The 72,089-nt window shown below is 33.9% G+C and overlaps 1 long non-coding RNA gene and 2 pseudogenes across 1 annotated transcript; 1 reads left to right on the top strand and 2 right to left on the bottom strand.

Moving 5' to 3' along the window:
- The first annotated feature begins 13,352 nt into the window (after positions 1-13,352).
- On the top strand, positions 13,353-17,289 carry LOC110673028 (receptor-like protein EIX2; annotated as a pseudogene).
- Positions 17,290-31,278: 13,989 nt separating this feature from the next.
- LOC131171880 (metal tolerance protein C2-like) lies at positions 31,279-32,648 on the bottom strand (annotated as a pseudogene).
- Positions 32,649-46,775: 14,127 nt separating this feature from the next.
- Positions 46,776-55,408, bottom strand: LOC131171881 (uncharacterized). The gene is made up of 2 exons (XR_009142530.1): positions 55,209-55,408; positions 46,776-47,629 (listed from the first exon to the last, which is right to left on the bottom strand). It is a non-coding gene; the product is annotated as an uncharacterized LOC131171881 (long non-coding RNA).
- Between the last annotated feature and the right edge of the window lie 16,681 nt (positions 55,409-72,089).

Raw genomic sequence — 72,089 nt, 5'->3', positions numbered from 1 at the left:
AGTGGGAGGACCAATTTGATTAAAAGACCATAATCATTTTGGTTAATTACATGATACATTTACTAATTAATCTGGTTATTTTTACGGTTAATTTTACGATAAAAATGAGCACAAAACAACCACCACCATCCAATATCCTTGCAAGCATACTTGATCACAACAGTTGTGAGGACCTAATCATGCGATTGGCTAAGAAATTTGAAACTTGTCATGAACCTTGAACATATAGGATATGTTCTAGATTCAAATGTTCCTGGTCCCTTACCTCCAGAGGCCACACAAGAGGAACATGAAAACTTTGGACAAGTGGAAGGAGCATGATATGAGAGCTAAGTGTTACATGCTTGCTTCTATGAGTAATGAGTTACAGAAGCAACATGAGAACATGCAAAGTGCGAGTGAGATCCTCCTTCACCTACAAGAGTTGTATGGTGAGCACAGCAGGAATGCTAGGTATGAGATATCTAGACAAATTATTCCGTATGAGGATGTCCGAGGGATGTAATGTTGGGGATCATGTCCACAAGATGATTCGGCTGATTGAGCAGTTGGAACATCTTGACTTTAACATGGATTTCCAACTACAAACGGATTTGATCCTTCAATCCCTTCCTGAGTCTTTTGGGAATTTTGTGACAAATTTCCATATGACTAAACAGGAATGCACCTTAGCTGGTTTACTCAACTCAACATGCTGGTTATTGCCCAAAAGAATATGCCAGGCAATAAAGGAAAAGAGGTAGCTTTGGTTGCATCTTCTTCTGCTGGAAAGTCCAACAAGAAGAAGGACAATAAGAAAAAGAAACCTCAGATTCCTGGTCCTTCCAAGAAAATAGCTAAACAGAAAAGGAAGACCAAAGCTGACAAAGGCAAAGGAAAGTGTTTCCACTGGTAATAGGAAAGTGTTTCCATTGCCAGTAAGAAAGTGTTTCCACTGGCTAGAGTATAGCAATCTAAAAGAATGCAATGCCATGGTGAAAACCAACTCAAGTTCAAAATATATTTGGCACTTAAGGTTATGTCATGTTGCAGAAGATAGGATTGCAAAACTGGAGAAAATGGGGATTTTATCCTCATTGGGCTCTGAGCCTACTCCAACTTGTGAATCTTGCCTTCAAGGCAAAATGACTAGATCACCCTTTGTTGGACAAGGGCTAAGAGCTGAAAATATTTTGGAGCTAATACATAGTGATGTATGTGGTCCATTTAAAGAAATGGCTAGAGGGGGCTTTCATTATTATATTACCTTTACTGATGATAAATCAAGGTTTGGGTATTTGTATTTGATGAAATACAAACATGAATCTTTTGAAAAGTTCAAAGAATTTAAATCTGAAGTAGAAAATCAAACAGGAAAGAGTATTAAAGCTCTTCGATCAGATCGTGGAGGTGAATATTTGAGTACTAAATTTGATGAATACTTGAAAGAGCATAGCATTGTTTCTCAGCTGACTCCTCCAGGAACGCCACAGCTGAATGGTGTATCTGAAAGGAGAAATCGTACCCTATTGGATATGGTACGTAGTATGATGAGCTATACTGATATGCCAATCTCCTTTTGGGGATTTGCATTAGAATCAGCTTCATATATTCTGAATAGGATTCCATCAAAATCAGTTTCTTCCACACCTTATGAGATATGGCATGGAAGAAAACCAAGTCTTAAGCATGTTAAGATTTGGGGTTGTCCAGCTTATATCAAAAAGCTGAACACTGATAAATTGGAGACAAGATCAGAAAAGGGTCGATTTGTTGGATATCCAAAAGATAGTTTTGGATATTATTTTTATTTGTCTACTTCACAAAAGGTTGTGATAAATAGAGATGCCACATTTCTTGAACAACAGTTTGTTCAAAAAGGAGGCAAAGGAAGGCAAATAGAATTAGAATTGGAGAATTCTGACCAACCAACAGATCAGATGGATATAGATCCATCTAGTTAACCAATACCCGTTGATGAAACATCTAAAGCTGTTCCTCGTAGAACAACCAGGGTATCTCACCCACTAGTGAGATATGGTTTTCTTCATGAAAAAGAACAAGAGTTGTCTACTCATGAAGAAGTAGATCATGGAGATGATCCACTTACCTATGAAGAAGCTATATCAGATATAGACTCTTCAAAATGGATTGATGCTATGAAATCCGAGATTGATTCCATGTATAAGAATCAAGTTTGGGATCTTGTTGACCCACCTGAAGGTATTGTACCTATAGGGAACAAATGGGTTTTCAAGAAGAAAATTGGTTCTGATGGAAAGGTAGAGACCTATAAGGCAAGGCTAGTAGCGAAAGGGTTTCGCCAAAGGCAAGGAATAGACTATGAGGAGACTTTCTACTTTGTTGCCATGCTTAAATCAATTAGGATTTTATTAGCAATAGCATACTATGATTATGAGATTTGGCGGCGGATGTCAAAGCGACTTTTCTCAATGGATACATTGAAGAAAACATTTTCATGGAACAACCTAGGGATTTGAATCCCAAGATGGTTCCAAGGTATGCAAGCTAAAGCGATCCATTTATGGGTTGAAACAAGCTTCGAGGAGTTGGAACATCCGTTTTGATGAAGCCATTAAATCCTTTGGTTTTATCAAAAATGAGGATGAGCCATGTGTATATAAGAAGGTTAGTGACAATGCTATCACTTTCCTTGTCTTATATGTGGATAACATATTGTTAATGGGTAATGACACAGGTATGTTGATGACTATAAAGGTATGGTTGTCAAATACATTCTACATGAAAGACTTAGGTTAGGAAACATATTTTATTGGGTTTCGCATCTATAGAGTTAGAGAGAAAAGAATAATAGGTTTATCACAAAGTCTATACTTGGAAAAGCTGTTAAAGAGGTTTAACATGCTTGATTCCAAGAGAGGATTGTTACCGTGAGACATGGTATGCATCTTTCTAAAGAGATGTCTCCAAAGACACCAAGAAAGAGATAAGATGGCCAGATTCCATGTGCTTCTGGCTATTGGAAGTTTAATGTATGCAATGTTGTGTACTAGGCCTGATATCGCATATCTTGTTAGTTTGACTAGCAGTATCAATCCAATCCAGTTTGGAACATCGATAGTCACAAGAATATTCTTAAGTACTTGAGAAGAACTAAGGATTTATTCTTGATTTATGGAGATGGAGACTTGTAATTGGATGGTTATACTGATTCTGATTTCCAATCAGATATCGATGATAGAAAGTCTACCTCTGGATATGTGTTCATTTGTAATGGAGGTGCAGTCAGTTGGAAGAGTTCCAAACAGAGCACAACTGCAGATTTCACTACAGGTCGAGTATATTCTTTGCATCGAGATCTTTGCAAAGGAAGTCTTTGGATAAAGAAGTTCGTGACAGAACTTACAGTAGTTCCTTCCATTGAGTCGTAGCCCACTACCCGTGACAACAATGGAGCGATCATACTGACTAAGGAACTAAGGTCTCACCCAAAATCCAAACACATAGAAAGGCACTACCACATTATCAGAGATATAGTTGGGCAAGGCGATATAGCCATGCAGAAAATAGCATCAGCTGAAAATCCAGCTGATCCATTCACTAAGCTTTTGTCACAAGTTCAGTTAGACCGACATCTTGAGAAGATAGGTCTAAGGTATTGTAATGAATGGCTCTAGTGCTAGTAGGAGATTGTTAGTAGTATGCCCTAGAGCATATCATTTAGTATGTATCTTGTACATATTTTATTAATAAAAGGCATTTCCACTTTTCTATTTATATAATATATTTATGTGTAATAGAAAAGGTCCATTGATATTTTGTTAGAAATATTATTCTTAAGTTGTTAAGAATATGAGTGACAATATTTCTAGCACAAAGTATCATAAATAGGTTCACAATCGAGGATACTTCATAATAAGGACATGACTTATCCAGAAAGATTGTATTCATGTTTGTTCCCAAGTTATTTATATGAGATATAAATAAGATGGAATGGTGAGTCTCATGCCATATAACAAACTTGATAGGCACTTATAAATGATAAGTAGGCCGAACCAGTGACATTTATGACAAGCACATGGAGTTTACTCTTGTCAATGTTTTGTCATAAATCATATCAGTGCATATAATCTTTAGACCTGAGATAGCACAGTTATCTTGTATATAGGTAGTTTGAGTTTGATACTGCTTTCATACTTGTACTATGTATGGGTATATGGGCATGTGTTGGCTCCTGCTAGTTATATATGGAGGTAGGTGTTGATCAAGATGGAATCTGTTCCTCTAAGTAAATAGAGATAAAATCCTATGTTCATTTAATTGTTCTTGATGTTTCAAGTTCTGGCCAGACAGATAGATTTATTCGTAAAAGAGTTTCGATGAGAAAAATCTTTTAATCAAGAACTGGAATTAAAAGAGAACATAATATTCATAGCAAATGGAGTTTGACATAAACCATGACTCCAAATTGAGTTGGGATTTTGTAACAGAGAGATTCTAGTGCATGGTAACATATGATTATAGGTTCATTTAAGGTAAACCTTATTACTAATTGGGTGGCCATGGCATGCTATGCTAGGTGTTAACCATGGTCTATGAGGCGCATAAAATGATTTAGAGAAATCATTTATGGTAAGAAAGAGTTCGATGATATTAAGGGTTGATATCATGTCTCATTGCCAATTAGTGATGAGCCTAGTAAGTCACACACATACACAAGTTATCACCTATTTAAATATGATTTAATTAATTAATTAAAGAGTTTAATTGATTAATTAAATAGATTTGGTTTGCAATTAAATTGCAAAGTCCCTAGCATGACTTGAAACCAAATCTAGATTATTGGATGTGTAGTATAAATTAAATTTATATTTAAAGTGTTTAAATATGAATCTAATTGATGAGAAATTAATTAATAGAGATTAATTAATTAATTTATATTTGATATAAATTAATTAGAAGAAGAAAATAATTATTTTGGGTTAAGAACTCAAAATTAAGACACAGGGGCATTTTGGTCATTTCACAGTGTGACACGTGGCACCATGAGATGGTGACACATGGCATAACACATAAGCTTGCCAAATGTTTTTTAATCATGTAAGATGATTAAAATCAAGATTAAATATAGGTTTGACACTTGGCACAATGTGATTGGGTCACTTAAACCTAGAGCTAATCAAAAGGTGACATGTGGCTAGGGTTTAATGTGTTAACCTAGCTATTTAAGTGTGGTTATGAAAAGAAAACATAACCAGCAGCCTCTCCTCTCATATGTCACGCCACTTTGAGCCTCTCCAGCTATTTCTCTTCATCTCTCATCAATTCAAAGAGATTAGCCATCAATCTCTTGAATTAAGAACGCTAGAAATTGTTTCTAGTGTCCTGTTTACATCTTTAATCTCTTAAAAGGCAGAACTTGATTTTCTAATTAATAGAAAAAGCTTTAGAAGCCATTCAAGGGCTGCCATAGGTGTTCTTGGTGTGGACAAGCTAGAGGAACAACATCCGTGTCCTCAAGACGAATCTCAAAGCGCAGACACTGCGGCACATCAAGAGGTTAGTGTAATCGTTCTTGATTTAATCTAGGGTTCTAAAATTAATTTGATTAATTTTAAAATCTTAAATGGCAAATACAGATCCAAAAACATATTAAAAGAGTTTTAATATGTTGTTTATCATTGAAATCAAATAGATAAAAATAAATCTTGCATGGTGCATGTGACCCTAGGTGAAAATTTTTGAATTCAATGGTATAATCTTGTGTTTTTCACGCTTCCGTTCCTTCAATGTGCAGATCCTCCTAACGGTATGATTCAAAATTGCCCTTAAAAATAAAACATGAGAAAACACAAACAAAGTAGGGTAAGAGGAAGTATGTCCCTTTTGTCCTAAAATAGGAAAAATCATAGTCTAAGTAGTGCTATCTAATCGAATAGTTCTATCTTATGAGGTAGCTTGCTACAGCTTCCAGCTATTGTGATAGTTTAGCTCAAGGTCTAATTTTCTAAAAGCCACAGGTTCCCAAATTGCCCCTATTATAAACAGTAGAGGCCCATTCCATCACCATGATACTAACGGGAGAATTACACGGGTATTATAGCAAATAGAACGAGTTTCAATCTGAGCAGAAGCCTTCACGGATACTAACAGGGTAAAACCCACGGGTACCGCTACATGACTCCCTCCTACTTTCCTAAAGGGTGAGAAAGCCCGGGTATAGGGCTGAAGTGTGTGAGGACATTGTGTCAGTACTCAATGTGTGAAGGGACATATTTACCTCTTCCCTTCATGGGGGATTTTTACATTTTTTTTATGAAAGTTACTGTGGGAAATAAGACAAGCAAAAATGGTTAGAACAATAACAAATCAACATATCAAGATTTCAAATTTTGCAAATTAACCCCCCCCCCCAATTACGAATTCAATTTATATGAGCGTATAACTAAATCTATTCTTGGACTTCTAAACCAGGGTAAAAAAAAGTCCCCAATGGAATCGCCAAGCTGTCGCAAGGTGTTTTGTGGTTGCCCGGACGAAAGCTCTCACCGAAGTGGGAAAGAGTGAGGAGTCGCCACTTTAATTTTGAGGGAAATTAAAGAAAACCATTCGTGAAAATAAATTTAAAAGAAACCACTTCGAAAACAGAGATTCTAGGTTTTGGGTCCATATACAGGCGGGGAAGGTGTTAGGCACCCCTCCCCGTCCCTCAATGAGGGTAAACAGATTTAGTGTTATGCACTTTCATAAATTAAAAGGGTAATTAGGGGGTTGGGATAGTGATAATATTAAACCTTTATGCAAAAATAAGGAATATTTAATATTTCACTCATTTTGGATTGCCCAAGAATACGAGTTCATGAGATGGCCCTTTAGTGAATAGGTGTTCGAATTAAAGTAGCCTTGTGTATTGGAGTTGTGTTATTAAAATTGAATTTTGTTAAGAGAGGGAGTGGCGTCTCCCGATCCCTAGGTATGTTTTAAAAATTTTAAGCTGGAGATTTCAGATAAGAACACTCCTCCTGTCTCCATGTTTTTTGTTTGAATGAGGATCAGGTAAGAACTCTCCCACGACCTCTATGTTTGGTTCAAAAATTTTAAAAGAAAGATCTCGGACAAGAACTCTCGTCCGATCCCCGTGTTTTTATTTGAATGAGGATCAGGTAAGAACTCTCCCCTGACCTCTGTGTTTGGTTCAAAAATTTTAAGAGATGGATCTCAGATAAGAACTCTCCTCCGATCTCCGTGTTTTTATTTGAATGAGGATCAGGTAAGAACTCTCCCCTGACCTCTTAAAGTGTTCGGTTCAAAACTTTAATGAAGGATCTCAGATAAGAACTCTCCTCCGATCTCCATGTTTTTCGTTTGAACGAGGATAAAGTAAGAACTCTCCCCCGACCTCTGTGTTTGGTTCAAGAATTTTAAAAGAAATATCTCAGATAAGAACTCTCTTCCGATCTCCGTGTTTTTATTTGAATGAGGATCAGGTAAGAACTCTCTCCCGGCCTTATAAAGTATTCAGTTTAAGACCGAGTCTTTCACCAATCTCGTATATGACTACCTTGTCCGAAATATTTGGCTGGCTACATCCGATCTCTCTCGATTACTAATCTGAAGTCCAACCTTATTTCGATTCCCGCTCTATTATGCTATTTCCTAGACTTGCTTAATAGCCCGACCTCATGACTTTTCTCCTAATTCCCTATTCATTCTTTGATTATTTTACTTATTTCAAAAGACACTATTACGTTAGGATATTGTTGCCAACACTTTGCTAAATTACCTAGAAGCTACTTGTAATGGGAACACCTATATTCGAAGGAAATAAAAACTAAGAACAAATAAATAACGTGAACTGGAGAATAGAAAAAGTAAACTCAAGAGAATAATTATTGACCTGAAGGATCCGCACGGAGATTTTTAGTATAACTGAACTTAATGAGAATTTCGAGAATAAAAGCAGAGAACGTAAAACGAGAGCGTTTGGAAAGGTGACAGTCTAGATACTTACCTGTATGAGGTCAAGGTTATCAAACTGACTTTGGAGATCACAAATATTGTTACGTTGAAGGCTGATGGTTCTGGGACCAATGCTTACTTTGAGATTGTGAGAACCAGGCTGAAATGCAGTTAAGTCGAAGCTATGGCTGCCTGGTCAGAATGAGGTCAAGCTGAGAGAAGAATATGTAAGTGATAGGGTGATGAAGATAAGACTGACTAGAAATGGTATAGCACAGTGATGAACAAACTGAAAATGAAGGATTTCAGGGTTCGAAAACTCTCTATCAATGGAGATACTCAAGAAAATTAGTTTCTGAAGTTTCTCAATTTTCATGCAAGCTTAGAATGGCAAAGCAGCAAGGCTGAATTAAATTTCAGAGCCTTTCCACTATAATCACCACCACCTTTTTTTGTCCGTCCCCTCTACAGTATTGCATGCAGGTATTTATAGGGAACGAGTGCTTCTAATGAAGGGTCAGGATCTCTCCTGGGGAGACGGAAGGTTTGGATTTAAAAGGACATAATCCGATGTCTGAGAATTAAAAAGAATCAAAATGGATGGCTGAGATCCTATTTAGAATATCTGTCCTTTCTCTTTTTTAATCCAATGGCTCAGGGTCTTGCCTTACAAGACGGATTTGAAGGCTGGGAATGAAAGGCGCCGGACCTGTCGTCTGCTTTTTGATCCAAGGGCTCCGGGTTTGTCCTTGCAAGTATGATCAACGGTGGAGATTGTGATGTATAGAACTGCCATAACTGTTTTTGGCGTCTGTCAGCAATGTGGGTAATTCTACAAATGAGGCGTGCGGTGAAGATTTGATCACTCCTGCAATGCTTTAACTACCTCGGCTCTGATTATGTAGAGAGTTATTGAAAGTCATCTTATCCTCTTCGAGCTTTCCGATCTCTATTCCTTCTAACCTCTTTGTTATGACCCTTTTCCGATCTCTCATATTGGGCCCCCTCTTCCCGATCTCTCTCTCCCCACCAGATTCAAACCTTGGACCTGAGATTTAGCATATAAGCCAAATCCAATGAGCCACAAGGGAAGCTGGTGCTTATGTGAATGCCCACAGTGATCTTCTGGCTGAGCTCAAGAGGCGTTATCCTGGGGAAGACTTCTCGTGGATGGTGGATCTGGCTCCTCAAGACAAAGAGGAGAGCGAGGAGGAAACCGAGAGAGAGAGAGAGAGAGACTGAGCAAAATGTCAATGTACCTGGAGAATAGGCTAGGGCTGACCCTCCAGCTGAATGACTTGTAACCTTTATTTTGATATGAAATGAAATCCCTTTTGTTCAATTTCTTGATAAGATCGGAAAGTATCCAAATTGTATGAGTGCTTGATTGTTTAAACGTATTAGGACATCAAACTTAAAAGCGATTATTAATCTAAGTATTAGAGGTCGGAAGAACATTATAACCATGAGATTAGCCTAAGCCGAGACCAAATACCGAGTAGAACTTTAGATCATTAAAACTGGAAACTTGATTTGAATACTTAAGATCGGAAGCACCCTTAAGTCGGACTGCAACCTTAACTTTGTTAAACGATTTTCCACAATATTTATAAAGGAGAGATCAGAAATAAGACTGGATGGCACGGAGACCTGATATTGGTTTGATTTCCTTTGACAAGAGATCGGAAATGAGATTGGATGGCATGAGGACCTGATATTGGTGTGATCTCCTTTGTTGAGAGATCGGAAAGCATTTGATTAGATGCAGGATTGGTTTATTTCCTAATCAAGTTACTTGTAACCGAAGAATGTCAGTTGGGGGTCGACTTTCAAAGTTCATTGACTTTGGTGATCGGCCAAAATATGGTGTCGACAAATAGCTCATCTCATTCCTAATTCATTTATATAAATCTTAAATTCTCTATATAATTATTCTTTCCACTCTCTTTAATTTTTAATACTTTCTCAATTTCTTTCAAATTTTCTAAATAATTATTTTCTACATTCTTTTTAATTCTCAATACTCTCCTAATTTCTCTACTTTATTATTTTATACACTTACTGAAATTTTCAATATCATATCAATTACTCTATTATTACTTTATATCTTCAATAAAATTTCTAATACCTCTATTTTATATAACTTTTAGAAAAAAGGCAAGTAATAAAACTGGAAACTTTGATTTCTCTAAATTCTAAGAGGATATATAAGCAAAATTAAGTTCATGCACTCTTTTAATTTCTTAAAAAAAAATAATTTTATCTCTAATTTTTTAATCAAATCAAAGTTTTTTCTTATTAATTTTTCTTAAAGATAAATTAATTTCATTATCTTTTTCCTTATTTTATTTTAATTGAAAGATTTCTAAAAAAAAAAAAATATTTTTATAAATATAAGTTAATTCTAAATCAATAAAATTTTTCTCTAAATTTTTTTTTCTTAATCGCTCCCAAATCTCCTTCAAAACTTTCTTGAACTATCTTTTTTTTTTTGAACTGCCCTTCAAACCATTTTAAACTGAGACTCAAACTGGAATTAGTAGTTTAAAAATAAACTTTTAAACCATTTTATAACGGTTTGATTTATGTTCATGATTTTATTAAACTTGAACCCGTTGTTCTGTCCCAAAACAATGTTATTTTATCAGAATGACTGAATCCTCCCTACTTCACCTCCTTGCAACCTTTATATGTAAATAATAATTGTAATTATTAAAAGATTTGGAAAATAAAAATGCAAATGCAATTAATCACTTTGATTTATATATGATTAATTGTTCTTCTACTCATAAGTTGGAAAAATTAACCATTCTTTTCCTCTTTAAATCCTTGATTTGCTCTTTCCTTCCCACGCACGACATGTTAATTACAGCAAGCACTTGGCATCAGCACTTGGGAAATAAAAAACTAAAATCAATCAATGGCAATCATTATGATAGAGAGATATAGGTATATTTCCCACTCTACTTACGGAAATTAATGCACGTTTGAAAAATCAAAGCTGCAAAACTCTTACATACTAAATTCAGGTGGGGACTTTCAATTCTTAAAAGCATCCACAATGGCAACGCCCTATAAAGTGGTGGACACGTTAATGAGGACTTGTTAAATATAAAGTGGTGGACACGTTAATGAGGACTTGTTATATATAAAGTGGTGGACACGTTAATGAGGACTTGTTATATATAAAGTGTGGGCACGTTACGAGAAATTTTTGAAGTATCACTGTGATTCTATCCAAATATATAATTATTATTTTAAAAAATAAAACTGTAGCGTATTTAAAATTTTTTAAGATCTCTCTCTCTCTATATATATATATATATATATATATATATATATATATATTTTAGAATCCACACATGTTTACCTATCCATTCACTATTAGATTATTATCATTCTATACATGACATCCTATATGAAATTATTATTTTATTATATAATTTTTTCGAACGAAGGGCAAGAATGGAGCCCTAAAATTTATCTTATGGGGTCTAACACAATGATAGAGCTACATATTTTTTTAGTGTGGTTAATTAATTCACTCAATTATATATAATCATTCTAAAATTATATAATAATAGAATATTTTTTACAATTTTCAATATATTTTCATTAAAACTAATACAAAAATAAAAAATAGATGAATTTTATATTTTGAATTAATATATGTAAAAAGAGTTAAAATAATTATATAATTTATTTTAAAAAAAAAAGATCACGTAATTTATTTAAAATTTTTTAATATTTTAAGTGATATTTGAGATATATATAAAAGTATTTATATTTAAATTCTATTAGCTAGCATAAATAAGAAAAAAAAATTCTTAATTTACAATGATTATATTAACATTTTAATGTATTAAAATAATTGTAAAATGTCCTAATTATTAAAAATTATATTTTTAAATTAATTTTTTATTTTCAAATTTTAAATATTAATTAGAATATATATATATATATATATATATATATATATATATATATATATATATATATATATATATATATATATATATATATATATATATATAATTATTTACTTATACTTAAAATTGACGAATTACATAAATTAATAACACTATTAAATAGAATTTTTAGCTTTGACATTCAGAAAATGTTGACTATAAAATTAATTTTTAAAAATAGTTAATAACACTTATTATTTATATATTTTGAAGGAATAATGTTATATAATAAAAAAAATCATAATATAGTATAATTAAACTAAAAAAAAATAGAGTGCCAACACTATAAAAAAAATTATTGAATGTATAATAAAAAATAAAATAACTTAAAATTTTCATATTATATTATAATAAAACAATAAAAATTACTAGAGGGTTAATAGTTAAAATAAAATAATTTTTTTAGAGAACATGAGGAATTTTTAGGAGGAAATTATAATATTCATAGAAATTATAACTTATTAAAATATTTCTAACATTGAGGCCACTTAGTAAAAATAGTCAAATATTTTTCTAATTAAAGAAAAAAATTAAATTTTTTTTAAGGAAAATAATTTTTTTTTAAAAGAGGAAGTTTTAAATTTTGATAATCTTATTAAAATGCAAAAATACTTATACATATATGACATAAATACATATTATTAGTTTAACATTACAACTAAATAACAAAAAATATTTTTATAAAAAATATTTTTTTTTTAAAATATTTTTCATAAAAAATATTTTTCACATACAAGTTATTTTCCAAAAAATAATGAAGCCTAAAACTTGATGTTAGAAATAAGTATTGTTGGATGCATAAATCTGTTAGTTAATTCAAGGTTTAATAATTAAAAGTCTTTAATTAAGATCATTATCGTAAGCCATTTCACAACATGTGAAACCAAAAGAGAGGGCTGCAAATTGCAGGAGATTTTGTGGGGTGGCTGGCCTGAAAAGTGAATGGCTAAATTGGGGAGCTTAAGTAATTTAATTAACATATTTGTCCTTTTTTTGTAATTCCAAATTTTTTTATTTAAAACAAAATATTTTACAATCTAGAAAATATTAATATTTTCAGTTAATAATAATACTAATAATGATTATAAAATAACAATCTCCAATAGGAAATTGAATTCGTAAGAATTAAACATAGGAAATTGAATTGTCAAACCTAAAACCACCATTTATTTTACTGAAAGCAAAATTTTTATGTGAATTTATGATCAATTCAATTTTTTTAATTTTTATTATTGAAGTTTAATTTCTGAAATTTATTGCAATTTTATCAAATCAATTCAATTAATTAAAGTTCATTAAAAATAATATTTTGTTAATTAAAATTTTTTTAACTAGAAAATTAGGAGAATAAATATTTTAATCTGATTCTGCCATATGAGTAACATCTAAGGCTAAACTTATTAATTAAAAAATTGATTTAATTTAAATCTCGAATTCACGTAGTGGAGCACTATAAATAGCATCCCAGTGGCAAGGTTCTTTCATCAAACTGAATTTCATGGAAAAATCAATGAGTGCTCCACTAACAATTTCTTTCCTCTGGATTGCAACCATCAGTCTTGGCATCTGCTATGGAAAATTCAGTTCTAGTTGCAGTCCAAGTGAGAGAGAGGCTCTCTTGAAGTTCAAGCATGAGCTCATAGATCCTCTAAACCAGCTTTCATCTTGGGGTGGTAAAGAGGATTGTTGCAGATGGTTTGGAGTGATCTGCCACAACTTAACAGGCCATGTCATTGAACTCCATCTTGGAAGTCCTTCTTACGAAGGATATTACGAGGAAGCAGACAAGGAATACTATATGAAGCCAACATTTAGTGGTAAGATTAGTCCATCTCTACTCAACTTGAAACATATGAGGTACTTGGATCTAAGCAACAATGATTTTGGAGGAATTCGAATTCCCAAATTCCTTGGCTCTATGGGGAGTTTAAGATACCTTAATCTCTCGGGTGCTGGATTTGGGGGAATGGTTCCTCATGAACTTGGTAATCTTTCCAATCTTCACTACCTTAATCTCAAAGCTGGTGGCTATTATTATCCATATGTTGAGGATTTGCATTGGCTTTCTGGTCTTTCTGTCCTAGAATTCCTTGATTTGAGTAATGTGAATCTTAGCCAAACCTTCAATTGGTTGAAAGTGACAAACTTGCTTCCTTCTCTAGTAGAATTACACCTGTCAAATTGCAATCTGCAGTATCTTCACCCACCAGTAAATGTTAATTTTTCGTTTCTTTCCACTCTTGATTTGTCATTGAATGTTTTTCCTCAATCTTTTCTTCCTAATTGGATTTTTCATCTTAAAACTCTTACTTCTCTTAACTTAGCTGGAAATCTATTTCAAGGACCAATCCCTAATGATTTTCAAAATCTAACTTCACTCCAGAAACTTGACCTCGCATCAAATGATTTTAATTCTTCAATTCCCAAATGGTTTTTTCGTCTTGGAAATCTTGTTTCTATTAATTTTGCCCTTAACAACTTTGAAGGTCCGATTTCTATTGAACCTCAAAACATCACTTTATTGAAGGAACTCGATTTATCTCGAAACTATTTGACTTCCTCAATACCCAATTGGTTATACAATTGTAGTCACCTTGAGCTCCTTAATCTTGCTAGCAATTTCTTTCAAGGTAAAATTTCTAGCGCCATTGCAGACTTTACATCTCTCACCAGCCTTGATTTGTCAACAAACAAAGAACTTGAACTGGATGGAGGAATTCCAAGACCATTCAAAATCTTTGTAATTTGAGGTTCCTCTCTTTGTCAGGAGTCAAGCTAAGCCAGGACATAAACGATATCCTTGAGATTCTATCAGGATGTGTTTCAAATGGGCTAGAGTCATTGGAGTTAGATAGTTGCCAATTATTTGGTCGTTTGTCCAATCATCCCAACCATTTTAGGAATTTGGTCAACCTTCGTCTTTCGGTTAATTTCATTTCAGGAAATCTCCCTGTGTGGTTTGGAGCACTTGCAAATGTAGTGGAGATAGATATTGCTTACAATTTGTTGGAGGGTGATGTTTCTGAAATCCATTTTACAAACCTCACAAATTTGAAAGCTTTTGATGCTTCCGAAAATCATTTGATGTTGAAAGTTAGTTCAAATTGGATTCCACCTTTTGATCACATTGAATTCTTAAGATTGAGATCTTGGGTTATTGGCCCACAATTTCCAAGGTGGCTTCATTCTCTAAAATATTTATATGAAGTGGATTTGTCAAACTCCAAAATTTCCAGTGTTCCTTACTGGTTTTGGAACATGTCTGCACAATTTTACTATTTAAATATCTCTCACAACCAAATCCATGGAACCATTCCTGATATCCCCAATATTAATCCATCTTATTCGGTGATTGACTTGAGCTCAAATCACTTTAGTGGTCCATTACCTTGGATCTATGCCAATGTGAAAACGTTGATTCTTCACAATAATTCATTTTCAGGTTCCATATCCAACATCCTTTGTTATAAGAAGAATCAAATGAAGGGAATGATTATTCTTAACCTTGAAAATAATCTTTTATCTGGAGAAATACCAGATTGTTGGTTGAATTGGCCAGAACTGTGGTTTTTAACTTTAGACAACAACAACTTGAGTGGCAATATTCCCAAGTCAATTGGGGCTTTAACAGTCCTTGAATCCTTAAATCTTCGCAATAACAGATTCTCAGGTGAAATACCATTTTCACTTCAAAGTTGTGCAAGGTTAAGGACACTTGATATTGGTGAAAACGAACTGATTGGGCACATTCCAACATGGATAGGGAAAAGCTTTCGTATTTGCTTCTTCTCAACCTTCGTGCAAATAAGTTTCATGGGTATATACCCAAGGAACTTTGCCATTTGAATTCTTTGCAAATTCTAGACCTTTCTCACAATAATCTCTCAGGGACCATCCCAAGCTGCATAAAAAACTTCAGTCCAATGACTACAATTAATTCAGTAGCACAAGTTTTTAATGTGTCAAGTGGATATTCATTTTTTGGAGATGATGCATTAATTATGATGAAAGGAAGAATAGTTGAGTATAGCACTATTCTACGATTAGTCAAAAGTATGGATCTTTCTGACAATAATTTATCTGGAGAGATTCCAAAAGAAATAACAAGTCTTCTATCATTGCAATCTCTTAATTTATCAGATAATTTGTTATCCGGAAAGATTCCTGAGAATATAGGTGCTATGAAAATGCTAGAAGCTTTGGATTTTTCTCAAAATCAATTATTTGGAGGAATTCCTCAAAGCATCACAAATCTAACATTTTTAAGCTTCTTGAACTTGTCCAATAATAATTTGAGTGGGAGAATTCCTACAAGCACTCAATTGCTGACCTTTAGCTCTTCTAGTTTTGTTGGCAACAAAGGACTATGTGGACCTCCACTCTCTGAGAATTGCAGTGACAATGGTGTTATACTCAATAATGGAAAAGAAGAAGAAAAAGAAAAGGGTGATGGTGTCAAAGTGGATTGGTTTTATGTGAGCATGGCACTTGGATTCATTGTGGGTTTTTGGAGCGTGTTGGGACCTCTAGCTATTAATAGACGATGGAGGTATGTGTATTTTCATTTCCTGGATTGTTTTTGGCATAAAATTTGGTGGAGTTTAAGGTAAATGTTGTTGAAGTTGTTGTTTTTAATGATTCCAGATTATGTCGATGTCTTATTTGTGTATGTTATGCTAGTACTTTATTTTGTTGTTTCAATGTTTTTTGAGAGATTTTGTAAGCGAAGATACTACAACAATAGTAATTGCTATTTATGGTTTTTATCATCCTTAAAAGTTGGAAGACTCCCTCACGGAAAGAGGTGATGCTTTCTCGAGTGCTTGGATTGTCAAAATGTCATTTCATTTGTACCAAAACACAACCAAGTTCAAAGAGAAAAAAAAAAAAAATCATACTAGGGTAAGTTTTGATTCACGATCAAGTCAGCCCTGAATCTCAAGATGTCACTGCGTCATGTATTCTTTGTTCATGTTTTACACAAAGCTAACTCCATCATTGATCAACTAGCGAAGCAAGGCGATCTGTATCAAAAGGATTTTCTTGTGTTTCTCTAGCTCCTTTGCATTTGTTGTTTTGAGAGTTTAACTACCCTGCTCTTGTAGTTTTTGTTAAGTTAGTTGGGTGTTCTTCTGTTTGATCTTGGTGCTTAAGTTTTGTTATGGGTTTTAATCCTCTCGTTTTGGCTTGATGTGTTGTCTTAGCTATTTCTGGGTTTTCTTGGATGCTTTTGTATCTTCTTACCAGGTTTTTTTACTTAACATGCCACATCTAGGATGGGTGTATTGGGGGGGTCTATTGACCAGGTCTTAGAAGGATGTGCTCATGTTAAGTTTTTCCTGGCCATTAATTTAAGAAAAAAAGCATGCTTACTTATAAAAAAAAATCTCATTCAAATCCAGCTTGAATTTAAATAGCTTGATTACAATTTGCCATCACACCCTTAAGAAGATAAGAAGAAGAAAGAGAGATCATATATACTAATACTTTGCATGCATGCCAAGATCACTATTGCGGTATGCATATAACTTCCAATTCCATTAGAAATCCAAAAATCTATTCATCTTATCATAAAGTGAAATACAGGTATTATTAGCAAAATTTATTCTTTTTTTTTTTCTTTCAAATGGGCCTCAGATAAATGATAAATCACTATTTCTTTGGGGGTAGTGAAACTCATTTGATACAACTTTAAAACAAATAAAAGATCTAGTAGCACTACCTTACGCCAAACTGAACTGCAGATATTGCTTAAAAATCAATAAGAGGCTCTCTTGAAGTTCAAGCATGAGCTCAAACATGCTTCAAACCGGCTCTGCTTATCAAAAAGTTGGCCATCTCCTTGAACTCCATTTTCAAACTCTTTCTTTCACAAATCGAATATCTTGACTTAAAGCAAATTTTCTTCTTTTAATTATTACTAGTTTTTTGTGACACATACGTTGTATGTGCGTCTTATAATTTTTAATACATCCATTTTTATCATTTTTAATTAAAATTTCTAAAAATCATAATTTTAATTTAAATATAAAATTTTAATTTATATATATTATTTTTTATGTGCAATCATAATAAATATATGAATATAACTATCAAGTTAAATTTTTTTTTTTAATTTATATTGTTTAAAAAAGTTAAAATTTTAATGATTACAAAATCATAATTTTTAACTATTATAATTCTTCACATGTATATAAAAAAAGATTTAGAAAAAATTGCTATAAACACTTTCTTGATAATGTTATAAACACTTTCCTTTTGAATACTATAATATTATCTTAATAATTGATTTATATTATTTATATTATATTATCTTACAAGTAAATTTATTAATTTAAAATCAAAATTTATTTCAATTTGTATATGTAGATGAATTATTGGAGTATAAAAAATCATTAAAAAATTTCTTGCATTGATCATTAAAATAAAATCATACAAAAACTACAAATATTTTAACAGTTGAATATTTCACTTTTAATATTAAAAAAATGATACATACTATTGCAATAAAATTTTATTTTTTAAGAAATTATCTAATTTATCTTTTAAAATTTTAATATATTTTATATTAGCCATCTATATGTGTACATGATTTATTATAAAATTTTATAATAAATTTAATTTTATAATTTTAAGTCTTTTTCTAAATATATAAATTTAATTATATATTTTTATAAATGTATTATATTATTGTATATAATTTAATTGTATATTGTTATATTATTGTATACTTTTACAAATGTTGGAGATGTGTATTTTTTAAAAAAGAAATTGTTAGATTAATTGCATTATTTAGAATTAAATTTTTTAGTATTTTAAACAATATAATGGTATTTTTGATCCAAAACTTGCTGAACCAATGGCCTTTCGGGAAGTATTTAGCTGGATGAAGGGTCGACATCCACTCCATGTAATGTTTGGATCTGACTCTATTATTAGTTCAAGCTTTAAAGGTTCTAGTTTTCTTGTTTCTTACTTTGGGATTGTGGTTCTAGATTGTAAATCTTTATTGTTAGACTTTGATTCATGGTCTGTCTCTTTTGTTAAGAGGTTAGCGAACACTGTTGCACATTTGTTGGCGGTCGATAGTTGGTTCTACGTTTGATCTCTAAGATTGAGGTCCTATCTCTCCTATTTTCATTGTTGATATTGCCCGTTTTGATCTTTTATAATTTATAAAATTTTATAACTCAATTCAACTAAGCCTTTATCCTAAGAATTTGGGCTCGGTTATATAGATTCTCTTTCTCAATTCTAAACGATTTTGGGTTAAATTCTTGAAAATGTTTAATGCTTTTAGGTCATGTTGTACTACTCTTCTCTAAGTCAGTTTAGGTCTACCTCTTCTTTTCTTTCTATCCTCTAACCTAATGTGCTCTACTTGTCTAACTGGAGCCTCCGTATGTCTACGCTTCACATGACCAAACCACCTCAATCTTCCTTCTCTCAACTTATCCTCAATTGGCACCACTCCTACCTTTTTTTTAATACTCTCATTGCAGACTTTATCTAGTCTAGTATGACCACTCATTCACCTTAACATTCTCATCTTCGCAACTCTTATCTTAGACACATTCGACTCCTTCAGTGCCCAACACTCACTACCATATAACATGGCCGGTCGTATGGCTGTACGGTAAAATTTTCCTTTCAACTTATTGGGAATTTTGCGATCACATAAAACTCCCATGGCACTTCTCCACTTCAACCATCCGGCTTTAATCTTATGACTAACATCCTCCTCACATCCCCCATCTACTTGAAGGATTGAGCTGAGATATTTAAAGTGATTACTTTGTGACAGTACCACTTCGTCCAAACTAACTCCTTTCCTATCACCAGTTCGACCTTCACTGAACTTGCAATGCATGTATTCTGTTTTCGTTCTACTTAACTTAAAACCCTTTGACTCTAGAGTACTTCTCCAAAGCTCCAACTTTCTATTGACTCATTATCGCGTCTTATCTATCAAAACTATATCATCTGCAAACATCATGCACCAAGGGATACTCTCTTGTCTATGTTTCGTCAATTCATCTAAAACTAATATAAAAAGGTAAGGGCTTACAGCTGAACCTTGGTGTAATCCAATTGAGATAGGAAAATCTCTTGTGTCCCCTCCCACTGTGCGCACAATAGTAGTTGCTCCTTCATACATATCTTTCAATACTTGTATGTACCTAATGGATATAGATAACATTTTCAATCAACAAGAAGAATATCAGAGGTATTACATGAAGTCAACAATTGGTGGTAAGATTAATCCACCTCTTCTCAACTTGAAGCATTTGAGGTACTTGGATTTAAGCAACAATGATTTTGGAGGAATTCAAATTCCCAAATTTCGTGGATCCATGGGCAGCTTAAGTACTACCTTGATCTCTCAGGTGTTGCATTTGGGGAAATAATTACTCATGAACTTGGCAATCTTTTAAATCTTCACTACATTAATCTTAATGCTGATGGCTATTACTATTATCATCCATATGTTGAGAATTTGCATTGGCTTTCTGGTCTTTCTTTGTTAGAATTCCTTGATTTGAGTAATGTAAATCTTAGCCAAACCTTCAATTGGTTGAAAGTGATAAATGCACTTCCTTCTTTAGTAGAACTACACTTGTCAAATTGCCAGATTCAACATATTCACCCACTTGTCAAATTGCCATATTCAACATATTCACCCACTAGTAAATATTAACATTTCCTCTCTTTCAATTCTTGATTTGTCATACAATCATTTTCATGAATCCTTTATTCCTAATTGGATTTTTCGTCTTAAAACTATTGCATCTCTTAATATAGCATATAAGACTTCACTCCACAATCGTCAATTGATTAGCTTATCCTAAGGATATGTTATTTCATCAATCCCTAATGATTTTCAAAATATGACTTCACTCCACAATCGTCAATTGATTAGCTTATCCTAAGGATATGCTGTTAGAAATAAATTAAATTATTATAGATTACATAATTAAAGAATATGTGTACTTGGAAACACGTTTGTATCCATGATTTTCAGTGAACAATCAAGAACGGAAGCAAAAGGGTAAGTTCACAACTCTCAATATCCACAGTATTCAAATTCTATCTGAATTCTATCTGATATTAAATGGGATTATCAGAATATATATATATATATATATATATATATATATATAGGACTGAGAGTTGGGGCCTCTTCCTTAGTGAGCTTATGGACAGCCTGACCCATTACAGGCTTTGTTTGTTGGTTTTTCAACCACATAAGTGCACGGATCGCTAACAAGTAATAAAGTGATGAGTAGAGTATCGTTCCTACGAGGACCGTGTTGAGTACCAAACTATAGTGATTTTAACTATCTAGACGATCGAATTGTAAAGAAATAATAATTAGATCTAAATTGAAAGAAATAAAATCTAAATAATTAACTAAAATAAAATACTAATGGACAAAGGCATTCTAGAGCTAGGGGTTCACACTTCAATCAATTATAGAATCAATCTTATTCATTCAATAAATGGGAGATTATTACTTTGATGGAAATTAATCCTAAGTTATCTTAAGTCTTCTCTTAAGGCACTCAAGGTGTATTTTAATTAACGTAAACCCTATTTTCGTGGTGATTAAATTAATTAAAATCCTTTAAAATCCTTGATTAATTTTGGAACTCCACAAAGGTCATCAGCCTATCTCTAGGTCAGATTTCCTAGGTTCAAAATCCTGATTTTCTAATATTAACCTTCACCTTTTAGTCCTTCAATTAATATCTGTAATCAATACTAAGTGGGTACCAACACATAGCATGCATTAAGATCACAAGAGATTGAATCAAAGAATAAAATACCCAATGTATTTAATAAAATCAAACCAGATCCATAATGAAATTGAGAGTGCTACACCTAACCTAGAATAAAGAACCTACTCACCCATGGTGAGTTTTACAATCAAGTTTATAAAAAGATAAAGAGAAGACATGAGAAGAAAATAGAGTGAAAGAACCCAGAAAAAGAATTCCAGCCTTGGACTTTTGGCACTTCAGCTAAAAATCCTTATAGCAATCTTGCACATCTTATTTCTTCCTTGCTTCCCTTGAGGTTGATGTGCCTCCTTGAATGTAAATCGGCTCTTGAATGTTAATTCTCCTCTTTGGATGTAAATTCTCTCTTGTCCCTCAATTCCTGACTTATCCTATTTATATCTAGTGTAAAACCCTAATTTGAGTCCTAGAAGCATTAGGAGTCCATCCGGGTCGAGCTGGAGCAAAGAAAAATCGCATCAGAATTGCTATCAGGGGACTTTACAGGGGCTGTGTAGTGATACACTCCCCGTGTAAATTTCTGCCACTTCATTTTTCACATTTTCTTTAGTCCAAAGAGTTATACGGGGTCCAGGAAGTTACACGAGGCTGGTTACATGGCCCGTGTCACATACAGCCCTATATTATTCACATTTTAACATCCAGATTTCTTCCAAACTCATCTTTGATTATAGAACCATATAAAAACACCTGATAAAATATAAAAATCAATGAATTGAGTCGGATTAACATCCTTTCTAAAATAATAATGAAAACATATAAAAAAAAACATAAAAGGATACTAAATGCTAACAAAATGCAATGCATGTTAACCTTAAATGTCTATATAATTTGATGCAATCAAATACCCCCAAACTCAAACCCTTGCTTGTCCTCAAGCAAATTAAAACTTTATAAAAAACTAATTGGGGTACTTAGAAACATAACAAAAAAAACTTTAACTTGCACATAATTACACACTCTTCAACCTTCATACCAATTCCCACTTTCAAGGCATAGGGACCTCAACAGTTGCCCACTAGAATCTCACCCCCTTTATAGTGCTTCAACTAATTATTCCTCTATGCAAGGCCATTAATAAGTCACAAATAACCTATTTTATCAGGATAGACTTAAGAAGCACTTACTTCCCCAAGTTGCCTCTATTGAGGATGATTGTGGTAAGTTTGATTTAATTCCAACTCCATAGGCATATCTCAATTTTCTATCTCCACTAATGTAGCATACACTTTTCAAAAGATCAAAAGGTCTTTAAAAGGGTTGTAATGGGGCTAAAGGGATAATGACTTGATTGCCAATGAAAGGTTTTTAGGGAATGCAAATATGAGGATAGCATATATGCATAAAATATCAAGTATACTAAGTTTATTCTATTGATTTTGTATGGAGAAGAGGGGCTTTTGGTTTTTATAGTGCCAAGCATGCTTCTATGATACTTATTTTGGGACTTCTCTTTCTTCTTCCCTTTTTTTTTTATTTTATTTATGTCCCTTTTGTCCTCTTCCCCAAACTCATTCCTTTTGCTGGGTTGGAAACGCAAATTTTTCTTTTATTTCAATTGCACACTTGCAGTCTTTCTTGAGTTTTACATCCTCTCTCCAATTTTTTTTCTTTTTACTCTTAATATACTTTTTATTTATGCATTTAGCTTCCTCAAAATGGTAGGTTAGGTGTTTAGGATAGGGGCTAGGTAAATAATATGGGTAAGCAATAAATTCTAAGGGGTAAATATAGGCTTCAAGTTGGCTGCAAGGGATATATATTTTAATTAGGGGTGGCTAAGGCTTAGTGAGGTTATATCAAAGAATGCCTTAATCGTTTCTTCATCAAGCATATGCTAGGATTTCGCTTTGATAGGTCCAAGAGACATGTTCTAAAGTTGGTGAGGCATTTTTAGGTTTGCTTGTATCTCAAAAATTTTCTCCTAATTTTGCAAGTTCAATGTGACAGATTAATGGCTATGAAAGGGTTTAACTAGTTTAACTCCACTTAGGTGATTAAGTTCTTCACAAACAACATATTGAAGCCTTTTTGCCCATTCAGTTACATTCATTCCTCTTTCCCAGAGAGTCCAATCATTAGCTCATCAAGGTTTTAGTTATAATTCTAAGTTAAAAGCCTTTTTAAAAAGTTCAAAATTTGTAAAAATTTTCTAGATTTTTTATACACAAATATAATATAGACATAATAGGGTAATGAAATGCAATATATGAATGCAATGCATGAAATGCACCCCCAAACTCAAATTTGACATTGTCCTCAATATCATCAAGATATCATAATCAGATCAAGAGCAACATCATAAATATAATAACAAGGAAAAGCTAATGGATATAGAATACTCCCCCTTGAAGCGTGCCTTCCCTTGAAGATTTGTGAGTTTGATCTCCATTGCTCCTTTCAAGTGCTTCTTGAACCTACAAAGTGAACAAACATCGAAATCAAGTTTGGAAGGGTGATAAAACAAAAGAAATAGACAAATGCAAAGATTAAATTTAAAACTTGGATTGCCTCCCAAGAAGCGCTAATTTAAGGTCTTTAGCTCGACCCCTTTTAGAATTGCTACTCAAAGAGCGGTTTTCGCCCATAGTAGTTGTCATGTAACACCACATATGGGTATTGATTTGTGGTACTCTCAAGAATGGCAAGATCTGAATCAATATTGCACATAGCACGAATAACACATGGCTTGGAATGATATTCTTGGGGAGAGGACTGTTTTAGCTCATGAGGGATGTATGATGGTATAGGAGGTGTCCATGATAGAAAAAGGTCTTCTGGTGGTGTACGTGTAAGCATCATTAATGAACTTAAATTGATAGTCTCATCAATTTCTTCATCCACCACCTTTATCTCTGATTTGTCTTCATTGAAACACTCTTCCAATGATCCCCCAACTATAAAGGAGTTGTTTCCTTCAGCTCTAGGTTCTACTTGTTCTTTAAGTAACTCTTGCTCTTTTAGGAATTCTCTGTAAGTCATCTTCAAAGGAATTTTGTTCTTGATGCTCTACTTTTTCTATATGTTCAAATTCCCATAAAGCTTCTTCATTCTCCCAACTTTGTTCATATAATTCCTCTTCATAAAGTGATAGCTCATTGTTCATCATAAGGTTGTCAAAATTTTCCAATGGAGCTATTGCCTTTTCAAGTTCCACTCTATTCTCTAATTGCAGTTCGAATGGTTGGTGTGAAATATTAGGTTGATAGGTGTCTGGAGAGTATTGGTGACTCCAACCCTGCAGTGAAAGATCCCCATGCCAATAGTAATCAAAATCTGCCATGTCATTCAACAAGTGAATGGCATCCCCATGGTTTCATTGAAGAACCTGATCACCGATAACCCAAGCTCTATAATCTACCAAATTCCTTGTCGCTTCATCCAAACCATTGTAGAAATTGAGAGTAAGTTTATAATTTGAAAGGCTATGTTGGAAAATTGCTCTACCAATTCATTGAATCTTCTCCAAGCATTACAAAATGGTTCATTGTGTTGTTAAATAAAACTTGTGAAGACTTATTGATGAAACATCTCAATGTACCTCACAAGAAAAATAAGTAAAAAATAAAATTAGACAAGAAATAAACTATAAAAGAAATAAGAATATCTAGAGTAATCAAATCACTAATCATTCAATATCAAGCAACGGTCCTCGGCAACAACGCCAAAAACTTGTTTGCTAGTTTTTTAACCACCGCAAGTGCACAGATCGCTAATAAGTAATAAAGTGATGAGTAGAGTATCGTTCCCATGAGGACCGTGTTGAGTACCAAACTATAGTGATTTTAACTATCTAGACGATTGAATTTTAGAGAAATAATAATTAGATCTAAATTGAAAGAAATAAAATCTAAATAATTAACTAAAATAAAATACTAATGGATAAAGGCATTCTAGAACTAGGGGTTCACACTTTAATTAATTATAAAATCAATTTGATTCATTCCATAAATGGGAGATTATTACTTTGATGGAAATTAATCCTAAGTTATCTTAAGTCCTCTCTCAAGACACTCAAGGTGAATTTTAATTAACATAATCCCTACTTTTGTGGTGATTAAATTAATTAAAACCCTTTAAGTTCCTTGATTAATTTTGGAACTCTACAAAGGTTATCAGCCTATCTCTAAGTCAGATTTCCTAGGTTCAAAATCCTGGTTTTTTAATATTAACCTTCACCTTTCAGTCCTTCAATTAATATTTGTAATCAATACTAAGTGGGTACCAACACATAGCATGCATTAAGATCACAAGAGATGGAATCAAAGAATAAAATACCCAATGTATTAAATAAAATCAAACCAGATCCACAATGAAATTAGGAGTGATACACCCTAACCCTAGAATAAAGAACCTACTCATCCATGGTGAGTTTTACAATCAAGTTTATAAAAAGATAAAGAGAAGACATGAGAAAAAAATAGAGTGAAAGAACCCAGAAAAAGAATTGCAGCCTTGGATTTTTGGAACTTCAGCTGAAAATCCCTTCTAGCAATCTTGTAGATCTTGTTTCTCCCTTATTTCCCTTGAGGTTGATGTACCTCCTTGAATGTAAATCGGCTCTTGAATGTTAATTCTCCTTTTTGGATGTAAATTCTCTCTTTTTCCTCAATTCCTGACTTATTTTATTTATATCTGGTATAAAAACCCTAATTTCAGAGTCCTACAAGCATTAGGAGTCCATCTGGGTAGAGTTGGAGCGAAGAAAAGTCACATCAAAATTGCTGTCAGGGGACTTTACAAGGGCCGTGTATCCGTGTAAATTTCTGCCACTTCATTTTTCACGTTTTCTTCAGTCCAGAGAGTTACACGGGGTCCAAGAAGTTACACAGGGCAGATTACACGGCCCGTGTACTGCTTCTGGCCCTGTATTCTTCACGTTTTGACCTCCAGATCTTGTCCAAACTCATTTTTAATTCTAGAACCACATAAAAACACCTGATAAAATATAAAAATCAATGAATTGAGTCAGATTAACATGCTTTCTAAAATAATAATGAAAACATATAAAAATAAACATAAAACGATACTAAATGCTAATAAAATGCAATACATGTTAACCTTAAATGTCTATATAATTTGATGCAATCAAATACCCTCAAACTCAAACCCTTGCTTGTCCTCAAGCAAATTAAAACTTTATAAAAAAATTCATTGGGGTACTTAGAAACATAACAAAAAAAACTTTAACTTGCACATAATTACACACTCTTCAACCTTCGTACCAATTCCCACTTTCAAGGCATAGGGACCTCAACAGTTGCCCGCTAGAACCTCACCCCCTTTATGGTGCTTCAACTAATTATTCCTCTATGCAAGGCCATTAATAAGTCGCAAATAACCTGTTTTATCAGGATAGACTTAAGAAACACTTACTTCCCCAAGTTGCCTCTATTGAGGATGATTGTGGTAAGTTTGATTTAATTCCAACTCCATAGGCATATCTCAATTTTTCTATCTCCACTAATGTAGCATACACTTTTCAAAAGATCAAAAGGTCTTTAAAAGGGTTGTAATGGGGCTAAGCAATGGTTTAAGCATTCCATACAAATGCTAACTCAAATGTAACATAAAACAGACTCCCACTAAACCAAAGCATCATCAAAGTTTTCACTACACCCATATGCCCAACATGCTTCTGAAAAAGACTAATGGGCAAAGCTTTGGTTAACGGATCCGTAATCATTCGGTCCATAGTAATATGTTCAATTCGAGTCTGTGATTCACGAATCTTCTCTCGAACAAACAGGAATTTGACATCAAAATGTTTAGTTCGACTAGAATTCCTATGATTTTGAGAGAAGCAAACAGCAGGAGCATTGTCGCAATAAATGGTCAAGGGCCTTGAGATGCTCTCAACAACAAGCATACTAGAAATCAATTTCTTTAACCAAATAGCTTGACAAGTGGCCTCATAACAAGCAACATACTCTGCTTCCATAGTGGAGGTAGCGGTAAGTGTTTATTTGGCACTCTTCCAAGAAATAGCTCCTCTAGACATCATGAAGATATAACCAAAAGTAGATTTTCTATCATCTACAGCTTGAAAAGTCAGAATCAGAGTACCCAATGACTTCCAGATTGCCAGATCTTTTGTAAGTTAACATATAATTCTTAGTACCCTGTAAATATCTCATAACTTTCTTTGCAGCTTTTCAGTGGCTCCATCCAGGATTACTCAAGTATCTACCAAGGACACTAATAGCAAATGCTATATCAGGACGAGTGCATACTTGAGCATACATCAAGCTCCCAACTGTAGAACTATATGGAATCTTTTCCATTTCAGTCCTTTCCTTGTCATCCTGAGGACACTGAGCTTTAGAGAGTTTCTCACCTAAAATAACAGGTGCAATAGAAGATGAGCAAGTGTGCATATTAAATCTCTTAAGAACTCTATCAATATAAGTTCCTTGAGACAAACCCAATATGCCTCAAGACCCATCATGGTGAATCTAAATACCCAGAACATATGTGGCCTCACCAAGATCTTTCATGTCAAAATGACCAGAAAGCATGTATTTTGTCTAGTTCAAGAGATTGATGCTACTACTGGCAAGAAGAATGTCATCAACATACAACACTAGAATAATGAAAATGGCTCTCACTCACCTTCTGAAAGATGCATTGATCTGAAGCATTCTCCTCAAAACCAAGAGAAGTCAAAACTTGATCAAACTTCAGATGCCATTGTCTAGAAGCCTATTTCAACCCGTAAATGGATCTTTTCAACTTGCATACTAAGTGTTCTTTATCAGCTTCCATGAAACCATTTGGTTGAACCATATACACATCTTCATATAAGTCTCCATTTAAGAAAACTGTTTTAACATCCATCTGGTAGAGTTCTAAGTCATCATGAGTAACTAAAGCCATAACCACATGAAAGGCATCTTTAGTGGACACTGGGGAAAAAGTTTCTGTATAATCTATACCTTCCCTCTAATTATAACCTTTTACTACTAGTCTGGCCTTAAACCTTTCTATTTCTCTCCCTAGAAATGTGACCCAAACGTCTATGCCATAACATTGAAGAGTTCTCTTTAACTCTTTGACATTTGTGCCCAATAACAACATTGATAGGAACATTAACAGATTCAAAAGGAACTGAATTTAAATTCAACACATATAAACCATTGCATAAAATAGCGGAACCAATAATATCAGATTTAAAATAAAAAATAATTTTTTTTATTGCCTTGAAGAAACACATAACCACACTTATTTAAAATAGGTGTTGGAATTAAATTTCTCCTTGAAGAAGGAACATAAACAGTATCATTTAATTCCAACACATGTCCAAAAGATAAATTCAAAGAAACAATCCCTATGAGTTCTACTACTGCAACTCCATTTACTCCTAAAACAGTCTTCTCCTTTTCGCTTGGTTTCCTCACGTTTTTGAGCCCCTTCCTTCTCATGCTTCTTCTTAAGCTTAAAACAGTCCTCTAACTTATGGCCAAGCTTCTTGTAATAGTTGCACTTGCCTTTGAAGGGTTTCTTCTAAATTGTTAAATTATGATCATGCTTACCACCATTCTTGTTCTCAAATTTAGCTTTAGGCTTCTTGTCCTTTTGAAATTTCTCATTAGTTTTGCTACTAGACCCTTTAAAAACATAATTAACAGAAAGAGTATTCTCTTTCCTCATAGATTCCTCTTATTGGCACACAATGGCTATCAACTGATCAACTGTCCACTCCCATTATTGGGAGTTGTAAGAAGTCTTAAGAATTTTGAATTGGGATGGAAGAGATTCAAGAATGCGCCAAACTAGAAACTTTCTCCCAAATCAAGATCAAAATACTTGAGCTTGTTAAAATAACTTGTAAGTGTCATTATGTGTTCTCATACACCACTGGCACCATCATATTGGGTGTGCTCCAGCAAAGAAAGATAATGACTCTTTTGAGCCTTGTCAAACCTTTTAAACTTTTCAATAATAGTCTGCAAAAATTTCTTAGCAGTCTCCTTATCAGGAATACCTTGTCTTATGGACTTATCTATATTATACTTCATCACCATTAAGCAAACCCTATTAGAATTTTGCCACGTCTCATAATAAGTCTTTTCAGCAACAGTGGATTCATTAGTAAGTTCAGCAGGTGCATCAACCCTTAAGGCTAAATCCAGTTGGGCTATTGCTAGGTACATGCCTAGAGACTCTTTCTAATCATCAAAATTGGAGCCATTCAGAGTTTTCACAGCAGATAATTGCATAGAAACAGTAGCTAGAATAGAACAATAGAGGAAACGTGAATTATGTATATAACATAATCACAAAATTAAAGTTTCCTTTCAGATCCAGCTAAGAAAGCAATTATGTACAAAACTGTTATTTATTATAATCCCGCATAAGGGTCCCGAATTACAATAAAATCAAGAAAACTCATTGAACTAATCAATATATATATATAAACCAGCATCTTTAACACTTTTGTACCGATATGGTATTAAAAATTATTAAAGACAATCAACAAATAACATTACAATCAACAATAACATATTGTATTAATAGTGTTATACCGATGGACATATCCACTATTAATATAATCCAAATAACTCCTGAAATCCATGAAATAAATTTTAACCAAATTAACAGAACAATTTTATGACTAGTCCCACGATAGGTGAGCTCATAATCACAAAAGTGTTTACCATAATCAAAATTTTAATGGACACCATGTCATGAACATAGTAATAACGTTACTACTCATGAATATGTTCTCAGTATGCCTAGACATAATTAGTCCAATAAAACCAATAACTATTAATAAACACATAATATTATCATAATTAATAAACACATAACCAAACAGAATTGTAAATATTTTATGCTCTTGACTTTTGTTATATTAATTACATATGACAGTATGCAAGTTTCATATGGGTTATGAAATTCAATCATATTCAATCATAATCACTATACAAATATATTATGTACTATTTCGAAAACCAACATATAATAATTAATAAATACATAATCAAACAGAATTGTAAATATTTTATGAATTGTAAATATTTTATGCTCTTGACTTTTATTAAATTAAATGCGCGTGTATATATATATATATAAAGTATTTTACATAAAAGGAAAACTGTTTATCAAACCATGTAACCAAATTCAATATTTATTTGCGAAAATTAATATTCAAACATACAATAATAAAATTAACAAAAATAATAATAATAATCCCTAACCAAGCTTTGATACCAATTGTTAGAAATAAATTAAATTATTATAGATTACATGATTAGATAATATGTGTACCTGGAAATACATTTGTATCCATGATTTTCTGTGAACAATCAAGAACGAAAGCGAAAGGGTAAATTCACAACTCTCAATATCCACAGTATTCAAATTCTATATGAATTCTATCTGATATTAAATGGAGTTATCAGATATATATATATATATATAGGACTGAGAGTTTGGGTATCTTCCTTAGTGAGCTTATGGACAGCCTGACCCATTACAGGCTTGCCCAATTATATGACCCAATTCATTTAGATATTGCTAATTACTAAACTTATTATTTGATATCATTTTTTAATCTGTCAATAAGTCTAACAATTGATTATTGCTAATCCATATTCAGATACAAATAAATAATCCAACATATGCTAATCATGCTTGTATGCAATCTAGATATACCAATTGTACTGTTTCTAATGAGTGATAAAAATAAAAACTATAAATGGCGGTTTCAATCTAAAGCCGTTCTTACTGACTCTCATCCAAAAATGTGGGCCTTAATCATAAGCAGTCTGCAATGTAAGATCCTGTATGCCCATATCATGATACAAACCATGCAAAAACTGTAATGTTGGTCGATCATGCATCCCCTTCTTCACCTGAACTGAAAGTGAACTAAAAACATGACCAGGCACTAATTCCCAAAATCCAGCTTGAGAAACTTCATTAACTTCTTCACGAACAGTAATCTGACTTAGGCATTTGCTCAATGCTGAAGAAGGAATACTAGGTGGCGCCATTTGAAGGAAGATGCCAACAATCAATTTAAACAGTGGCATGACAAGCATAAAAGCTGCAACTGAAACTAGCCCCAAACATAAGACTTCAGCATTGTCAACGCCGAGGGACAAAAACCAGCTTGCCAATATCAAACCTGCACTACGAATGGAATCAGCAACGAAATGCAAGCAAACTGAGTGGTAATTCATGTCTTCTGCTATTCTGTAGACAAGACTAATGCGATCATAGTTCCTAAAGAACCAAACAACAATAAGATTAATCAGTAAATTTGTCACCGCCGAAACAATCAAATAATGCTTGTGCTCGGATTCTTCTTGTATGAATGCATGAAGTGTCTCCACTGACATGGAAAATGACATGAACAAAAGAAACAGACCATTAGTGAAAGCAGCCAAAACTTCCAGCCATTTGTACCCATAAGCGTATACGCAATCAGGCTTTCTCCAAGAAGCAGCCATGGCCCAAAAAGAAAACGTTAATAGAGCACAACCAAATGTCAGATGAGATGCATCAGATATCCAACCAACACGCCCCGTAAAGAGCCCAATTCCGCAGTAGAACACGCAACATTAAGCGAAATCATCATCAAAAGCCTCTTCATTTGCCTATTCCCGGACCTAAACACCCCTAATATGGAAATAACAGAATGCAGAACTGATAATGCCTTCCTATCCTTGTTAGAGCCTTTTGCAGTCTCGAAAATGCTTTCGCTTTCGTAGTCATCAGAGTAAATCGCCGGTGGCACGTATACGCCCGAAACAGTAAGGGAAAGCAGAGGATTCATCGTCTCATTCGATATAATGGAAATCGGAGAGTGCGGCTTTCCAGATTGATGGTCAAATGAAGACTGGCGACTATAAGTGCACCTACGATCGCTTGCAGCGAATCCGAAATCTCCAGTCCATGGATGCTGCCAATCGGCTTATCGAGTCTGATACTTACATGAATTGCTTTTCTCCATTAGTGAAAAACCAGGAAATCTGAACAGAAGTCACAGACCCTGACTAAGATTTAAAACCCTTTGGCGGATTTGAAATGCAGAGAGAATTGCAATGATCACACATGGGACTCATACGTGTTAATTACAGCAAGCACTTGGCATCAGCAGTAGGGAAAAATTAGAGTTCAGTTCTTTCGATCTAAAAATTTCCAATTTTCGATTTTCAATTCGTTAGCTTTGATTTGATAATCAAATTTATATTCATTATATTTTTACTAATAATATATTATTTATCATTATTATTTTTATAATTTTATTAATAATATTTAATTTATAATTATTTTTTATTAATAATAAATTATTTATGAATTTTATAAGAAAAAAAATGATTAAAAATGTATTTACATTATATTCTTTTTAATTAATTTAATTATAATCGATAATTAATTAATTTCGATTAACAAATTCAATTAATCTAGTGCCCATCTCTTTGCCTTTCTTGAAAAAGTCTCCTCGTGCGATTAATAATGACCTCCTTGTGTAGCACATTGGTTATGTTGACGTTACAATTTGGTCATAAAATTCATAATTAATGACCCGCGTGTGCAACACATTGTGTTTTATTTTTCTAGGAATATGATTCTTATACCCTCCATGGGATAAATCTCCATCCTTAAAATTGGAACTCACGAGCCAAATTAGTTAAGCAACATTTATATAAAAATACAAGATACATTTTTTTTATAAGCAAAAGTTATTTATTAAGAATTAAGTCAGAAAAACTTAACTAAGCCCCGTTGATGATAACGTAACAAAGGCTAATATGGCTTAAACTTAAAACTTCTTAATCCTAAAGTAGTAAACTCATGTAAATTAATTTACTATTAGATGATTAACATTGCATTATACGTTAACTAATGAGTTTTAAATTAGTAGTATTAGAGTTTGCCAATGAAATTATAAAATTTTAAATTTAAACCTGAGTCAAAATTAAATGGCTTGAAATCTATCGGTTGCAAATCGTAGTGCCAAAATTTTAAAAAGATTGACGTACAACACTTTCTTTTTTTTTTAAATTTTTTTAGTAGAAATATTTGAAAAGTGAAGATTTGAACTTAACTCTGTCAAATGAATGATGTGTCTTCAACCATTGGACCACGTAAAGATAGGCTTGCAATAGAATCTTACTTGGCCATCAATTTGGAAAAATTTTCCGCACTAAATTAGTTATAGTGGACCTTCAATTCTTAAAATTCTTGTAAATTTCCATGTGGGCCTGAAAAATCAAGGGATCCTCTCATACAGAAACATTGCAAGTAGAGAATTGTAAAAAAGCATCCGGCCATTAGCAAGATTCTTTGCATTTGTTATGTGAGTCTCTTCATGTTATTGTTATATGAGCACTTTAAATCAATTGGCAACCCAATAAAAAATAATCAAATTGAATAAAAAAAATTCAAAAACTACTTCCAAAAGCAATAAAATTACACTTTAATTATTCAAATTTGACTCTGTTATATGAGTGATATATTTTTTGCTATTGAACTAAGGCAAGCTTTGCAAATTCTAAAGTTACACTTTGGTCATAAAATTCATCACTGCAAGAATTACTAACCATAGAATTTCATTGGTAATTTACTAACGCTTTACTGACGAAAAAATAAAATAAAATTTAAACTAATTTGTACCAATGAAATTACCGACCGATTACTGACGAACTCTTTATCGGCGATGCAATTTCGTAGGTAAAAGTGGTGCCTAATATTGGCGGCAAAATTAGCGACCAAATTAAAAAAAATAATGATGAAAAGATTCGTTAGTAATTACTGACTAATTCATATTTAGTCAGTAATATTAAAAAGAAAACTTAAAAAAATTCAAAAATGTAAAAAATTTTACTTGCGAAAATTTTTCATCAGCAATTACTAACAAACTTTTTTTTTTGTAGGTAATATTACGAAGAAAATAAAAAATAAAATTTTAAAATAAATACCTATAAAAATTTTTTGTCAGTAATTACCAACAAAATCATTTTTTGTAGGTAATATTAAGAAGAAAATAAAAAATAAAATTTTAAAATAAATACCTACAAAAATTATTCATCGATAATTACCAACGAATCATATTTAGTCGGTAATACTGAGAAGAAAATAGAAAAGAAAAATTTTAAAAAGCTTAAAAAATTTTACGTACAAAAATTTTTCGTCGATAATTACCAACGAACTCGATTTTGTCTGTAATATTAAGAAAGAAATAGAAAATAAAATTTTTAAAATAAATTACCTATAAAAATTTTTCATCGGTAATTACCAATGAACCATATTTAGTCGGTAATACTAAAAAGAAAATAGAAAAGAAAAATTTTTAAAAACTTAAAAAATTTTAGCTACGAAAATTTTTCGTCGGTAATAACCAACGAACTTGATTTTGTCGATAATATTATGAAAGAAATAGAAAATAAAATTTTTGAAATAAATTACCTATGAAAAATTTTTATCGGTAATACTAAGAAAAAAATAGAAATGAAAAATTTTAAAAAGTTTAAAAAATTTTACTTACGAAAAATTTCCGTATGTAATTATCAACGTATCATATTTTTGTTAGTAGTATGCCCTATAGTATATCATTGTATTGTATCATGTAAATATTTATTCCCATTTAATGGAAATTATTCTTTTCATTTATATTCGAATGGTTTGAATTTAATTGAAAAAATCCTTTAATATCTTGTTAGATGTTCTATTTTTAAGTTGTTAAGAATATGAGTGATAAAACATTGTAGCACAAGATATTATAAATTCAGTTCACAATCAAGGAAATCTCATTGGGCATGATTTATCAGGATTGATTGTCACTTATGTTTGTATCCATGGATTAGTATGAGATACTAATGGGATGGAATGGTGAGTCTCATGCCATAAGACAAACATGATAGGCATTTATGAGATAAATGGCGAATCGGTGACACAAAATGACTTGTATATGGAGTTTACTCTTGTCAATATAAAGTCATCTAGATCATACTAGTACATATAATCCCTTGACCTGAGATAACATAATTATCTTATATATAGGTAGTTTGAGTTTGATACTGCTTTCATACTTGTACTATGTATGCGTATATTGGTATGTGTTGGCTTCGACTAATTACATATGGAGATAGGTGTTAGTCAAGATGGGATCCGTTACCCTAAGTAAATAGGGATAAAATCCTATGTCCATTTAGTTGTTCTTGATGAATTCAAGTTCCTAGCCAGGACATATAGACTTAGTCAGAAAAGAGTTTCTGATAGGAAAGTCTTATTAATCAAGAATTGGAATTAAAAGAGGATATATGATTCCAAGCAAAAAAGTTTGACATAAACCATGACTCTAGCTGGAATTGAGATTTTGTAACGAAAAGATTCTAGTGCATGGTACGTATGATCAAGGTTCATGAATTGAAGAATTAATTCAGAACTAGTTGGGTAGTCATGGTACATTATGCTAGATGACAACCATGATTTATAAAAACTTAAATGAAAAGGAAATTTTATTTTAAGTTGGAATGGTTCCAATAATATTAAGGAGTTAATATTATTCTCATTGCCAATTAGTAATGAACCTGGTAAGTCACACACATAAGAGCAACTTGATCAAAGCAAGATTAATTTGATTAATTAATTAAATGATTTAATTAATTAATTGAATTAATAAATTTAGTTTGTAATTAGATTACAAAGTTTCTAACATGACTTAAAACTAAATTTGCCTATGAAAGTATTCAAGTTAATATTTAAAGTATTTAAATATAAACTTGAATGAATAAGCATATGAAAGATTATGGACTTAGTCAAAATTTATACAAGTTTGACTTGTCAAATTTTGACAATTTTGACCACTTTGACTTGATAAAAAATGGGAGGAAATTCTAATTAATTAATGGTTAATTAAATAGTTTAATTAGTATTTAGAATACTAATTAATCAAGGTTAATTTTCTTAATTGAGATTAAAGGAATGACATATGAACCAATCATAAGATGAAAACTTATTCAAGAGTTGAATGAGAGTTGGACACTTGTCATTTTAATTTTAATTAAAGGAAAATTAACATAAATATAAAAGGAAGAAAAGAGAAGATATTTTTATTATCTTATTCTTTCTTCTTTGTGCCATTTATCTCTCCCACCAGAGAGAATTTTTCTTCATCTTCCTTTGCTCAATTTAAGAGTGTTAAGTGTTAATACACTTGAATTAATCTTGAGAAAGCATTTTTCGTCACTTCCAAAGAAAGAAAACCAAGAAAATCTTCTTCTTATCTCTAGTCCATCTTGGCTGAACCATAAGGAGCAAGGATTAAGAGTTTTTGGTTTGATCAAGGGAGCTTTGATTAAGGGCTTGTGTGGACAAGCTAGAGGGCTAGCACTTGATAGTCTTTACTTCCCGGAATAGGTAGTGGAATTATGATTCTGCGCCTTAGGGGTAAAAAATTCTCCAAACCCTAACTTATTAGAATTTGGGGATTTTATTTCCTAATGGCTAAGTAGACTTGTTAGCAATTAATTATGACCAAAACTATGTGTGTTTTGTAATGGTATAAAGTGTTTATGTATGTTATATGAAACCTAAGGTTATAAATTTTAAAATTGTTAACTTTGCACCTTAAAGCTTGTTTAGTAGCATTTTTCTTTCAATTTTATCAGTAATTCATCGGTAAATCACAAAAAGCGTGAAATTCTCACATCGTTTATGAATAAATATGAAAGCATTAAGTTTCTCTATAGAAAGAAAACCACTCCCCAAGATAGAGTAATTATGGCATAGCCACTATGTGGCGCCTACTTTAGACCCCACTAGTTTTTTTTTTTTAAATCATTTAAATATTAAAAAATTAAAAAATAATTTTACATTTGAATTAAAATAATTAATATTTAATTTAAAAATAATAAAAATTTAAAAAAAAAACAATAAATTAAAAATTAAATTTAATTCAAAATTTTAAATTAAATTAAATTTAAAATTAAATTAAATTAAATTTAAAAGTTAATTTAAATTAAAAATTAAATTAAAAAATGTGGAATAAAAATTAATTACAAAAAGTTATTATTAGTAATTACCTACGATAATTTATTGTCATCGGTAATTGCCAACGAAAAATATTGTCGGTAAATAGTCGAAAATTTATAAGCATGCAATCTCCCATGAAATTACCTACAAAAAATATTCTAATTTACCTAAAAAAAAATCGTCAGTAAATTTAGTGATAACATTTTTTTGTCAGTAAAAATTACTTACGCTAGAATTTATGAACAAAAAAATTTCGTTGGTAATTTGTCTATAATCTTGATTACCAACAAAATATAGACATATTTGATCAGTACTTTTCGTGATTATTTTTTTAATTTCTTGTAGTGCATGATGACTTAGGCGTGTAACACATTGTGTTCTATTATTCTAGTGGCCATGGAAAAATGAATGAGTGGCACTGGTGCATGCACTTGCAATGTGTTTCCACTGGATTGCAACCAAATCGGAAAGTGAATCATTAAATCGAGGACTTTTAAGTAATTTAACACCATATTTGTTTTCGTCTCAATTAATTCTATAATTTTATCAGAAATAAAATTTTTAAAAATCATAACAATATTTTTTTTTTTGGGCCTCCATATTGATATTGCTACCAAATTAACAATATCAGTTATCCAAATTATGCCAAACCATGCAAGGTAGAGCACTATAAATAGCATCCCATTGGCAAAGTTGTTGCACCAAACTGAATTTTCATGGAAAAATCAATGAGTGCTCTATTTACAATTTCTTTCCTCTGGATTGCAACCATTAGTGTTGGCCTCTGCTATGTACACTTCAATTCTGTTAGCATTCCAAGCGAGAGAGACGCTCTTTTGAAGTTCAATCATGAGCTCAAAGATCCTTCAAACTGGCTTGCATCTTAGCTTGTTTGATTTAATTGTTGGATATAACTGATAGTTATAATTGATAATAGGTTTTATTAGCTGATAGCTGTAACATAAACGCATATGTATCATTAGTTTAAAATTGTAATGAAAAATATTTTTTAAAAAATATTTTTTTAGAAAATATTTTTTATGGAAAATATTTTTCATATATAAGTTATTTTCAACAAAATAAACGAAATCTAATATTAATTATTTGATTAATTGATTAATTAAATTCATGTAATAAAGTCCTTGATTAAATTCAAAGACTTGACATATTAATGGAGATCATTGTAATGTGAGCCAAGTTCTTAGTTATTTAATCTAAATTGTTCTTATATCATTAAGATTAGGACATTAATGATCCGGTTAGTAATATATATGTGATGATCTCTATCCCCTTGTTCGGAATATAAAATTTTGCAAAATTTTAATTCAATTGATTTTTTTTTTTACTAATTCTCATGTTTGGAACGAAAAGAATTCATTTTTTTTTAATTTAAAAAATTTTTCATTTTAAAAGAAATAGAATTTATACATGATTGTGTGAGAATTCTTTTAGAATCTTTTATTGCAAATGATCTATTATAAATGAACCCTAAAGGATAGAGATTAGTTGATATCATTAAATAAATCTCATATATAGATGATACACATGGAGATATGATCATTGAATCGACTCAATTGATCAGAACATACCTAATATTACCTTTAAATTGTCAATAGGATATTCTCATGAAAATTATAGTGTAAAGAATTTCTTTGACTTGAGATCATCATAGTAATTAACAAGATATATATTATACTCTGATTCTAATGCCCTAGGGTGCTTAGTTGAAAGGATATTGGGTATAATTAAATACTTGTAGAATTAATGATCGATCAAGAAAGAATCTATCGACTCTTGGGAATGAGTTTGAGCTCTATATTGTCATTAATTATAGCAACTAATTAAGATGTTGACTAGGGTAATTGAATGAATGAAGAAATGAGTTTCTTAGGTCGTTCACTAGTCGGTTATGATTGATATCAAACATATATGGTTGGTAGCCTATTGGAGTTTGACAATTAAATCATACACCAGAGTTAACCTGGAGCTGTAAATGATAGAAGGACATTATTCTTCTGAAGGTTCTTGACAATAAATAATTTTACTTCATGCTATCTAGTCGTTAAGGAGTGTTACTCGATGTTAACCTTAATTAATAAATCAAAAGTGTTTAATTTATTACCGGCTTAGTGCATGTTTGGATTAACTGTTGAATACAACTGATAGCTGTTAGTGATAGTCATTCTTTGTTAGCTAATAGTGACAATGATAACTTATGATAATAGTGCTTTATATTAAGTGTTTGGTAAAATTATATTTAGCTGTTGCTGTTAATATGTGAAATGACTAATAATGGTATATATCATATAATTTATTTTATTATTTAAATAAATATAAAATTATAAATTTATTACATTATATTATTTATTCTATTATTAAATTAAATATATAATTATTAAATTAATATATTATATTATTTAAATAAATATATAATTATTAATTTTTTATATTATATCATTTATTTTATTATTGAAATAAGAAAATAATTATTTTTTAAGATAGTTGAATAATTTTAAAAATATAAATAAAATAATAAAATAATTATTATTGTTAATAGAAAATTTTATAATTAATTTTAAGTTTTTGGATATAAATAAATATTTTATATTTTATGTTATTAATAAAAAATATTTTAACAAAGTTGAAATACGTTAATTAAAATATTAAAATTACAAATAAAAAAATAAAAATATTAATAATATTAATTTTCAAGTTAAATAAAAAAGGATAATATGGTCAAAATAAAAATAAAATCGATCATTATCGGATGATGAAACAAATTTCTAAAAATAGAGTGATACAATCGCGGTGATGGGCATCATATCAGTTGCCCATCAGCTATCAGTTCTATTTTTTTAAACTTACCAAACACTACAATTTATCTGTTTGGGTGTCTATCAGCTATTAGCTGCACCCAACAGGTAAACCAAACACCCCCTTAGTATTGAACTTATGGAGTCGCACATTTACAAGTGTTCTAATTTTTGCTAATGAATTATTTAATTTATTATTTGATAATTAAGTTAGAGAATTTAATTTAATCAAATAATTAGAAATTAATAATCCAAAAGGAATGTTAATTATATTCATTGCTAGCACTAAGAAGTTAATTTGACATTGAAAATTTATTGGAAATCCTATTTGGAGTGGGAAATGAGAGAATATATATATATATATATATAGGAAGCCATTTTTCTTTTCTGTGAAGTACTTTATACACTATTCATTTGTTGATTTTTGTCCACAAAAGGCAAAAAGAAATGGTAACTTTTATAACCTGTTCTTGAGCTTTTTCTGGTATTTCACTTTTATTCATCAACTTCAATTTATTATTAAAAAATTCTTAAATTTTAATTTTATTTTACAAAAATTTCTCTAACTAGCTATAACGGTTTTTCATATTAAAAATAATAATAAAATTATTTTTTTACCTTATTTTCTCTCACATTCAAAAAATATCAGTAGTTTCAATCATCATATAGATTTATCATAAAAATATCAATTCTATCATAATGATCCATTTTTTGACAAGGAGAAAGTTATATCCTTGTTGAAAAGTATTAAATCTGCATTTGTAAATATTATACTATAATTTAGAGAAATTTTTTTAATCTAAAAATTTGCTATTACAAATCAGATGAATTTTAAAAAAGAAATTAAAATTTAAAAATTTTTTTAATAATAAATTAAAATTAAGGAACGAATGAAAAATAAGGCAAACTCGAAGAAGAGCTATAAAAACTGCCTAAAAGAAAAGTTGCTGGCATGTCTCATCCAAGTGTTATGTCAAGAAGAAAAAGGTTTTTGCTTTGACAAAAGTAGCTGCGCAAAAATCCATCGTAGACTAAAAATCCAAGTTAGGCGGAAATAATTATTTCTGGAGCTGATTTCATTTGAAGAGAATTTAGAGTAAGAATTCCAATAATTTTTGACAAATTTCATTGTTTGAGGAGTTGATAGCAAATGTTAGTCTGAGTGTGGATACGTATAGAGTCTTTGTATTATCGAAGAAAAATTAATTTTACATCAAAGACTCGTAATCGGGTATTTATACAAACTTTTTTATTGTAAAAAAAAAATTAAATGAAAATAGACCTTTATAAGATTTCTAATTAATATTTTCGCGTCATATTTTTTATTTTAATAAATTTTATTTATATAAATTAAAAAAAAAATTAACATGTATCCGAGTGCTACGCACTCATTTGTCTCCTCCATTTTTGCTATGAGATTGAATAGGAACCCTACAATTTTAGAATGCCCCTTGTTTGTAGCTATCCCTCTTAGTGACAACATAGACGTGAATATGGTTTTTTCGGGTAGCCTAGTGGTAGTGGATGGAAGGATTCTCCCAGCAGACTAAGCTCCTCTACTAGTAATGGATTTTGATGTAATTTTGGGAATAGATTGGCTGGTAACTCATTATGCCACTTTAGACTACAGGAACAAAAATGTATACTTTCATATAGCTAGTGTGGAAGAGTTTAGCTTTGATGGTGACAGGATTGTGGCTCCATATAACTTGATGTCAGTAATTAGTGCTAAGAAGATGTTGAGGTGTGGATGTCAGGGGTATTTGGCATTGGTGAGAGAAATCTATTGAAGGTGTTAATATGGAGGATGTTCCTGTTATCAGAGAATTTGTGGATGTCTTTCCTAAGGAGCTTCCAAGGTTGCCACCGGAGAGTGAAATAGAATTCTACATAGATATTGTGCCGGGCACAAACCCCATATCAATGCCACCCTACAAAATGGCACTAGTAGAATTGAATAAACTGAAGGAGCAACTACAAGAGCTTCTGGACAAGGGTTTTATCTAGCCAAGTACTTCCCCCTGGGGCACTCCTATTCTATTTGTGAGGAAGAAAGATGGGTCCTTAAGGTTGTGTATTGATTATAAACAGCTAAACAAGGTGACTATGAAGAACAAGTACCCACTTCCTCGGATTGATGATTTGTTTGATCAGCTCCAAGAGGCTAGATTCTTTTCCAAAATAGATCTACGGTCAGGCTACTATCAGTTGAGAATCAAGAATGAGGATGTGCCAAAGACAGCATTTAGGACTAGATATGGCCATTATGAGTTCCTGTTGATGTCTTTTGGACTCACTAATGCACCAGTGGGCTTTATGGACTTAATGAATAGGGTATTCAGGCCATTCCTGGACTGCTTGTCATTATTTTCATTGATGACATTCTGCTGTATTCTCAGACCAAGGAGGAGCATGTTTGGCATTTGAGGATGGTGTTGTAGACATTAAAGGAGCATCAGTTGTATGCCAAGTTTTCAAAATGCAAATTTTGGCTTGAAAGCATTTCAATCTTGGGACATATAATTTCTAGTGAAGGCATTCAAGTGGATCCTAAGAAGATAGAAGCAGTAACTGATTGGCTTAGACCTGATAGTCAGCGAAGTCACGAAGTTTTAGGCCTAGCTGGCTATTGTAGGCTCTTTGTATAGAATTTCTCCAGAATAACAGCTCCCCTAACCAAGTTAACTCGGAAGAATGTATCAGTCATTTGGACAGATGATTGTGAGGAGAGCTTCCAAAAGCTTAAGGAGTGCCTAACTACAGCCCCTGTACTGACATTACTTATAAGTGGTCAAGGATATATTGTGTATTGTGATGCCTCGAGAGTTGGATTGGGGTGTATTTTAATGCAACATAGAAAGATAGTGGCTTATGCATCAAGGTAGCTGAAGAGGTATGAGCAAAACTATCCCACCCATGATTTGGAAATGGCGGCTATAGTTTTTGCATTGAAGATCTGGAGACACTATTTGTATGGTGAAGTGTGCGAGATATACACCGACTACAAGAGTTTGAAGTACATCTTCCAACAGAGGGATTTAAACTTAAGGTAGAGGAGATGGATGGAGCTTCTGAAGGACAATGATTGTACCATCCAGTAACATCCTGGGAAGGCCAATGTGGTAGCAGATGCTTTGAGCAGAAAATCTTCTGGCAACTTAGCGCACATATCAGCAAAAAGGAGACTGTTGATTCAGGAAATACATGAGTTGATGGATCAAGGTCTAATCTTGGATATTTCAGATGAGGGGGTATTATTAGCCCATTTTTCAGTAAGACCAGACCTACGAGACAAAATCAGAGATTCCTAGCATAGAGACCTACAATTGATGAAGATTATAGAAAGATTACAACAGGGTGAAGGTTGTGAATTTGGATTTGCTAATGATGGTGCTCTTATGCAAGGTTCCAAGATATATGTGCCCAACATGGACAACCTCAGGAATGAGATCATGCAAGAGGCACACTATACACTCTACAATGTCCACCCAGGCTCCACCAAGATGTACCATGATGTGAAAGATAAATACTGGTGAAATGGCATGAAGAGAGACATAGCAGACTCTATATCCAAGTGCTTAACCTGTCATAGGGTGAAGTTTGAACACCAGAGGCCATCAGGAAAGCCTCAAGAGATCCCTATCCCAAAGTGGAAGTGGGAAATGATTACCATAGACTTTATAACTGGGTTGCCTCATATCACACGGAGATATGATTCGATATGGGTAATTGTGGATTGTCTGACTAAATCAACTTATTTCTTGCCTGTGAAAACCACCTATTTTGTTACACAATACGCTAGGCTCTATATTCGAGAAATAGTCAGATTGCATGGAGTTCTTGCTTCCATAATATCTGACAGAGGGCCCCAATTCACTTCTCAGTTTTGGAAAAAGCTGCAGGAGGCACTTGGCACGCAGTTAAACTTTAGTACCGCCTTCCGCGCTCAAACAGAAGGGCAGTTCGAAAGGACAATTCAGACACTAGAAGATATGCTTCGCATGTGTGTCCTAGATTTTAGACGTTAATGGGATGATCAGCTACCCTTGGTGGAGTTTGCCTATAACAACAGCTATCATTACAATATTAGGATAACACCCTATGAGGCGCTGTATGGCAGAAAATGTAAGTCTCCTCTGTGTTGGATGAAAATGGGAGAAGCAAAGGTGCATGATGGAGACCTAGTATAATACACTTTTAAAATGGTTCCTTTAATTAGGGGACGATTGAAAATGGCTTTCAGTAGGCAGAAGAGTTATGCATATCCCAAACGGATGGATGTAGAGTTTGCAGTAGGCGATTACGTATTCCTGAAAGTTTCTCCGATGAAGGGAGTTATGAGATTTGGAAAGAAGGGCAAGTTGGAACCTCAATAAATTGGACCTTTTGAGGTTACTGACAGAGTCGGAGTAGTTGCCTATTGGTTGGAGTTACCACCCAGCCTTTCTCATGTTCACCCTGTGCTCCACATCTTCATGCTCAGGAAATACATACCTGATCCTTTTCATGTGCTGCAACCAGATACAGTAGAGTTGAATGACGACTTGACATTTGAAGAGTAGCTAGTAGCCATAGTAGACTACCAAGTGAAGCAACTAAGATCAAAATAGATCCCTATGGTTAAGGTTTTGTGAGGGAGCCAATCAGTGAAAGAATGCACTTGGGAGTCAGAGCGGGACATGCGTAGCAAGTACCGCTATCTGTTTAATATATAATTATGTTTCTTTATTCTGCCTTGTGTAAAATTTGAGGATGAATTTTCTGTAAGGGGAGAAGAATGTAACACCCATAATTTTTAAATAAATTATTTTATATGTAAATATTAATATTTTATTGTGTCAAATATTTTGAGAATTTTTTTGAAATTTTCTAAATTTTTAGAATCAGATTTGATTTTCCGAAAATGTGAAACTTTGATGACTTTTAAAAATTAATTTAAAGTCCACGTGGCAAAAATAAAATATATTTGGACTCTATAAAATTTTCTAAGCTTTTTGAAATTTTTGGGCCTCGTTTTTAGTCCCAAGGCAAAGTAAAAATTCACTTTTTGGGTATTTTGAATTGGACCGGCCGAATCGAACCGGACCGGGTCGGACCGGCCTCTTCCCCTTTTCCCCTCCCCTCTCCAGTGTCGTGCCTGTTGCCCTCCCTTCCCTCTCCTTTTTTCTCTCCTCCCTCCTCACCTCGCCGACCAGCCACCAACCCAGCCTTCCCCGGTAGCCAGCGCACCTCCAAGACGTCTCCCCACCGCCGGTCGACACCCCAGCTAGCCGAAAAATCATGCCAAAGCTCCCTTTATGCGAGCGCATTGTTTCGGCTTCCAAGGCCAATTCCAGGCGATTCGACTACCAATTGAATCGGGTCTTGTCCCAAAACCTATCTGCACCTCAAGAGCTTTCCATAGACACCAAGAACACAAAAATCCATCAAGCAATTTGTCTAATTTTTGCCCGAGAAGTTTTAGCTCATTTTGACGTTTAGGCTAGATTTCTCACAAACTGTGAACCCCACGAAAAATCCGAGAGTACCAGAGTGCTCCCCTCGACGAGAGCTTCGCGGCAATACCCATTTTAAAATTTTCTAACATCGTTTTCCAATGAGTCCCATGGAACTTCGTAGTATTTTTTCGGGCATTAAATGAGCTTAATAAATTTTGTAAGAATTATATACTAACTCCTGTGTTATGGGCTTCACGTAGGTATATTCGATTCATGGAAATTCGACTATCAATCGGGTCTGCATTTTCGGGCTGAACAAACAGGCGGCCTAGGCTATATCAGAACAGGGTCAATATTATAGGCTACTCTATTATTTTCAAACATCCCGAATACGTTTCTAGTATCAGAATTGGCATAGGTAAGCCCGAACCCTAAGTTTCCTTAATTATTAGGTTTCAAGTTTAGATTAAAAATCTATAAAATAATTGTGGGTAGTTAGAAAATTATAATTCCTTTTGTATTAGCTTATTAATATTGCTAAGGACCGCAGAGCAAAATTTTAAAATTTTTAAAGCTCATTTGGGTAGTTTTTGTTGCCACGACCCAACCTATGGGCCGGACCGGCACTAGGACCTGGGCCAGCCTAAAGCCCCCGAGGCCCGTAGTAAGCCTAACTGTTCATTAACCCAACTCTAAGGCCCATTTGGGCCCAGTATCAAGAAAACAAACGGACAGAGTCCGGCCATAAAATGGACTTTCCAACGGGGAGTTTTCGACTCACCCGACCTGTAAACACAATAAATACTCAATTGGGGAGCTCAGCTCACCCTCCACATACTCATATCCTCATAATAATAAATGAGAGCTCAGCTCCCTCATCCAATCCATTAAACATGCATATCATTATACGTTTACAGGTCCAACATGATAATAATATTACAGACCATAATCAATAAATACTTCTAACACATGCGAAAATTCTAGGAGTAAATAAAATTACACAAATATTGATAAACAACCTGCGAAGTAGAAAAGCAGGTTAACCCAGAATAAAATATCCTCCTGTGGCCTGTAAAAATTTTTGAACAGGAGTGAGCGTTCGACTCAGAGAGTAAAATATCAATTTTAACCATAATCTCTATAACTATCTAAAACTAATGCACCCTGTAGAGTGAAATGCAACATCAACAATATTTTCACATCATAACATCAAAAAGGTAAATTTGGAGCACTCACGCACCCTGTAACATCAATCATAATATATGGGAGCTGATCCCCTATACAGCTCTCTTAAATCCAACCTGGTGCCAGCGAAGAACTCAGCTCGGACTTCCACTTAATAACCAAATCGAGGGTCCCAGCGAAGAACTCAAGCCGTGACTACCCCTCGAAGGATCGGGTCCCAGCGAAGAACTCAAGCCGTGACTACCCGTCCTATCCATAGTCCACACCACATCACACGCACGCCAACGCACGCACACTGCTCCAAATTACCGCAACAACATTCATGGCACTTTAACAGTTATCAATGCAACATAAATCGTGCCTAGAGTTTAACTACATAATTATATGCATATAAGTGATGCATGGGCATGCTGACATATAATAATATCGAAATTACAATTAAAATTAATATTTTACTCACAGACTTGACGGCAATCACTGTGGCGGCTGGGCGGAGGAAGAAGGCTGTCCCGGCTCACCTGACAATTATATTACAATTATTTAATACAAATGACTCAATACAAATCAAGAAAAGACCCAATACGTCCTAAGTCGTGCCGAAAATCCGGCAGAGTCTCCCTTATACCTAGGACCTACCCAACCTGCAAAAGGGCTCAAAACACACTTCTATATCCACAATCCATATATCCACAACTCAATCACATCACACAGCCCCTCCTGGCCCCATCAAATCAATCATTCATCACAATATGTAAAATTTCAATTTAGTCCTTATAATTGATGATTTTTGCAAAAAGCGCTCAAATAAGCTCTAAAATTATAAAACTACGCTTGTGATCCTTAGAAATATTACTAAGCTATTGCAAAAGAATCGTAATTTTCTAAGCTACCACGAATATTTTATGGATTTTTAATCCTATTTAAGCACTAGAAAATTATGAAAAAGCAAGGTTCGGGTTTACCTTTGCCGATTCGACTTGAGAACGCTCGGGATGCCCGACAATGGTGGAGTAGCCAAAACCTCGATCCAATTCGAGACTTTTCCGAGTGGTCTGTTCGGCGGAAATTCACAGTCCGGACAAGCTGAATTCCGCGAATTGAGGATACCTACACGGCCCAATAATAATATATAAAAATCAGGGTGTTACATTCTTCCCCCTTACGTAGAAAATTCGTCCTCGAATTTTACACAAGGCGAATAAAGCACATGATTATACATTGAGCAGAGATAAAGGTACTTGCTACGCATGTCCCGTTCTAACTCCAGTGCACTCTTCCACCGATCGACTCCTCCACAAAACCTTAACCATAGGGATCTGTTTTGATCTCACTGCCTCACTTGGTAGTCCACTATGGCTACAGTTGCTCCTCAAATGTCAAGTTCTCTTTTAGCTCTATCACATCCATTTGCGAGACATGAGAAGGATCGGGAATGTATTTCTGAGCATGGAGATGTGAAACACGGGATGAACGTGAGAGAGGTTGGGTGGTAGCTCCAACCAGTAGGCAACTGCTCCAACTCTATCAGTAACCTCAAAAGGTCCAATATACCGAGGTGCTAACTTGCCCTTCTTTCCAAATCTCATGACTCCCTTCATTGGAGAAACCTTAAGGAATACATAGTCGCCATCGCAAACTCCACATCCCTCCGTCTGGTCCGTGATAACTCTTCCGCCTCTTGAAAAGTCAAGCTACTGCTCGATTAAAGGAACTATCTCTGAAGTGTACTGCACTAGGTTTACATCATGCACCTTCGCTTCCCCCATTTCTGTCCAACACAGAGGAGACCTACACTTTCTTCCATATAGTGCCTCATAGGGTGCCATTCCTATCTTTGGAGTGATAAGCTGTTGTAGGCAAACTCCACCAAAGCTAGTGATCATCCCATAGACCTCCAAAATCCAAAACACTCATGCGAAGCATGTCTTCCAGATGTTTGGATTGTCTTTCAATTTGTCCGTGCATGCGAGGTGGAAAGCCGTACTGAAGTTCAACTGTGTGCCAAGTGCCTCCTGCAACTTTCTCCAAAACCGAGAAGTGAACTGGGGCCCTCTGTCAGATATTATGGAAGCCGGAACTCCATGCAATCTGACTATTTCTCGAATGTAGAGCCGGGCATACTGTGCCACAGAGTATGTAGTCTTTACAGGTAAGAAGTGAGCTGATTTGGTCAAGCTGTCTACAATTACCCATATCGAATCATATCCTCACGTGGTACGAGGCAACCCAGTCACAAAATCCATAGTGATCATTTCCCACTTCCATTCTGGGATAGGGAGCTCTTGCAGCTTCCCTGACGGTCTCTAGTGTTCAAACTTCACCTTCTGACAAGTCAAGCACTTGGACACAAAGTCTGCTATGTCTCTCTTCATGCCATTCCACCAATAGCTATCTTTCACATCATGGTACATCTTGGTGGAACCTGGGTGGACACTGTACAGTGTGTAGTGTGCCTCTCGCATGATTTCATTCCTGAGGTTGTCCACATCGGACACACATATCCTAGAACCTTGCACTAGGGCGCCATCATTGGCAAATCCGAACTCACCACCTTCACCTTGCTGTACTCTTTCTATAATCTTCATCAATTGTTGGTCTCTGTGCTGGGAAACTCTAACTCTGTCCCTCAAGTCTGGCCTCACTGAAAAGTGAGCCAACAATACCCCCTCATCTGAAAGATCTAGGATTAAACCTTGATCCATCAACTCATGTACCTCCTGAATCAACAGTCTCTTCTCTGCTGAAATGTGCGCCAAACTGCCAGAAGATTTTCTGCTTAAAGCATCTGCTACTACATTGGCCTTCCCAGGGTGGTACTGGATGGGGCAATCATAGTCTTCCAGAAGCTCCATCCATCTCCTCTGTCTCAAGTTTAAATCCCTCTGTTGGAAGATGTACTTCAAACTCTTATGGTCGGTGTATATCTCGCACACTTCACCATACAGGTAGTGTCTCCAGATTTTTAGTGCAAAGACTACAGCCGCCATTTCCAAATCATGGGTGGGATAGTTATGCTCATGCCTCTTCAGCTGCCTTGAAGCATAAGCCACTACTTTTCCATTCCGCATCAAAACACACCCTAGGCCAACTCTGGAGGCGTCACAGTACACGGTGTATCCTTCACCGCTCATAGGTAGTGTTAACACAGGGGCAGTGGTTAGACACTCCTTATCCTCATCATTATAACTGACTCTATCGAGCTCTCTTCCTGTCCTTTGCATCTTATCCACTTCCCTTTTCCTATTTTTGGTATTTTTGGTATCATTTCAACCTGCTGTACTTATTCCTTAATTTTAGTCTTATCTCATCCTTACACCTTTTCCTTCAAAGATGTCTATCCCATCATCAACTTTAACTTTCTTTTTATTTCTTAGTCTTATCTTGAATACTAGTTTCATTACTTCAAGAATTCTAACCCTATGATTTACTCCTACCAGCACATTCTTCACCTTATGTAACACTTATAATTACTCATAGAAATTTTTTTTTTTTCTTGTATCCCCTTTTTTCCAACTTAACTATCAGAACATTATCATTCCCTATCAGCCTTAGTAGGAAATTGCTTATCCTGGATGAATATGAGCCCCATAAACTATAAGTTCCATCTGAACTAACACGGCTTTAGGAAATATGTGTCATGCCTTAATTCCAAACAAGATACTTCACGTGTTCATTCTCCTTAATATAATCATATATACTGCCCATAGCTTTCTAAACTTCAACCTCAAATTACCCATCAGCAACAATTTCATCTATTGAATCTCAACCATAAATAGTACTTCCTCAATCTCATAGTTTAAAACAGTTGCAAGCCTTAGTAGCTAACTCAATTTAACTCCTGTCATTACTCTTTTCGTCCTTTCATACTTAATACTAGGTATGCACTTACTGTCATTCTCATATCAGGAAATTATGTATGAATTTGTGCCTACTAAACTCTCAATAACTAGGTCTCCTTGACTCAGTTTCTGTTCCTTATATAACCTTCTAGAACCAAAAGCACAAGCTAAACTTGAAAAGAAAGAAAATATCCTCTTATATTCAACTACACCCGATTGTCATATTATAACGTTTCACCTAAGTTTCTTGGTCTTTCTCTCCAAATTTCACCATCTCCTAGCACAATTATGCTCTACCTATAAGGTATCATCTGCATGAACCCTTTACCGTACCATTTTCCTTCTTGACATAATATTTTATAATTTATTAACTTTACTTATACTCGACCTATGATTCATATCTATCATCGTTTTTATTGTGCCCTTAACTTTTGTTGATTCCTGAAAGATTTCTCTCACTAATAAATTCTTCCAACACTAATTCCACCCTTATCTAGGGTCATTAATTTGATCCTTGAACTTTCTAGTGATTTATAACCATCCAGACTTGTCACTTTTCGTTCTACCCCTACTATTGTCCTGTCGTTATTGCTTCACTACAAAGTGATTCTGTTGATCACACTAAAAATGTTTGCCTGACATTCATAACGAACCTCTAACTACCTTCTCACTATCTCAAAAGTCTAACCTAAAACCTATGTGTCATTATCTATCATTCTTTTCCTCTCATCATACCTATTTGATCCCTTAGACTGACTTTTATTCAACTTACTGCTTACTAACTTCTCTTTCTCTACCTATTTAGGTAGTCCGCAATACCATCGCACACCTTCTAACATTTACTCATTATTATTGTATTCCATACCTCCATCACTTTTCTCACTAATGTGGTCCCATTTTGGGTTTTCCATCCTTGTCATTCTCCTTGCCAAGAATAACACTTAGCCTATCCTATATCTTAACTTTGTTCCTTTTATTATGCGCTCTTTAGGTTGTCCTTTCATTTATTTCCTTTGTCTTACCCAAAATAGAACTTGACTATTCTATCCTGGTTCCATTCTTCTTCCTAACATAATAGCTATACTTGCTAACTATATCTTTCGAGTCTCTATCGCGTTATCATATATGTCTTTGATACTCAGATTTGGTCCTTTGACCACTCTAGCTAGTACTTCCACTAGCATTTAGATTATATTGCATCTGCAATCAATTGCCCAAACTTTCATTCTGCACTTTCTTTATCCATTGGCCTTCTGTGATTTATCTTCGCTAATTTATTACTCTTAACACTATTATAATTAGATTATACTATTGTTTTGAATAATTTGAAATTAGAAAGGAACTCAAAGAAATTACAAATCATACTTTTATTGTATGATCTCTATTCTTATCCATTAGCTTACATAATACCCTTACTACCTCGAGAACTGATTCTGCAGTAATTTTATTTATTATTATTATTATTATTATTATTATTATTATTATTATTATTATTATTATTATTATTATTATTATTATTTTCCATGTTTACTCAATTCCAAAACTTAAGATTTCGGGCACCCAAACCCGTCATCCAATTCAAAGGATTTACATCCATCGTGATCTGATTATATATGATTCCTATAATGGAACTTGTATCCTCTCCAGGATACCATAGCCAACTACTCTCTACCACACTCTACAGTCCCATCTGGGACACTATTCCATAAGTCATCATTATCAGTAATAACCTTCGATCCATTCTGAAAAGATAGGACTATATCCTAACTTGCTGCAACAAAGGTACTACATCTACCACCTTGCCAGAACCATGTCAAGTTAATGACTCTTTTATCATATCATAGCTCTATAAATCATCAATTCATAGTTTCGACCTTCTCTAGGTAGTAGAGTTGTACTTTATTCCATACTGAGACACACAAGGGATACTATTCTCACTCTATAAGTGTCACCTTTACTTTGCAACTAGTCCGAAACCTCTGGTCTGATGGCAACTCTTGATGTAACTCTAGCTCATGCTGGGGTAACTGAGTCACTGACTCTAGTTATCACCCAACTGTGACCTTTCAATATTCTAACTCTAGACTCTTAGCCAGGAGTTCCCAACTCCTCTGCAAATATAGAACTCTGTTCTGGCATAACTGTACCAAAACAGAAGCCATCTCAAACACCCTCATTATGGAGCACCACGGGGATGCACGCAGCTCTACACAATAATCTCATGTCGGTGCAATTTACAGAGCAGACATCGAGAACATTGTATAGTTACTACGATCGTCACAGGACTAGGTCTCCTAATTTCTTATGTCTACTGAATCTTATATTATCAAAAACTTATTCTCGACGGGTCATCTCGATGACCGCCAGAGTGGTATCCTCATCCTTATCTAGGGCACTGTACTTTTAAGACTCACTTTTATGTACTCGTGTCTTACACGAAATGGGCACACCATTTAAACCCATACTGACAAAAATATAACATTTCTTGGAGTACGTATCCTCATGATAGATCTCACATGTCTACTAACTCTATTTCACATTTCTGTGTACTCCACGAAAATCAAGACACTAACTGAGGTAATCTTATATTCCCGAGGTATAACGTAGAATCTAGAAACAAAGAATTACAGGAAAAGGCGAAATGTAATCCTATACTCGCATGTGACTCCTAGTAGACTATTCCCAACACTTAGATAATTTTTCCCTATGAATCTGGAGCCTAAGCTCTGATACCACATTTGTCACGACCCAACCTATGGGCCGGACCGGCACTAGGACCTGGGCCAGCCTAAAGCCCCCGAGGCCCGTAGTAAGCCTAACTGTTCATTAACCCAACTCTAAGGCCCATTTGGGCCCAGTATCAAGAAAACAAACGGACAGAGTCCGGCCATAAAATGGACTTTCCAACGGGGAGTTTTCGACTCACCCGACCTGTAAACACAATAAATACTCAATTGGGGAGCTCAGCTCACCCTCCACATACTCATATCCTCATAATAATAAATGGGAGCTCAGCTCCCTCATCCAATCCATCAAACATGCATATCATTATACGTTCTGGTCCAACATGATAATAATATTACAGACCATAATCAATAAATACTTCTAACACATGCGGAAATTCTAGGAGTAAATAAAATTACACAAATATTGATAAACAACTGCGAAGTAGAAAGCGAGTTAACCTGAATAAAATATCCTCCTGTGGCCTGTAAAAATTTTTGAACAGAGTGAGCGTTCGACTCAGAGAGTAAAATATCAATTTTAACCATAATCTCTATAACTATCTAAAACTAATGCACCCTGTAGAGTGAAATGCAACATCAACAACATTTTCACATCATAACATCAAAAAGGTAAATTTGGAGCACTCACGCACCCTGTAACATCAATCATAATATATGGGAGCTGATCCCCTATCTGACTCTCTTAAATCCAACTTTGGTGCCGAAGAACTCACTCGGACTTCCACTTAATAACCAAATCGAGGTCCCAGAAGAACTCAAGCCGTGACTACCTCGAAGGATCGGGTCCCGAAGAACTCAAGCCGTGACTACCCGTCCTATCCATAGTCCACACCACATCACACGCACGCCAACGCACGCTGCTCCAAATTACGCAACAACATTCATGGCACTTTAGATTATCAATGCAACATAAATCGTGCCTAGAGTTTAACTACATAATTATATGCATATAAGTGATGCATGGGCATCTTTGACATATAATAATATCGAAATTACAATTAAAATTAATATTTTACTCCACAGACTTGACTGGCAATCATGGCGGTGGGCGGAGGAAGAAGGCTATCGGCTCACCGACAATTATATTACAATTATTTAATACAAATGACTCAATACAAATCAAGAAAAGACCCAATACGTCCTAAGTCGTGCAGAAAATCCGTGAGTCTCATATACCTAGGACCTACCCAACTGCAAAAGGGCTCAAAACACACTTCTATATCCACAATCCATATATCCACAACTCAATCACATCACACAGCCCCCTCTGGGCCCATCAAATCAATCATTCATCACAATATGTAAAATTTCAATTTAGTCCTTATAATTGATCATTTTTGCAAAACTGCTCAAATAAGCTCTAAAAATTATAAAACTACGCATGATCCTTAGAAATATTACTAAGCTATTGCAAAAAGAATCATAATTTTCTAAGCTACCACGAATATTTTATGGATTTTTAATCCTATTTAAGCACTAGAAAATTACGAAAAAGCAAGGTTCGGGTTTACCTTTGCCGATTCCGACTTCGGGAACGCGCTCGGGATGCCTGACAATGGTGGGGTAGCCAAAACCTCGATCCAATTTGGAGACTTTTCCGGTAGCTAGTCTGTCTGGCCGGAAATTCACAGATCCGGACAACTGTCGAATTTCCGCGAATTGAGGATACCTACACGAAGCCCAATAATAATATATAAAAAATCAGGGGTGTTACATTTGTAAAAAAGATTAATTGTAAGGACTAAATTGTAATTTTTCAAAACTATAGTTGTTGACTGTTTGGATAGGCCCAGGAGGGGCCATGTGATGTGATTGAGATATGGTTGTGTGATTTAAGATATAAAAGTATATTTTCAATCCTTTTGCAGGTTGGGTAGGTTCTAGGTATAAGGGAAACTCTGTCAAATTTTCGGCACAACTTAGAGTGTCTTTGGTTCTTTTTAAGCTTATATTGAGTCAATTATATTAAATAATTATAATGAAATTATCAGGTGAGTCGGGACAACCTTTCTCCTCCGTCCAGCCGCCACAGTTACCTCAGTTCACGTCTATGAGTAAAATATTGATTTTAATTATAATTTCAATATTATTATATATTCAGGCATACCCATGTATCACTTATAAATACATATCTATGTAGTTAAACACTAGGCACGTTTTATATTACATTCTTAATTGATGAAATGATATGGATGTTCTTTTATGGTAATTTGGAGCAGTGTGCGTGTGTTGGTGTGCGTGTGATGTGTGGTATTGGATATGGACAGGATGGGTAGACACAGCTGGAGCTTGACTTGCTAGGACTTGATCCTTTTAAGGATAAGTTGAGGTAGGCACGACTCAAAATGATCTCGCTAGCCCCCGCATTTTATCTATTAAGCGAAAGTCCAGCTTTAGATGTACTCGCTGGCAGTTGTTGGATTAAGAGAGTTGTATAGGGGATCAGCTACCATATATGTACTGTTTGAATATTATATGGATGTGTGAGTGCTCTAAATTACCTTTTTGTTATTCATGATGCGATTTGTATGAAAACTATGAAGGTGTTGCATTCCACTCTTTAGGATACATTAGCCTTAGATAACTATAGAAATTGTAATTAAAATCAATATTTTACTCTATGAGTCGAACGCTCACTCCTGTTCACCTTATTTTTCCAGGATACAGGAGATTTCTTGTTGAGTTTTAACCTGCCTCTCTCCTTCGCAGGTCATTTAGTAATATTTGTTATGTTTTGTATAACTTTACTAAATTCTAGAACTCCGCATGTGTTAGAAGTATTTTATTTGAATTGGGTCTGTAATATAATGCCGTGTTGGATCTGTAAATTTATTAGATGCATGTATGATTGGATTGGATGAGGGAGCTGAGCTCCCATTTGATTTTATGAAATGTTGAGTATGTGAAGGGTGAGCTGAGCTCCCCAAATTGATATATATTGTGTTTACTAGTCAGGTGAGTCAAAAACTCTCTGTTAGGTGGTCCCTATTACGGCCGGACTCTGTCCTGTTGTTTTCTTGAAATTGGGCTCAATATGGGCCTTGGGATTGGGTTAAGAAATAACTAGGCTTACTACGGGCCTCGGGGGCTTTAGATTGGCCCAGGTTCTAGTGCTGGTCCGGCCCATAGGTTGGGTCGTGACAATGAAATCATAGTGGGACTTTCCATCCTTAATAATATTGGAAAATTTCTTGGAAAAGTGAAATTGAAAGGATCTTTCCCCGATAGTGTATGAAAATTTTGTCTTTTTTTTTTTAAAATAAATTCTAATATTTACACAGTTTTTATATTCACATACCAAGCTGCCCTTTGGTCTCAATCTTTGTTATAGTATTCATGTGATTTCACACGTTCCAATCCATCTTAAAAAAAAATCAAAATGATTTGAAATAATTTTTTTTTATTTATATAACATTTTTACCAAATAACAAAAAATAAATTATTTTTGTTAAATAAATTTTCATGAAATTAACGTATATATCCCATATTAATAGTAACTACAATGGCTCTTTATAGTTAATTTTTATAGCTCATCTTTAAATTTTATCCTTTGTTTCACTTTCATCCCTTAACTTTAATTTATTACTAAAAAATCTTGAACTTCAATTTTGTTTTATAAAAATCTCTCTAACCTGCTATAACAAGTTTTTAAGACCAATCCCTAAAGATTTTCAAAATATGACTTCACTCCAGAAACTTGACCTCTCATCAAATTATTTTAATTCTTCACTTCCCAAATGGTTTTTTCATCTTGGAATTCCAGTTTCTATTAATTTGGCCTTAAATAACTTTGAAGGTCCGATTTCTATTGAACCTCAAAATATCACTTCATTGAAGGAACTTAATTTATCTCGAAACTTTGTGAATTCCTCAATACCCTTGTGAATTCCTCAATACCCAATTGGTTATACAATTGTAGACACCTTGAGCTCCTTTGTATTGGTAGCAATTTCTTTCAAGGTAAAATTTCTAGCGCCATGGCACACTTTACATCTCTCACCAGCCTTGATTTGTCATACAATGAACTTGAACTTGATGGAGGAATTCCAAGATCATTCAAAAATCTTTGCAATTTGAGGTTCCTCTCTTTATCAGGAGTTAAGCTAAACCAAGACATAAGTGATATTCTTGAGATTCTATTAGGATGCATTTCAAATGGGCAAGAGTCATTGGAGTTAGATGGTTGTCAATTATTTGGTCGTTTGACTAATCATCCCAGCCATTTTAGGAATTTGTCCAGCCTTCGTCTTTCTGCTAATTCCATTTCTGGAACTCTCCTTGAGTGGTTTGGAGCACTTTTAAATGCGGGGGAGCTAGATATTGCTTATAATTTATTGGAGGGTAATGTTTCTGAAATCCATTTCGCAAACCTCACAAAATTGATAACATTTGATGCTTCTGAGAATCATTTGAGGTTGAAAGTTAGTTCAAACTAGATTCCACCTTTTGATCATCTTGAATTCTTAGGATTGAGTTCTTGGGTTATTAGCCCACAATTTCCAAGATGGCTTCATTCTTTAAAATATTTACTTGCAGTGGATTTGTCAAACTCAAAAATTTCAAGTAATATTCCCTACTGGTTATGGGAACATGTCTGCACAATTTTTCTATTTAAATATCTCTCACAACCAAATACATGGAGCCATTCCTAATATCCCCAATATTGATCCATCTTATTCACTGGTTGACTTGAGTTCAAATCACTTTAGAGGTCCATTACCTTGTATCTACACCAATGTGAAAGCATTGGCTCTTTATAATAATTCATTTTCAGGTTCCATATCCCACTTCCTTTGTTACAAGATGAATGAGGTGAAGGGAATGAAGATTCTTAGCATTGACAATAATCTTTTATCTGGAGAGATACCAGATTGTTGGTCAAGTTGGTCAGAAATGTAGTTTTTATCATTAAACAACAATAACTTGAGTGGCAATATTCCTGTTAGAATTATGACTCAAAATCCTAATGGGATTTGGAGAGAGATATTTTCCTAATTTGAGTGGGAGAAAAATTCCTCAATAGGATGGAGGAATATTTCCTATAATGAGTAAAACTCTTATTTTAGTGTTATTCCTAAATTAAGTAGGACTCCTAATCAGATAAGGATTGAGAGAATTAACACTATAAATAGGAGAATGATAGAAAAGGTTATTTGGCTTTTACCATTGAAGAGAACAGCTTTCAGCCCATGGAGTGAGGCTGTCACCCATTGTAGAGAGGGGCTTTGTCAATTGCTACAAATTTGGCTCTGCCCATTGATGAGGGGCACTTGCTCATTGCAGTGGAGAGAGGCTTTAGCCTAAAGTGGAGTAAGGACATAGAATTCAAAAGGAAGAGATTCTTGTCCATTGGTGAGAGGGCTCTTGCCCATATAGTTGAAGACACCCTTTGTGGTGTAATGTTGTAATGGTAAATATATTGGGTTATGTCTAGAAGAGACTGAGAGGGACTAACTAATATATTTACTATGAGCAGTTTGATGTTATATGGGTTCTCTTGGGTGTAATTGGGTTGACAGATAGTATAGTTTGAGCTTGTAATTGATGATTCATTATTGATGATAGTGGAATATGGCATTCCCATGGATGTAGCCCTATGTTGAGAGGGTAAACCACATAAATATTGGTATTTTGTGTGTTTGCTTTATTTCTTTGCAGTTTACACGATTCCACAGTGCACAACAAATTGGTATCAGAGCATGGGAATGATCTTGGTGAGTTTGGTTAAAGGTGGAGCTATTGTGATATGTGGAAAGTTGCACATGCAACAATGATGATGCAAGTTCAAGGTGATGGAGAGATAAAATTTAGGTGGAGCTTTTGATGCAAAATCAAGATAGTTGATAACGTGAAGATTTTTTGAAGAATAAAGCAAGTTACACCCAAGATAAAGATTAAAGAATTGATGACTTGAAGGGTTCAAGCTTAAGCATGGAGATTTGATGATTTGATGACACCCAAGAATTTGAGGTATGCAACGGTTGATGGATTTTGAGTCAAGGTGAAGATTGTTAGAATTATGACTTAAAATCCTTAAATCCTAATGGAATTTGGAGAGAGATATTTTCCTAATTTGAGTGGGAGAAATATTCCTCAATAGGATGGAGGAATATTTCCTATGATGAGTAAAACTCTTATTTTAGTGTTATTCCTAAATTAAGTAGGACTCCTAATCAGATAAGGATTGAGGGAATTAACACTATAAATAGGAGAATGATGGAAAAGGTTATTTGGCTTTTACCCATTAAATAGAATGGCTTTCAGCCCATGGAGTGAGGCTGTCACCCATTGTAGAGAGGGGCTTTGTCAATTGCTATAAATTTGGCTCTGCCCATTGATGAGGGGCACTTGCTCATTGCAGTAGAGAGAGGCTTCAACCTAAAGTGGAGTAAGGACATAGAATTCAAAAGGAAGGGATTCTTGTCCATTGGTGAGAGGGCTCTTGCCTATATAGTTGAAGACACCGTTTGTGGTGTAATGTTGTAATGGTAAATATATTGGGTTATGTCTAGAGGAGATTGAGAGGGACTAACTAATATATTTACTATGAGCAGTTCGATGTTGTATGGGTTCTCTTAGGTGTAATTGGGTTGATAGATAGTATAGTTTGAGCTTGTAATTAATGATTCATTATTGATGATAGTGGAATATGGCATGCCCATGGATGTAGCCCTATGTTGAGAGGGTGAACCATGTAAATATTGGTATTTTGTGTGTTTGCTTTATTTCTTTGCAGTGTACTCGATTCCACAATACACAATAAATTGATATCAGAGCATGGGAATGATCTTGGTGAGTTTGGTTAAAGGTGGAGCTATTGTGATATGTGGAAAGTTGCATATGCAACAATGATGATGCAAGTCAAGGTGATGGAGAAATAAAATTTAGGTGGAGCTTTTGATGCAAAATCAAGATTGTTGATAACCTGAAGATTTTTTGAAGAATAAAGCAAGTTACACCCAAGATGAAGATTAAAGAATTGATGATTTGAAGGGTTCAAGCTCAGGCATGGAGATTTGATGATTTGATGACACCCAAGATTTTGAGGTATGCAACGGTTGATGGATTTTGAGTCAAGGTGGAGATTGTTAGAATTATGACTTAAAATCCTAATGGGATTTGGAGAGAGATATTTTCCTAATTTGAGTGGGAGAAATATTCCTCAATAGGATGGAGGAATATTTCCTATAATGAGTAGAACTCTTATTTTAGTGTTATTCCTAAATTAAGTAGGACTCCTAATCAGATAAGGATTGGGGGAATTAACACTATAAATAGGAGAATGATGGAAAAGGTTGTTTGGCTTTTGCCCATTGAAGAGAATGGCTTTCAGCCCATAGAGTGAGGCTATCACCCATTGTAGAGAGGAGCTTTGCCAATTGCTGCAAATTTGGCTCTGCCCATTGATGAGGGGCACTTGCCCATTGCAGTGGAGAGAGGCTTCAGCCTAAAGTGGAGTAAGGACATAGAATTCAAAAGGAAGGGATTCTTGTCCATTGGTGAGAGGGCTCTTGCCCATATAGTTAAAGACACCCTTTGTGGTGTAATGTTATAATGGTAAATATATTAGGCTATGTCTAAAGGAGACTAAGAGGGACTAACTAATATATTTACTATGAGCAGTTTGATGTTGTATGGGTTCTCCTGGGTGTAATTGGGTTGATAGGTAGTATAGTTTGAGCTTGTAATTGATGATTCATTATTGATGATAGTGGAAGATGGCATGCCCGTAGATGTAGCTCTATATTGAGAGAGTGAACCACGTAAATATTGATATATTGTGTGTTTGCTTTATTTTTTTGTAGTTTACACAATTTCGCAGTGCACAACAAATTGGTATCAGAGCATGGGAATGATCTTGGTGAGTTTGGTTAAAGGTGAAGCTATTGTGATATGTGGAAAGTTGCACATGCAACAATGATGATGCAAGTTCAAGGTGATGGAGAGATAAAATTTAGGTGGAGCTTTTGATGCAAAATCAAGATAGTTGATAACGTGAAGATTTTTTGAAGAATAAAGCAAGTTACACCCAAGATGAAGATTAAAGAATTGATGATTTGAAGGGTTCAAGCTCAAGCATGGAGATTTGATAATTTGATGACACCCAAGAGTTTGAGGCATGCAATGGTTGATGGATTTTGAGTCAATGTAGAGATTGTTAGAATTATGACTTAAAATCCTAATGGGATTTGGAGAGAGATATTTTCCTAATTTAAGTGGGAGAAATATTCCTCAATAGGATGGAGGAATATTTCCTATAATGAGTAGAACTCTTATTTTAGTGTTATTCCTAAATTAAGTAGGACTCCTAATCATATAAGGATTGAGGAAATTATCACTATAAATGGGAGAATAATGAAAAAGGTTATTTGACTTTTGCCAATTGAAGAGAATGGCTTTCAGCCCATGGAGTAAGGCTGTCACCCATTGTAGAGAGGGGCTTTACCAATTGCTGTAGATTTGGCTCTACCCATTGATGAGAGGCACTTGCCCATTGCAGTGGAGAGATGCTTTGACGTAAAGTAGAGTAAGGACATAGAATTCAAGAGGAAGGGATTCTTGTCTATTGGTGAGAGGGCTCTTGCCCATAATAGTTGAAGGCACCCTTTGTGGTGTAGAATTGTAATGGTAAATATATTGGGCTATGTCTAGAGGAGACTGAGAGGGACTAACTAATATATTTAATATGAGCAATTTGATGTAGTATTGATTCTCTTGGGTGTAATTGGGTTGATGGGTAGTATAGGTATGAGCTTGTAATGATGATTTATTTATTATTGTTGATAGTGAAAGATGGCATACTCGTGGATGTAACCCTATGTTGAGAGAGTGAACCACGTAAATATTGGTGTTTTATATATTTGTTTTATTTCTTTGTAGTTTACACGCTTCGGCAGTACACAACAATTCCCAAGTCGATTGGGGCATTAACATCCCTTAAATCCTTGCATCTTCGCAATAACAGCCTCTTTGGTGAAATACCTTTGGCACTTCAAAATTGTGTAGGGTTAATCACACTTGAGTTTAGTGAAAATCAATTGATTGGGCACATTCCAAGATGGATGGGGGAAAGGCTTTCGTATTTGATTATTCTCAACCTTTGCACAAATAAGCTCCATGGATATATACCTAAGGAGCTTTGTCATTTGGCTTCTTTGTAGATTCTAGACCTTTCTCACAATAATCTCTCTAGGACTATCCCAAGCTACATAAAAGACCTAAGTGCAATGGCTACAATTAAATCGGTGGGGCAAGTTTTTAATTTGTTGAGTGCATATTCATTTATGGAGATGAAGCATTGATTATGATGAAATGAAGAATGGTTGAGCATGACACTATTCTAAAATTTGTGAAAAGTATAAATTTTTCTGATAATAATTTATCTGGAAATATTCCAAAAGAAATAACGAGCCTTTTATCATTGCTATCTCTTAATTTATTAGATAATTTATTATCTCGAAAGATTCTTGAGAATATAGGCACTATGAAATGGCTACAAGTTTTGGATTTTTCTCAAAATCAATTATTTGGAGGAATCCCTTAGAGCATTGCAAATTTAACATTTTTGAGCCTCTTGAACCTATCCAATAATGACTTGAGTGGGAGAATTCCTTCAAGCACTCAATTGCTGACTTTCAATTCCTCTAGTTTCATTGGCAATAAAGGACTTTATGGACCTCCACTCACTAAGAATTGCAACATATATGCTGTTATATTCAGCATTACAAATGAAGAAGGAAAAGGAAAAGGTGATGATGGTCTTGAAGTTTGGTTTTATATAAGCATGGCACTTGGATTCATTATGGGCTTTTGGAGTGTTTTGGGTACTCTTGTGGTTAATAGACGATGGAGGTATGCATATTTTCATTTCTTGGATTGCCTGGGGCTAAAAATTTGGTGGTATTTGAGGTAAATGTTCTAACAATTATTGCTTCTCATGATTTATAGTTACACTAATGTCTTCTTTGTATTTGTCATGCAAGTCCTTTGTTTTGTTGTTTTAGTGTTTTTAGATAGATTTTGTACCAGACGATATTGTTAATATAGTTAATTACTTTTATGAATTTTCTGTAACTTCTTACTTTTATGAATTTTCTGTAACTTCTTGCTAGGTTTTTCCACTTAGCATTCATCACCTAAGTTGGTTCTCGCGGGGAATCCTGTTGGTTAGGGTTAGTATGGTGATGTTTGCTAAGTTTTTCCTACCTTTATTATTAATAAAATTTTTTTACTTATCGAAAAATTGCGTTGATGACTTTTGTCATCCTTAAAAGTTGAAACACTCTCTCGTAGAAAGAGGTGATGATTTATCAAGTGCCAAGATTGTCAAAATATTTTCTTGTTGGTAATAACAAAATATATAATTAATAGCCCTCACATAACCTACACATGTTTTGAAACTCAAGTTCATCAACCTAGCTCAAAGAGAAAAAAGAATAGTTTAGACTGGGGTAAGTTTTGGCTCAAGATCAAGTCAGCCATAAATCTCAAGATGTCATTGCCTTATGTGTCTATTTTTTTTTTCTTTGATAAGCTGCCTCATGTATCTTTTGTTCACATTTTATGTGAAGCTAACTCCATTGCTGATCAATTAGCAAAGCAAGGCAGTCTGCATCAAGAGAATTTTGTTGTGTTTCTCTAACTCCTCTACATTTGTTGTTGCGAGAGTTTAACCTCCATGCTCTCCAAGTTTATGTTAAGCCAGTTGCATGTCCTTTTGTTTAATCTTGGCGCTAATTAAATGGTATAAAATTCACAATTTTTTCATTTGATTTATTGTATTCTGATCAGAGTCCAAACTCTGAAACTTTTTAATCTTGTAAATGATTCTAATAGTACTAAGTGAAAGATTATCAATAATTGTCAATTTTTTTAAAATTTTCTTTTATTGAAATTTTGAAGCATGTAATCAAGCCACTAGTCCAGTGGCTTGTTTTGACTTACGTAGCTTAATCTTCTCCATAGAAAGTATCAACCAAAACAAGTACCCTAATGAAAGGGATCGACTATTTTGAAGAAGATAAATATACAGAAACTGCGAATCTTCACTCACTTTCATTTATAAATAACTGTTGACCCTTTATATTTTAGGTTTTAATTTTTAATATTTATTATATATTTTATAAAATTATATAGGAAACTATATAAAATATGAAAAGGAATAAAATTAAATTTACACATCTACAGATTTTCTAAAATCATAAAATTACATTTTAGATATAAAATTATCATAATAAATTTCAATATATATATATATATATATATATATATATATTACTTGTGGAAATTAGTTTTTGTTTTCTATTTTTCAATTTCTAAGAAAAATCCTGCATAAAATAAGTGTGACACCCCTTACCCGTCTACGGTGTAGCCGAGCAAGATATGCCACGCAGTGTACTGAAACACCCTATTTTAATTTAATCATTTTTATTCTTCCTAATTTATTTTTTTCATAGTTATGAAGTACAATTTGTGAAATATAATTCATTTAAGTCATTTATTGAAATTATAATTTATTTGAGGTTCCGTAAATTTTATAGAAAATCCGGCAGAATGTCGGCTAAAAATGGATAAAACAGTTCTTCGGAACCTGTGGAAAAACACTTCCAAAATTTTCAATCACTCACAAACTCCATTTCATCAACAAAATCTCAATATTTCTCAAATATACTCCCATTTCTCATTCATTCATTATATAGGATATTCATGTACAAGTCATAAATAAATATTCACTTTTTCATTCATAAACATAATTTCTACTATTTACATTGATAACAAAATACATTACATGAGTCTCAATTTCATATGATAAAATAAAAGTTAATTACAAAATACCCAAAATGAAACCTAGTGTCCTACCAATGTACTGATGTCGGTGAGGTGACACAGACACTATGCAGAGCTACAGAAGATCATACCTAGTCTGTGGTCTACTGGGCTCTCAGTCGGTCTCTCCAGAACCTACGCGTGGCAAAAAGCAACGCGCTAAGCAATAATGCTTAGTGGTGCCAATAATAAAATAAAAAGAAATAACAAAAAATAAATATACAGTGCATGTTCTGATGTCTTATGCAGATAATTTTTCGATCATTATTGGTAATCTTATTTATTTTGTACTTGTTGTATTCATAATTTCATTAAATTTATCTACTTCTATTTTTAGTTGCCCAAGTAACCTATACTGAATGACTGGACTGGATAAACGAGTAAACTGGCACTGGGTATCAAGTACCTCGGGCCGTCACACCATCGGTCACATATGTATCTCCGGCAGCAAATGTAAGCAGCTAATAAGCTGTAATAAATATTAGGCACAAGGCCAAGTATCATCACAATGTCAGAATGGCTAAAAGCCATAAAATCACAGAATGGCATAATGCCATGTGCAGTACTGCTAACTGAACCCTATTGGCATGCCAACTTATTCAAACTAATTTTGCTAGGTATACTAAGGCATGTTACACTTTTAAATTGTACAATTCTTGAAATTTAAGTTTAGGTGTTACTATTCATTCCATTAGTCAACTAAAATGTTGACTTTTGCATAAATAATAGGTACATTGGTTCTAATACTACCAACATACCACATTTTGCATTCTAAAGTTGTTGGTATTGGTTGCCAATACCATTTCTAAGCTTAGTGCTAGTTGTTCAAAATTTTCAGATTTCAAGTCTTGTGTTTATTGTTCCATTAGTCATTTTTACAGTAGGAATTTGGCAAAGTTGTATTCATGAAAGTTGTTCCTTATTTTGTCTAGTTACATTTCCTTTTTTGGATTACTCCATTTGGAGTTGTGCAGCTCAAGTTATGGCCTAAAAACCATAACTGGCTGGATTGGACAGAATCCAAAATTCTGGGCAAAACTGGTTCTGCCAGATTTGGTAACCTAAGTTTGGTTGGCAATTTGACTAGGTTATGGTCAGAATTTGGATTTAGGTTCTCCATAAAAGTTGTAGTTATATGTCTCAGCTTTATGCTGGTAAAATTTCAGGTCAATTAGACCTTTTTACACTGAGTTATAACCAAATGAATAAATATTGTTCATTTAGTCATTTTGCCCAGGCAGAATGCAAGTCACCTGGATTAGGGTAATTTTTAGGCCAACTTGATTTGGTTTTCTAGGCAGGGTTTCTTCACCAAAGTGGTGCCATTATGTGTCTAGTTTCATATCCAATTAGCCTTGCACCAATTGAATGTCTACAACTCCATTTATAACTGCCCAAACCTGCTGGACTCATGCTCAATCCTGCAGGTCAGCCAAGGAAACTCACCCATACATAAATGCCAAGCCTCAACTCACTTCAATTCTTCATCATACACAGCCAAATGGTCACTAATTGACCATTTAAACTTTCATTCGCTAACACATGAACAAGATCTAAGTTTTTGTGTCCAAACCCTAGCTCCAATTCAAGGTTTACACAACACATGTCAATTAGGCATGCTAATCCATTTCAAATTTATGTCTACACATCAACACCATTTCTAAGCCATTTTAAATCCATCAAACCATCAACTACCACTTCCATAAAGCTGGCCAAAATTCCATTCTCAATTTCACACATGATTTATCTCAATTTCTTAATTATTTGTTCATATTCAAACTAAATTTTAAGAAACAAACAAGATTAAGTAATTAACATGCACTAACCTCTTTGGTCTCTTTATTGACTTGTATAAACCTTAGAATTTCTTCACTTTATGATAATTAAAACCTTGCTCTTGATGTGGGGGTTAATATTTATGAAGAGTGTTTAGGGTTTTGGGGTGAGATGAGTAAGGGTTTCAAGCTTTGAAGCTCGAACTATGGTGGAGGGTCCATGGAGCTGGTTCAGCCAGCCTTTAGCAAGGAAGAAGATGAGTTTATTTTTCCTTTCATTTATTCTCTTTTATGTCTTAAAAAGGGGCTTGTCAAGTTTTAATTGGATGGGAGTTTTAATGACTTCATTATGATGTCAAAATTTGAGTTTTTTTATCCTTTTCTTTTTCTTTTATTTTCTACTCATTTTCAATTTAATTTTTAGCAATATTTATTCATATTTTGTGTCATAATAATTATTTACTTAACTGGACAAGTTAGCCAAAAATCACCTCTGAAGGCGAAATGACCAAAATGCCCTCCGTTTGGCTTAACAGACCAAAATTGTCTGTACCGATTGAAAATTTTTTCTAAGCATTTTCTTGGTATTCTAATGCCATAGGAACCTCAATAACCCTTCTCTGGAGTCCCAAAAATTATTTTATGAATTTTCCTCTGGGTCTAGGGCTCCTAGTTGCGAGAACCGCAACTTCCCACTGGGTTACCCATCGCTAGGGCACCAGCTCATTTAACTTGGTTGTATTTTATTTCTAAAATTTTTCCTAAATTTTTCTTAATAATATTTGAGTTAATTATGGTTCCTCACTTTAGTTTAAATATTTTTTCGGACGCTCTAGCTGTCCAGACTGACACTAGTCATCGAAACAGTAGAATGTACGGAGTTGCTACAGGGAGGGTGTTACAACTCTTTCCCTCTAATTTAAATTTCGTCCTCGAAATTTACCTGATGCAAACAGTTGAGGGAACTATTGCCTCATCGTCTCTTCACTTTCCCAAGTTGCCTCTTCGGTGTTGTGGTGCCTCCAAAGCACTTTCTCCAGTGGAAACTGCTTATTCCTCAACTCTTTCACTTCCCGAGCCAGGATCCGTGTGGGTTCTTCTTCATATGTCAAATCCGGTTGTACTTCAATTTCTTCCATGGAGATGACATATGAAGGATCTGAGCGGTATCTTCTTAGCATAGACACGTGGAACACATTGTGGATCTTGTCCAGCTTTGGTGGTAAAGCTAGCCTGTAGGCCACTGGACCCACACGTTCAATGACTTCATATGGGCTAATGAACCTAGGGCTTAACTTTTCTTTTCTTCCAAACCTTAGTACCTTCTTCCATGGTGACACCTTGAGGAACGCTTTGTCGCCCACTGCATATTCTATTTCTTTTCCCTTCAGGTCGGCATAGGATTTTTTACTGTCTGAGGCAACCTTCAGATTGGCTTTGATTAGCTTTACTTTCTCCTCAGTCTGTTTCACCAGGTCTGGCCCTACCCGTTTATCTTCACCCAATTCAGTCCAGCACACTGGAGTTATACATTTCCTCCCATACAGTGTAACACCCCTCACCCGTATACAGTGTAGCTGAACAAGGCGTGTCACATGGAGTGCCGGAGCACCTAATCTTATCTGATTTCATTATAGTTCTTGATTTATTTATTCAAAAACTTTATCTGAGGTTTAGGCTATTTTTACTTTTATCATATAACTAATTTGGAAATTTCAAATATTTTAACAATAATCCGGCAGAGTTCCGGCTGTAATTTAGACTAACAGTTCTTATGAACCTGCCAAAAACAGTTCACAACATATTTAAATTCACAGCTCAATTTATCTTAATAATATCTCATCAGTTTCTCAAACTCAAATTCAGCCTCAAAATTTCTCAAATTCAATCTCATTCAGAATCATTATGATTACATAATCAATTCAAATATCAAAATTCTTATATTTTATTAACTTACATAATTTTCCAATTAAGTACATAAATTTATCAAGTACTGGATATACAAATGAAATTATAATTATTAATTCACATTACAATATAAGCAGTAATTATAATGTACATATTAGAAAACATGCTTAAAATGAGCCCTATCTACATGCATTGTTGAGGAGGTGACAATTTTGAACTCTTCTGACACTTCTGCAGATCTTGACTCCAAAAATCTCAATGATACCATCTGGTTTTACCTTCAAGACTGCATGAGAAAGCAATTCCATCGCGCTAAGCATTTCTGCTTAGTGGTGCAATAATATAACAAGAAATAATATATACAAATAAAGAAAGGATAGAGCATAATTTAAATATTGAATAATCAATTTGATTTACTGGAATGTTTCTAATATTAACCATCTTATATACAAGTTTGTTCCTCTTTGGAAGTGCTAAATTTATAACCTTTCAGTAATACTACCCAGTATACAAATTATTCTAACTGTGTTGTCTTTTAAGTCTCTACGGTTCTGCAAATTATATTTTTGTTATGTTTCTATTGCTAATCTCTTTTACTCATTTCATTCAATACTAAATTTTATTGTACAAAAACTTCATTATGCTTAACTTAACTTAACTTAACTGCCTAAATTGAATAATGTTTTAATTGACTGCCCGTGTAGCCTATACACTGACCAGACTAGATAAACAGATATAGTTGCACTGGGTATCTAGTACCTCGGGTCGTCACACCATCGATCACAAAGTATCTCCCGGTGTGCAAACAGTGTGGCTAAAAAGCCATATAATCAATCAGGCATTAAGCCGAGTATAATAACACAATCTGTATAGCTATAGGCTATTAAAATCATAGTATGGCATAATAAGCCATAAAACATAATATGACATAAAGCCATTTACAGAACAGCTGTCAGAATCCTATTGGCATGCCAACCTATCCAAACTAGTCAACTAGGCAAACTAGGGCATATTACAGGATTAAATATTTATTTTTAGGGTTTACTGGTCATTATACAATTCACTGGTCAATGAAAATGTTGACCTTTTCATACATCATGCATAAGTTGATTCTAGTATCAACATGTCACAATTCACATTTTAATATGCTGCCAGTATAGTGCCATTTACAATTCTCACCAGTTGGCATTTATTGCCAAATTACTTCAAGGCTTCAATGTATGTTAATGTCAAATTCTCAATTTTTGTGTGCTAGATTGGTCTAGCATAAAGTCCTATTTCTCTTGGTTTTTAGCTTCTGATCAAAGAAGCAAAATTGTAGCTCTATGTCTTATTGCACTCTGGGCAAAATTTCAGGTCATTCTGAGTTGTATAGACCAAGATATGGTCAATTTACTAAAGCTGGATAGATTGCACCTTTAGTGCAAAATTTAGTTAATTTTAGGTCACTTTTAGTTCTGGTAGTTTTGGTACCCAAACTTTTGCAAGCTATTTGACTTGGTTCTGGCCATTTCTGGGCTTTGGTGTCTTCATAAGAATTGTAGCTCTATGTCTAAGCTATCCATGGTAAAATTTCAGGTCAATTGGACCTAGTTTGAGTGAGTTATGGTCATTCTAATGACTACTATGCATATAGTCAAAAATCCGGGTTTACAATGTTGCCATTCCGGATTTGGTCATTTTTAATGTTAGTTTCTAGGCAGAATTTTGGCAACATTTCTATATGAAAGTTGGCCTATTTGATGTCTAGTTTCACCCCCCATTGGCCTCATACCAATTGGGTTCACAGTTTTGCACTTATGACCTAATTTAGGCGCTGCTAACATACACAACCTGCATTTGAACATCACACTTCCAATTTTGACAATCCTCCTCCTCCCAATACTTCAACATTTAATCATGGCACTTCAATATATATTGTACACAATTCCAGCAAGCATTTTGGGCAGAACACTCAAGTGCTCAATGCACACAATACACCATTAATGTTTAACATTTACTTCAACCCAAATTCAATGTACAATAACACATATATCACACATACACTTCCATAGCAATTACACAAACTACCCACCATTCAACACCATCATATTTCATTGATAAATTTCATAAACTCACACACAAATTCATGATATTTAAGGCTGCCCAACATGGTAGTTTACTAAAGCATCAAAGTCCCACTATTAAACCCTTAATTCAAGTACTAACATATACATACTTGAATATTAACTTACTATAACTTCCACTTGGGTTAATCAACCTTAATTCCCATCCAATAGAGGTAAGAAAAATTCAACCACAACAAACTTTCATGGCTGTCCAAAATTGAATATATCAATAACTCATCAAATCCTTCAAATTTCTTCACTATTCAACTCATCTCAACCTTAATACAAACTTTAATAAAGCAAGGGATGAAAAACTAGCACTAACCTCAACTTGAGCTTGAAAAATCCTTGGAATTTCCTCTCCTTTTTGCTGCCTATATGTTGCCCATGGTGCAAGGATCATTTTTCATGAAATTTTCAAATTTTAATATCTCTTATTTTTAATGGACATTGAGGTTAAAAGTCAACTCTAGGTGTCAAATGACCCAAATGCCCCTCTTCGAGCCAAATTCGGACTTTTTCGGTAACACCGATTTACTCCTTATACCGCCGATTTCTTTAATTTTCGTTTTTCATTTATACTAACTTATTAATTTTTCTTTGACATTTCCAATGTCAATTACACCTCAATAGACCTTTAATTATGTCCTGAAAATATTTCCCCGAGTTCCCCGCGATCCAAGGCTAGTCAACAGTCATCGCCGTAACTTCCCGGTGCGGTCACCCATCGCTACGGGTTTGGCTCGTTTAACTTAGTCACATTTTATCTCTTTTA

The sequence above is a fragment of the Hevea brasiliensis genome, chromosome 13 (assembly GCF_030052815.1).
Source record: "Hevea brasiliensis isolate MT/VB/25A 57/8 chromosome 13, ASM3005281v1, whole genome shotgun sequence".
Taxonomy (NCBI): Eukaryota; Viridiplantae; Streptophyta; class Magnoliopsida; order Malpighiales; family Euphorbiaceae; genus Hevea; species Hevea brasiliensis.
Note: the sequence above shows the minus strand (reverse complement) of the source record. Positions and strands in the feature narration are given on the sequence as shown.